This window comes from Pipistrellus hanaki, assembly GCF_964339955.1.
Source record: "Pipistrellus hanaki genome assembly, chromosome: 19".
In the NCBI taxonomy this organism is placed as follows: Eukaryota; Metazoa; Chordata; class Mammalia; order Chiroptera; family Vespertilionidae; genus Pipistrellus; species Pipistrellus hanaki.
The window spans coordinates 11,620,255-11,671,574 of record NC_140521.1 but is presented as its reverse complement, the minus strand read 5'-3'; the positions used below and the strand labels follow the sequence as shown (position 1 = coordinate 11,671,574).

General features: G+C 57.8%; 1 protein-coding gene across 6 annotated transcripts; it reads right to left on the bottom strand.

The window, feature by feature from the left end:
• Positions 1–3,904: 3,904 nt before the first annotated feature.
• ST3GAL4 (ST3 beta-galactoside alpha-2,3-sialyltransferase 4) lies at positions 3,905–47,350 on the bottom strand. 6 transcript variants are annotated; one of them, XM_084867589.1, is made up of 11 exons: positions 47,186–47,350; positions 14,677–14,752; positions 14,086–14,158; positions 12,835–12,915; positions 12,483–12,580; positions 11,730–11,790; positions 10,954–11,049; positions 10,644–10,833; positions 9,460–9,603; positions 4,848–4,991; positions 3,905–4,590 (listed from the first exon to the last, which is right to left on the bottom strand). In XM_084867589.1, exons 2-11 carry the CDS (start codon positions 14,690–14,692, stop codon positions 4,504–4,506), a joined length of 990 nt encoding a protein of 329 aa, XP_084723715.1. In that variant the 5' UTR covers positions 14,693–14,752; positions 47,186–47,350; the 3' UTR covers positions 3,905–4,503. The 6 variants fall into 6 exon arrangements, with proteins under 6 accessions (XP_084723715.1, XP_084723713.1, XP_084723712.1 ...); XM_084867587.1 differs by having other exon boundaries at positions 14,086–14,182; positions 47,186–47,337; XM_084867586.1 differs by lacking the exon at positions 47,186–47,350 and adding an exon at positions 45,191–45,319 and having other exon boundaries at positions 14,086–14,182.
• Between the last annotated feature and the right edge of the window lie 3,970 nt (positions 47,351–51,320).

Here is a 51,320-nt window from a genome sequence, read left to right as displayed (position 1 = left end):
TAGTCTACACAGGGCACCCATTCAAGCCTTGAGACCTCACGCATGCGCTATCACTGGCAGCTGGAAGAGGAGAGGCCCTCTGGGCTGATGACCGGAGGGCTGATGGCAGGAGGGCGGGGGGTCGAACCCACGTGGCATCCCACCGCCTGCAGTGGTTGTGGGCATCCCACACCTTTTCCTGCCTCACAGACCTGCTCCAAGCTCACACTTTTCATAGACTAGTCATCCTGGGAGAGGGTGGGGGAGTGCTTATGTCCTTAGAAAATGAAAATAAAGCCAAAGCCGGTTTGGCTCAGTGGTAGAGCGCCGGCCTACGGACTGAAAGGTCCCAGGTTCGATCCTGGTCAAGGGCATGTACCTTGGTTGTGGGCACATCCCCAGTGGGGGGTGTGCAGGAGGCAGCTGATCGGTGTTTCTCTCTCATCGATGGTTCTAGCTTTCTATCCCTCTCTCTTCCTCTCTGTAAAAACTCAATAATAATAATTAAAAAATAAGAAGAAGAAAGAAAGAAGACCCGAAGTGTCCAAAAGGAAGGCACACCATCCGATGGGAACACAGTCTCTCCTTGCAGAACTCTGGCTGAGCTGGGGGCGGGAAATCCCTTCTCTCCCCAGGCTTCTGCGCAGGGCAAGGCTTATAGGATCTACAAGGAGGGACAGATTTCTGTCCCTTCCCTGCGTCCAGATCTGGTCCCCAGGCCCCCAGGAGGGGAGGGGGGGATCCCCCACAGAACACGCTGCTGCCGCTGCCGGGCAGGCTCCACCTCGGGTGAGGCGTGCCCTGGCCAAAGCCCAGAGGCCTCGGTCAGCAGCGACCATTGCTGCCAGGTTCCCACGGTCCCCGAGCCGGCCCGCGCCCTCCGGCCAGCGCATGCGTACTGAGCTGCCCCTCCGCGCCCGGGAGGGCGGGGCCCGCGGTGCCGGCTTTGCCTCCCGCGCCTGCGCCTGGCTAACGCCGCTCCAGGATGCGGGGGGGATTAGAATGGGCTTTGCTCGCAGACGGGGAAGTGGAGAGACGCGTGAGGTCATCCCGGAGTCTAGACTGCTAGGGCAGGGGTTCTGAGAGCTCATTCACATTCCAGATCCCTGAGCCCCAGCGCGCTGGGCGAGACCCAAAAACCTGCATTCCTTTTTTTTTTTTTTCTTTTAAGATATTTTTTATTCATTTTTTACAGAGAGGAAGGGAGAAGGATAGAGAGCTAGAAACATCGATGAGAGAGAATCATCGATCAGCTGCCTCCTGCACACCCCCAACTGGGGATGTGCCTGCAACCAATGTACATGCCCTTGACCGGAATCGAACTTGGTACCTTTCAGTCTGCAGGCCATCGCTCTATCCACTGAGCCAAACCGGTTTTGGCAAAACCTGCATTCTTAAGTCACCTCCAGATAACACTGCAGGCAAGTAGCGGTCTGTGGCTGGGCCCACGCTCTGATTTCCAGAAACGTAGGAATGGGGAGCCTGGACGCGGAGACATGAGGGTCCCCACTTAAGGACAGGGAGAGCTGGTGTAGGACCCAGACTGGGGGGCTTGGGCCCCACCGCGTGCCCCTCCTGCTGCCTTCCTGCCCCCTTCCAGGCTGGGAGGCAGGCAGATCACTCCCATGGCCAGGCTAACGGCGGGATGAAAGTCCCTCTCTCAGGACCAAGGAGCCCCACCCAGCCACGCCACATCGGAGCTCTGGGCCCAGCCCTGACTCGTGGCCAGGACAAAGCTGAGCCCACACACACACACACACACACACCCCAAGGGAACTGTGGACGGTGTGGGTGTGTGTACCCCATCCTTGGACACACTCTTGTCTGCAGGCAGTCATGAAGGAGTGTGTATGCCATCACAGGCATAACCCAACAAGAATGTAAAATGCTCCCGCCCTGTCTGGTTTGGCTCAGTGGATAGAGCGTCAGCCTGCGGACTGAAGGATCCCGGGTTCGATTCCAGCCAAGGGCATGTACCTTGGTTGCGGGCACATCCCCAGTGGGGGGGGTGCAGGAGGCAGCTGATGGATGTTTCTATCTCCTGTCCCTCTCTCTTCCTCTCTGCAAAAAAATCAATAAAATATATTTAATTTTTTTTTTTAAGTAAAATGCCTCCGTGTCTACAGGTGTGTGTGTGTGCATCTGGGGAGCCTGAGCCATCCATGTGTATTGGATTCTGGCTCAAGTACAGGCATGTTCAGTACTGGGGTAGTGAGCCGAAACCGGTTTGGCTCAGCGGTAGAGCTTCGGTCTGCGGACTGAAAGGTCCCAGGTTCGATTCCGGTCAAGGGCATGTACTTTGGTTGCAGGCACATCCCCGGTAGCAGGTGTGCAAGAGGCAGCTGGTCGATGTCTCTCTCTCATCGATGTTTCTAGCTCTCTAGCTCTCTACCTTCCTCTCTGTAAAAAAAAAAAAAAAAAAAAATCAATAAAATATATTTTTTTAAAAAGTAAGGAGCAGTGACCCGGGTCTAGGACAACTGGATCCTGTGTGCTCACAGACACTCTCCATGGCCCTGGATGGGGAAATCGATATTCCTCGTGAGCAGCGGCATGGGAGAGGAGAGCGGAGATCCCTGTGCCCGCGCCCCCACACTCCGCACCCCCAGCCAAACCCCGTGGGGGGCCCTCTTTGCTTTCAGAACGCCCTGCCCCCTCTCCCGTGGAGGGAGAGCAGCTAGCGAGTATCTCTGCCAGGTCCCACCCCCTGCGGGGTCCTGGGGATCATTCTGTGGGCCAACCCTGTCACGAGGTGTCCCTTTCCTCTGATCCTCCCGATCTCTGAGCTTTCCTCTCGGTCCTGTCCCGGCCCGGCCTCAAAACCTCAGGCTGCAGCTCTTTCCGAGAAAGCCAGGCACACAGCTGTGAGCCCCATTCCCTGGGAGGGGGGAGGGGAGGGGGAGGGGAGGGTCCGAGCTCTCCCTCCTCGCCCCAGATGTACAGAAACAGCTGTGGGGTGGCAGGAAGCCCAGCTGGCAGCTCCGAGGGGCTTGGAAAGATGGAGAACATGGAGGGGAGAGACGGGCAAAAGGCAGGATTATCACGATTCTGGACACCCGTGGAGGGGGAGGGGCATCTCACACACTCCCCCACACACACCCAACCCTCCCCCCCACCCTCCCCCACCCTCCCCCGCTGGCCTGGCAACTCACTGGCAGACCTCGCCAAATCCCCTAGCTGCTCCCCGGGCCCTGCCCATCCCGATCTTGGCAGGGCCTTGCGTTGTGTGATTCCCAGTTCATCTGAGAAGGAAAACTTGGCTTCCTCCATCTGACTCCACCCCTGTCCTCAGACACGGCCCTGCACGGGATTTCTGAAAGCTCAAGCCGGCGGCGAGAGAAAGGAAGGAAGGTGGGAGAGGGTCCGGCCCCTCCTATGGGGCATCCTCTAGGAAGCGAACCAGGATGCAGGATGCCAGGGCGGTGTCTGGCAGGTAGGGCCGCTCCGGGCACCACCTGCTTGCCTCCTACACGCCAACGTGACAGTGTATGACTTGGCACCGAGCACCGGCCTCAAAAAGTGAATTTCCTGCCGAAACCGGTTTGGCTCAGTGGATAGAGCGTCGGTCTGCGGACTGAAAGGTCCGGGGTTCGATTCTGGTCAGGGGCATGTACATTGGTTGCGGGCACATTCCCAGTAGGGGGTATGCAGGAGCAGCTGGTTGATGTTTCTCTCTCATCGACATTTCTAGCTCTCTATCTCTCTCCCTTCCTCTCTGTAAAAAAATCAATAAAAATATATTTAAAAAGAAAAAAAAAAGTGAATTTCCTGAGTGACCGTGGCCTGCTCTGGGTCCCACGGCCTTTCATGAGCCTGTCCACTGCCGGAGAGCGACCCATCACTGCGGCCCACCACCCACCCACCCACGATCCCCTTTCCTCCCCCCCGCCCCCCAATCTGAAAGGACACTGGATACCACAACTGCTTTGTTTTAGGAAAAATAGTTTAATTTGCTTGGTACCTCTTTTCTAGATGAGGCTCCTTCTCCGGGGAACACCCCACCTCTGCCCTTCCCATGCCCGCTGGGAGGAGCAGCCCCTCTCGGGAGGACCCCCGCCCGCTCCAGACAACCCCCCTCCGGGGAGGGAGGCCTGCTCTGGGTCTAGGCCTCCGTGGGCCCGTCACGTCTGTGTTTTTATAAAAAGCGGTCCGGACACTGTCTATGCCCCCTTTTCTGGATGCCACGGGACCAGCCCACAGCGCCTTCTTCCCGTGAATTAAATAGCCCATTAAATAACCTCCCGGCGCCGACAGGCGGGAGGCATCCTGGCCACGAGCCCCGGTCCTCCGCCGGGCTCCCGCCGCCCCAGGCCTCCATCCTGGCGAGCTGGCTGGCCTCCGCAGAGCAGTCGGGCGTGGCCTCCCTCCTCTTGGGCCTGGCCAGTCCCGGGACCCCTCCCCCACACACACACAGGCGAGGGGGCGTCCACGCCGGCCACGCTGGCACAGGCACCCCCACGGCTATGGCTGGGGGTCGCGCAGGCAGCGGAGTGGGCAGACCGATGGGTAGCGCTCCTGCCCACGTCAGAAGTACGTGAGGTTCTTGACTGCTCCGATCTCCAGCATCCGTTTGATGGCCAGGGCCTCCTGGGAGACGTTGTGGCCTGAGCTCTGTGGAGGCAGCAGAGGAAGCAAGCTGGGGGGAGTGTGGGGCTGTCCCTGGCCCTCCCGCAGCCCCTTCCCCAGGTTGCCCCTGAAAAGCAAGACCACCTAGCGGCCGAACGCAGGGAACGCTGGCCAGGGAGTCCAGTGCCGGTTCTGACTCTGAGTGACCTCACCACCGGGAGCCTCCTTGGGGCCCCTGGTTCCTGTCACTCGCCCAGGGTCCCCCCGGCTGGTCTGCCCCTCCCAGCCTGCAGATTACTTACCGCCATGGACTTGAGCGTAATCTGCTCGTAGTAGTGGATGGTCTGCTTCCTGTTGTGGGCGTCCGGGTAGCCGAAGCCGGCGATGTGCACCACGTCGCAGAGGTGGAGGGCCAGGGTGATGGCCAGCAGGCCTGTGGTGGGCTTCTGGGGAGCACGGGGAAGGGGGGGGGGCATTAGAGGGGCATGCTCCTCTGGGCACCTTTAGGGCAGCCTCTGCAACAAAACTGTGCCACAGCTGGCACGTGAGCGAGTGAACAGGGATCATGGAGCCGAGGGACTGAATTGTTCATTTTTGTTCATTTCTTTTTTTAAAATATATATATATAATACTAGAGGCCCGATGCACAAAATTCGTGCACGGGGGCAAGGGGGTGCCCCTCAGCCCAGCCTGCACCCTCTCCAATCTGGGACCACTCGAAGGATGTCTGACTGCCTGTGGGATCGGGCCTAAACGGGCAGTCGGACATCCCTCTCACAATCCAGGACTGCTGGCTCCCAACTGCTTGCCTGCCTGCCTTCCTGATTGCCCCTAACCACTTCTGCCTGCCAGCCTGATCACCCCCTAACCACTCCCCGGCCAGCCTGATTGATGCCTAACTGCTCCCCTGCCAGCCTGTTTGCCCCCAACTTCCCTCCTCTGTTGGCCTGGTCACCCCTAACTGCTCTCCCCTGAAGGCTTGATCACCCCCAACTGCCCTCCCCTGCAGGCCTGGTCCCTCCCAACTGCCCTCCCCTGCTGGCCATCTTGTGGTGGCCATCTTGTGTCCACATGGGGGCAGCTATCTTGATCTTGTGTGTTGGAGTGATGGTCAATCTGCATACGACTCTTTTATTAAATAGGATAAGCTAATCTCTTTCCCCCCCCCCAATATATTTTTATTGATTTCAGAGAGGAAGGGAGAGGGAAAGAGAGATAGAAACATCCATGATGAGAGAGAATCACTGATTGGCTGCCTCCTGCACACCCCACACTGGAGATCGAGCCCACAACTCGGGCATGTGCCCTGACTGGAATCGAACCCGGGACCCTTCAGTCCACAGGCCAACGCTTTACCCAACTGAGCCAAACCGGCCAGGGCTGAATTTTTTCATTTCATTGAACTGAAACTGAAATGGCCATATGTGGCTCACAGCTACCATACTGCATAGCACAGACGGGGAAACTGAGGCTCACACGTCCTAGAGGAGCGGAAAGGAAGGCTCTGCTCTGAGCCTCGGAGGGCCTCCCCTCTTTCGGGAGACCTAGGGCCCCACGCTCACGGACCGTGCGCCCTTCTAAGGAGGGCTCACCCCTCTGTGAGACTGGGATGCCAGACTTTCCCGTCCACCGCAGGGGCCGCTCTCACGCCCTCCCGTTCGCCATCCCCAGCTCCTCCACAGGGAGGGACAGCCTGCGTCCCAGCCTCACCCATCTCCCTCCCTCGCTCTGACTCCAGCGTCCTTCTGAGCTCCGCTGTCACTGCATCTGCCACTTCCTGCCCGGGCCTCCCGCTCCCCCTGGCACCTTAACTACCGTTGTTATCGCCTCCCGGTCAGAGCTTGACCCAAACCACATCCTCATTGCCTTCTGGCCAGCTCTGCCTGGACAGGGCCCCTGAACCGCACCCAGCTCTCCCTCCCCCTGTACCCCTTCTATCAGTTACACAAGTGCCTGCCCACCCAGTTGTCCAAGCTGGGAACCCAGACCTGTCACAGATCCCTCCCCTTTCCCCTGGGAAGTGCATGTGGTTGCAGAAATGGAAGACACCCCCCGCCCCCGGGGACCCTCGCGTGTGTGTGTGTGTGTGTGTGTGTGTGTGTGTGTGTGTGGAAACTATGGTTTTGATAAGATCTATGACATGGTTTGCGGCTTCAGGCAGGCCCGGTGACCGTTAGAGAGAGAACCCTGGTGGGCTTGACCTCATCTCATGAGCTTCTACTTCCGGGTCTAGAGGGCTGAGCAGGGGAGGGAGTCAGAGAGGGGAAGCACAAGAAGAATGATCATGCTGGGGGTGTTCTGAGGATTGGGGGGGGCGGGGAAGGAGCATGGCAAGGAATGCGGGCAGCCTCCAAGAGCTGAGGTTGCTCCCCGCTGCCCTGGGTGAGAGCCAGCAGGAGAATGGGACGTTGGTCCTGCAACTACAGGAAGTGTATTCTTCCTGAGCTTGGGCCTGGCTGGTGTGGCTCAGTGGTTTAGCACCGACCTATGTACCAGGAGATCAGGGTTCGATTCCTGGTCAAGGCAGGTGCCCAGGTTGTGGGCCTCGATCCCCAGGATGGGGGGGTGTACAGGAGGCAGCCGATCAGTGATTCTCTCTCATCATCGATGTTTCTATCCTTCTCTCCCTCTCCCTTCCTCTCTGAAATCAATAAAAATATACTTAAACAACAACAACAACAACAAAATAAACGAGCCTCCAGACAGGAACTCAGTCCAGCTGCCACCCTGATTCTAAGCTCGTACAGATACTCCCCGCTCCCCAGAAGTCCGTGTTATGCCTCTTCGCTTTTACGAAAGACCCACCACCGTCCCTGGGATTGCTAGCCCAGAGACGCCCGAGGCGGGTTCTCGCTTTCATGAACCACGGCCAAAGGCAAGCCCAGCTTTCGGCATTTGTTTTGCAGCGAGCAGCCCCGCCAAACTCCTTTCCCCAGAACCACACCCAGCGTCCAGCTGCCAGCGCCTCTGAACCGCCTCTGAACATCTGGGCTCCGTCTCTACCCTCTGCATCGTGAGCAAGACGTGGCCTCGGGGATCAGCGCGGCCTGAGAGAGCGCGTCAGGGTGTTACTAAGCCTCTCGTAAAGCTGGACCTCGTTAAGTATTTTTTTTAAATATATCTTATTGACTTTTTTTACAGAGAGGAAGAGAGAGGGATAGAGAGTTAGAAACGTCGATGAGAGAGAATCATCGATCAGCTGCCTCTTGCACGCCCCCTACTAGGGATGTGCTCGCAACCAAGGCACATGCCCTTGACCGGAATCGAACCCGGGACCTTTCAGTCCGCAGGCCTACGCTCTCTATCCACTGAGCCAAACCGGTTTTGGCTCGTTAAGTATTTCGATTATCATGAGAGAAATAAAGGCACAGACATCGACGGTAACCTGCTACTCTCAGATGCAGGGGGTGGGAGGGAGAAGCTGCATACCTACCCCAGGGAGAGGACCCAGCCACCCTGAGCTGGCTTTCTGACCCCCGGAACTAGGAGTGGGTAAGTGGTGCTATTTTAAGCTGCTGAACGGTGGTCATTTCTTAGGCAGTGACAGGAAACGAGTGCCCGTCGAGGCCTTCCCTTCTGGGTCTCTTCCTACATCCGACAGGAGCTGGTTTGGGTCCCTCCCTTCTCTTGCCTTCACTGCCGCCTCGTGCCCCCTAAGGGGCATAAAACCTCTCCGTTCTACTTGCAATAGAGCCCAGCGCCAGGGTGTGTTTGTGATGGTCAAATTGCATACCTCTCCCCAGCTCCCTGCCTGACGGGCCAGCAAGGGCCAACCCAGCAGCACCTCCTCTGGGGGTGGGGGTGGGAGGGAGGGGGAGGCCTTCTCCGAGGTCCCACAGCACTTAGAACAACTCCGCTAGGGCAGTGGTCAGCAAACTGCGGCTCTCGAGCCACATGCGGCTCTTTGGCCCCTTGAGTGTGGCTCTTCCACAAAATACCACGGCCTGGGCGAGTCTATGTTGAAGAAGTGGCCTTAGAAGAAGTTTAAGTTTAAAAAATGTGGCTCTCCAAAGAAATGTCAATCGTTGTTGATATCTGGCTCTGTGGACTGATGAGTTTGCCGACCACGGGGCTGGGGCATCGGCTCCTCCCGTTGCTACCTATGTGCACTCTGCTGGCCCGAGTGTCCTCAGAGTGAGACTGGTCTTAGGATCCACAGCAGCGGTTCTCAACCTTTCTAATGTCTCCACCCACAGGTTGAGAACCGCTAGCAGGGTCGCCTAAGACCATCGGAAAACACAGATATTTATACTGCGATTCATTAACAGTGGCAACATTACAGTTATGAAGTGGCCACGGAAACAATTTTGTAGTCGGGGATCACCACCACGTGAGGAACTGTATGAAAGGGCCGCGGCATGAGGAAGGCTGAGAACCGCTCCTCTAAAGAGAAGACTACAACTGGTCCCAGCAACGCACCAGGTTACAGATTTTGGCCAGTGCCTGCCCAAACCATCCTCCAACTCCAACCGCCGGGCCTATGAACACCCTCCCCCACCTCTCCACCTTGGACATACCCCGCTGCTCTCAAGCCTGTGTGCTCCCAGGCTGCAGCGAGCTAATAAACCCGACTACAGCCGAAACCGGTTTGGCTCACTGAAAGGTCCCGGGTTCGATTCCGGTCAAGGGCATGTACGTTGGTTGCAGGCACAAACCCGGTAGAGGGTGTGCAGGAGGCAGCTGATCGATGTTTCTAGCTTTCTATCCCTCTTTCTTCCTCTCTGTAAAAACTCAATAAAATGTGTTAAAAAAAAAAAAAAAAAAAAAAGAATGACTACAGGTGGGTGCCCCACAGCTGGGCCCCGGCCGTCACAGGTGCCATTCCGATGGGAGTCATGACCTATCTGTTAATACGCTCTCCTGTCCCTCCCACCCGTGTCCCCACCCCCCGGGGGTGCCCGGTCGCACCCTCACCTGCTTGATCTTGCGTGGCTGCTGCATCGGCAGGCTCAGCAGCTTTTCGGCTGCGATCTCCATGAAGAAGGGGTTGAGAATCCGAATCTGTTTGGGGTTCACGTCCCAGATGAGGGGAGGCTGTTTCCAGAAGCCCTTCCGCACCTGGCGGGGGAGGGGGGAAGGATGAGGTTGGAAGGAAGAGATGGGGGCGGGCGAAGACCTGTTTGCAAGTCCAGCCCGGTGGTCCTCAGCCAGGGGGTGGGGTCCACGTGATGGAGAGACACCCCCCCCCCAGGGTGAGGAGAGGGAGGTGATGGCCTGCACCCAAGACGGGAAGGGAGACCAGCAGAGCAGGGAGAGAGGGGAGAGACCGCCAGGGGAGACCAGGGGCCACTGTGTGTTGAGTACGAAGTCCAGCCATTCCCACTCCCAAGGATCTCCCATCGGTGAATGGGTTCGAGTTTGGGGTTGTGTAAACACTTGGCAAAAAGTGCCAGGCTGCCGAAAACGGTGTGGCTCAGTGGATAGAGCGTTGGCCTGCGGACTGAAAGGTCCCGGGTTCAATTCCGGTCAAGGGCATGTACCTTGGTTTTGGGCACATCCCCAGTAGGAGGTGTGCAAGAGGTAGCTGATCGTTGATTCTCTCTCATCGATGTTTCTAACTCTCTATCCCTCTCTCTTCCTCTCTGTAAAAAATCAAATATATATATATATATATATATATATATATATGTATATATATATATATATATATATATATATATATATATATATATATTTTTTTTTTTTTTAACAAGTGGCAGGCTGGAGAGCTGGGTGTGTGACTGAGTGGCAAAGGGACACGGTGGACCTTCCGGAAGTTTCTCCTGGAAGGGCCAGATCTCAATCGTCCCAACCTGCCCCTGCCTGGAGATGACTCCTGACCAGCTCCTGCAGCCTCGAGCTTGGGGTATCCTTGGCTGCCACCCGGCTCCAATGGGCACGTGGGCTCTGGCTGCCCAGAGGAAGTGGGCCTGGGCAGCAGGCGAGGGGCCTCTGAAAGCTCGGGGTGTCCTCTGGCTGCTCATCAGAAGCTGCAGTGACCGGGTTCCCGCCGTCCTCCCCAGCTCCAGGACCGCAGAGCAGACGCCGCACGCCGGGAGAGGGCCTGGCTCAGTGCCGCCCCACCCCGAGCCCCCCCCACCCCGAGGCCCCCAGCCTACCCGCTTCTTGTCACTCAGGATGGTCTCGATCCAGTGGAAGTCCATGGCCTTGAAGGCCACCAGGACGAGAAGCGTGTCGGGGTTGTTCTCCACCTTGGGGTTGAAGTGGGCGGACTCGGGGTAGAAGAGGCGCATGGTGGTCTTGGAGCCCACGTCACCCTCGTAGCCGGCCACGGGGGCGTTGTTTAACCTGGGGGAAGGGGGGAGGGCGGGAGGCGGACGCCGTCACCCAGGCCCCCCCCCCCCCCCCGGGCGAGGCCCATCCACAGCCGCCCCACCCCCACGCAGGCAGGCGGAGAGGCGCACAGACCTGATGACCATGTCGTACTTGTTGATGGCCTCGCCCAGCGAGCTGTTGCGCAGCCGGTGCCCGTTGCCCACCACCACGCAGCGGCAGCACTTGAGGCTGCCAGGGGAAGAGGGGGCTCAGACACAGAGGCAGGCACTGTCCCGGGACGCCTCCCCAGGCCCCCTTGGCCCCCGGCCCCCCATGGACCAGCCATCTGCACCAGTCCTGAGACCACCACTGAGGAGCACCAATAAGAAACCCTGTTTCATGCCAGAAACCGGTTTGGCTCAGTGGATGGAGCGTCAGCCTGCGGACTCAAAGGTCCCAGGTTCGATTCCGGTCAAGGGCTTGTACCTTGGTTGCAGGGACATCCCCAGTAGCGGGTGTGCAAGAGGCAGCTGGTCGATGTTTCTCTCTCATCGATGTTTCTAACTCTCTATCCCTCTCCCTTCCTCTCTGTAAAAAAAAAAAAATCAATAAAATATATATATTTTTTTTAAAAAGAGAAAAAAGAAAGAAACCCCATTTCAGAGGCCCCTCGCCTGCTGCCCAGGTGTGCCTGTTGCCATGGCAACAGCCTCTGCCTGCTCCCGGGGCCCAGGCTCAGTTGCTGTGGGGACGGATGTACTGCCTCCCTGGAGACGGGCCGGCTAGGAAGATGGGTCAAATTGGCCACCGGGGACCAGAGGCAGGAAGGCTCAATGGGAGGTGCTGGGCCTGGCTGTTTCGTATTGGGGGTTAGGGGGTTGAGGGGGAAGAGAGGTATTCAGACCCGAGTAAGAGAGCAGTGCCCTTACCTCTGCAGGCTCTCGGGAATGGAGTAGCTGGTGATGGCTAGGACCCTGAGGAGCAGGTCTTCTGCAAAAGGAACCAATGGACAGGGCTGAGGACAGGAGCCCACTTCACGAAGGCTGCATTCTTGCCCCTTCACCCCTCAGAGCTTCACCTGCCTGCTCTGCCCCTGAGCCTGGGACTGTGGGTGGCGAACACTAATATATACTAGAGGCCCAGTGCACGAAATTCGTGCACGGGAGGGTGTGTGTCCCTCAGCCCAGCCTGCACCCTCTCCAATCTGGGACATCCCTCTCACAATCCAGGACTGCTGGCTCCCAACTGTTCGCCTGCCTGCCAGCCTAATCACCCCCTAACCACTCCCCTGCCAGCCTATTGACACCTAACTGCTCCCCTGCTGGCCCAATTGCCCCTAACTGCCCTCCCCTGCCAGCCTGGTTGCCCCTAACTGCCCTCCCCTGCAGGCCTGGGTCCCCCCCAACTGTCCTCTCCTACAGGTCTGGTTGCCCCCAACTGCCTTCCCTTGCTGGCCATCTTGTGGTAGCCATCTTGTGTCCACATGGGGGTAGCCATCTTGTGTGTTGGAGTGATGGACAATTTGCATATTACTCTTTTATTAGATAGGAGATATATATATGTGTGTGTGTGTGTGTGTGTGTGTGTGTATTTTTATTATTATTATTATTATTATTATTTTTTTTTAAGAAGAGTGTGGTTGAGGCAAGCCCACTATTTCCACAAAACCAGGCAGAACTTACCGCTCCCCTTGGTCCCGTAGGGCAGCTCGTAGGCAGAGGGCGTCTTCACCCAGAAATAGTCCTTTAGCCGCAGGAAGATGGGCTGATCCCGGGAGTAGCTGCAGGAAGGTGAGCACAGGGCGGGGACGCGGAAGGGATTAATACTGACGCCAGCATCGGGGCCAGGCCCCCCGGCTGAAAGTCTACATGCATGTCCACCGGCTCTCCGTCCTTCACGGATGTCACATCACCCGTGTCCACCAACGCAGCCCCTCTGTCCGGCTAGCAGTGAGGACTCCCCACTCGGAGACACTCAATCCAGCACACCCCACCCACACTCAATGCCCCACCCACCGTAGCCTCAAGTACTCACTTGCCGAAGAGCTTAGAGACCTTCCTCTCTGCCTCACCCTGCAGGCACGACTCCTCCTTCTCAGGGATTGGAAAATAAAAACTGGGGACGGAAAGGGGAAGAGGCAGGAGCTCCGGTCAGAGCAGGGGCCCAGCCTCCTCCATCTCCCACAGCCCGTGGTCCCAGGCTCTGGACGGCGGCTGATAGGGTGGGATCATCTCAACTCAAGTTCCATTTTGAAAACAAACCATTGAGCCGAAACCAGTTTGGCTCAGTGGATAGAGCGTCAGCCTGTGGACTGAAAGGTCCCAGGTTCGATTCCAGTCAAGGGCATGTACATTGGTTGCGGACACATCCCCGGTGGGGGTGTGCAGGAGGCAGCTGGTTGGTGTTTCTCTCTCATGGATGTTTCTAACTTTCCATCCCTCTCCCTTCCTCTCTGTAAAAAAAAAATCAATAAAATATATTAACAAAAATAAATAAATAAATAAATAAAATAATTTTTTTTTTAAAGAAAACAAACCCTGCCTCCCCAGAGTTCTGTGTCCATTGGTTGTACTTATATGCATGTATACAAGTCCTTCGGTTGATCTATTATCTCCCCCAGATCTCCCTACCCTACCTGCTGTAATTTGACAGTCTGCTTGTTGCTTTACTGTCTCTATATCTATCTTTTGGTTCATCAGTTCATAATGTTCTTTATTATCCATAAATGAGTGAGGTCATGTGGCATTTCTCTTTCATTGATAATAATTTAATAAAAAAATGTAAAAAAAAAAAAATCTAGATATACATTGTTCAAATATTCTGAAAGATCAGTACTTTCTTCCTCATTACCCTAACATTTCTGTCTCTCGGAATCACATTCCAGAAGCAGGCCTTCAAAGTAGAAGGCAGAGGAGGTTCTACATTTATTACAGTGGATATGTTCATCCAAAATAAATACACAATTACAAATCACAAAAAAAAAAAAGAAAGAAAGAAAAAGAAAAAGAAAAGAAAAGAAAGAAAACAAACCATTGAGGATGTAGCTCTTCCTGGTCCTGACACCCTGGCCAAGGGCCTGCCGACCCCCCCCCCCACCCAAACCCACCCTCTAAGGATGTCACCCTCCCGGGAGAATTCCAGGCTGAGCTCAGAGGAGAGGCCACACTCAGGCTCTGAGCCCTCCTGCCCACTCCGTCCCTCCCTAGGACGCTCCGTCCCGAGTCCTGCTCCCGAGAGGAACCGGCGGCGGGCGGCCAGGGAAGCTGGACTCACAGCTCCACGTACCTGTCTTCCCGGGAGATGGAGTACAGCACCATGATGACCAGGACCAGCGCCAGCATGGCCAGGAGCTTCCAGCCTGCGGGGCACAGGCACAGAGGGGCTGGAGGCAGAAACAGGCAGGTACCGTCCCAGTCCACCCTCTCGCCTGCCACCCCCAACGCCAGCCGCCCCGAGCCTGGCCCTCTATTTCTAGCCCAGGCCTTGGACCTGAGCTGTTTCCAATGTCCTTCAAGAAGAAGAGGGGGGCTGAAACCGGTTTGGCTTAGTGGATAGAGCGTCGGCCTGTGGACTGAAAGGTCCCAGGTTCGATTCCGGTCAAGCGCATGTGCCTTGGTTGCGGGCACATCCCCAGTGGGTGGTGTGCAAGAGGCAGCTGATGGATGATTCTCTCTCATCGATGTTTCTAACTCTCTATCCCTCTCTCTTCCTCTCTGTAAAAGCATCAATAAAATATATTTTTAAAAAATAAGAAATAAAAAATAAAGGAGAAGAGGGGGGGCCCCTTGCTCCCTATCTGTCCCTCCCAACCCCCCGGGGGTCCCAGGATGCTACCCAAGACTGCTTCTGGGTGGGGAGGTCCTGGACAACACTCACGGGACTTGCTGATCATGTTTCTCAGCGGGAAGCAGGATTCTTGGGGAGAGCTGACATCCCGGCTGCCTCGAGCCACCTAGGAAGTGGGCGTCACAGGTGTCTGGTCAGCGCGACTCACACACCTGCCAGGTGTTGGAGAGGACACGCCCACGGCTGGCCTCCTTCCGCCTCCTCCACCCACACAGAACTGCTTCGGGGCGGCCATCCATGGGGGGGGGGCGCCCTGCTCGCCCCGACACCCCCAGCTCCTGGAGGGCAGCATCCGGGGTCCCAGAGGTCCTGTGGGACAGGAAGGGGCGCCAAGCCCAACTCTCAAGGAGGAGGGTCCACGCCAAACTGGCCGGCCCCAGCTCCCCTGGTGGGGTTCCTGGCGCGCTCCTCTTCCCCGTTTTGATCTTGGGAGGGCCAGCAGCTCTGGCGGCCAACGGGCACCTCCACCCACTTTTTTTTTTTTTATAGGAAATTAATAGCTAACCGAACAAAGGGTGTGACTCAAAATTTATGTAACTGAACTTGAGCTGTTCGCTGCCTCCCAAGGCCTCCCCTCGGTGCTGGCCACCGGCCGCCTGCCTCCCCATCACCCGTCTCCCACGACTCCCACCACGCAGCCTGCCCACCCAGACAAAGGGGTGAGGGCGCCACTGTGAGCCGGCCCAGGAGGCCTCTCCAGCCCTTCTGGACTCTGATTAAATGCAGACAGTGTCCGTGCCCTCCCCCCTCTCCCCCCGGGCGCCCGGGAAGCAGAGAAGATGGGTGTTTGAACAGGGGGTTGGGGAGCAGAGGGCCTGTTGGGTCAGAGGAGGTGGGAGACCCTCTCAGGGCAGGGCAAAGGCCGGGCTGTGGAAGCAGGAGCTGCCACAGGCACGTTAACAGAGAAGTTCCTAAACCCCCAAACTCAGCCGGGGCCACGCTTTGGGGTTACGGGGCGGGGGTGGGGGTGGGGAGGAAGGGAGGGGAACCTTCTGCAGCTTCCATAGCCACATGAAGAGGCATGGGGTGCCACCAAGCGCCCAGTTCTTTCTTGTTTTAAATACACACACACACACACACACACACACACACACACACACACGCACACTAGAGGCTCAGTGCACGAAATTTGTGGAAGAGTAGGCTTCCTACCCCCGTCTGCCTGCACCGGCTCCCCTCTGGCTCCTGGGCCCCGGGCTTCCCTCGCAGCCCCAGCTTCAATGGGAAGGTCTCATTAGCATATGACGCTTTTATTACTACAGATCTATTTTTAAATGTATTGACTTGAGAGAGACGTCGATTTGTGGCTCCACTTATTTATGCATTCACCGGTTCATTCTCACACGGGCTTGAGGATCAAACGCGCACCCTTGGCGTATCGGGACGACGCTCTGACCCGCCGAGCACCCAACCAGGGCCTGAGCAGTCTCTTCTATCCATGCCGGGCTCCCCAGTAACCCGGATCCCAGGACTCACCGGCCACGTCCTAACACCCACCCTCCAGGGCCCTTCCCCACAATGCTTCAGTAACGGGGAGGACCCTGGAAGGCTGTTCCACTGCAGCTGGTTTGGGTTTTTGCCTTTTTTAAAAAATATATTATTATTGATCTCAGAGAGGGAGACAGAGTTAGAAACATCCATGATGAGAGAGAATCATTGATCAGCACCCCACACACCCGTAACCCGGGCCTGTGCCCTGACCTGGAATCGAACCATGACCTCCTGGTTCATAGATCGATACTCAACCACGGAGCCACGCCGGCCGGGCCCACAGCAACCGGTTTTGGGGGACCAGTAGTGAGGAGCACTGGTGCCTGCACCCTCTAGCATAAGCGAAAACCTCCAACATTTCTCCTCATCTGAGTTTTCTTACAAATCACAAATCAATGATCCAAATTCTGTCCCATCTGCCCCGCCCTGCCCTGCCCTGCCCCTCGGGGACATTCCCGGCTCCAAGAGGAGGCCCTGAGCCCTGAAGAATGAACATTGAGCCGGGACCGGTTTGGCTCAATGGATGGAGCGTCGGCTTGGGGACTGAAGGGTCCTGGGTTCGATTCCAGTCAGGGGCATGTGCCTTGGTTGCGGGCATATCCCCGGTGGGGGGTGTGCAGGAGGCGGCTGATCGATGACTCTCTCATCGATGTTTCTAACTCTCTATCTCTCTCCCTTCCTCTCTGTACAAAATCAATAAAATATATATAAAAAAAAAAAAAAAGAATGAGCGTTGAGAGGGAGGAGAGAGTCATGAGGGGTCCAGAGTCAGGGGTCCCCAGTCAGGTGAGCCGAACCCACCTTCTAACCCCCGTGGGGATGGCCCGTGACCCTGTCCAGTTCTAGGTCTGTAATCTGTACCCAGAAGACCCCAGTGAAAGGTGTGGTTCTAGTAATTTCCACCATTGCTTTCCCGAAAGTGCACGCCTCTCCTACCTACCCACCACAGCCACGCCCCCCACCACAGCCACGGCCGCCAGCCCCCACGTCACCCCTTTATTGCCTGCCGGGCAGTTCTGGCCTGTAAGTGGCTCAGTGACTCACTTGTTTGCCGGCTCATCTGCCCACTGGAATGCAAGCTCGGTGAGGGCAGGACTCAGGTCCGCCTGTCCCCACCCAGCCAGCTGCCAGCTCGCTGCCTGGCACGGAGCCAGCCCTCAGACTGCAGAGAGTGAGCCGCCCGGTGGCCTCCTTTGGGGGCGTCGTTTCTCCCGCTCTGACCCCCGGTTTCTTTGGCCGGGAAGCTGGGAAGTTGGTCTTAGGTGTTTGCAGGTCAAAATAGATACCTGACCAGCAGCAGGGGCCTCCCTAGGACAGCGTTTTTCAACCGCTGTTCCGCGGCACACGATGTTGCCTGGTGTGCCGTAGGTGCAGACAAGACAAGAATTTTATAATTTTTCACTATTTTGTTTACTTAATATTTCATAATAAAGTAATTATAAAATACTTTCTTTGTGTTTATTTGATTCCTATTCAAGAGAATTACCTTATATATAGTCAATATAGGCACAGAGTTAAATTTTTTAACATTTTCTAATGGTGGTGTGCCTCGTGATTTTTTTCATGAAACAAGTGTGCCTTTGCCCAAAAAAGGTTGAAAAACACTGCCCTAGGAGACTGAACATTCATAACCTCAGGCCCCTCCAGACCCACAGAATCAGAATCGGCATGTGGCTGAGATCCCGACGAGGCTCAGAAGCGCCGGCCCGGAAGATGGCGGCAGCAGGTTCCTCAAACTCCGGCCTGCCCGGTCTGACTTAGTGGGTGTGGGTGGGCCCGATCCTAACCGGCTCCCAGGGAGTGGGTGCCCTCTGCTAGGCTCAGACCAGGGTCCTTCCAGCTCTAGCATCTCCCCATCCTCTCCCAATCTTCCTTTCGTGACCAGGAGTCACCCCGTGCTCTCTGTAGCTCAAGCCACTGATTACACAAGGCAGCATGAGAAGTAAAAAAGAAAAAAGCAGGGGTCCAGGCCCACTCCCCAAGATTCCCATTTATTTTTTTATTTTTTAAAATATATCTTATTGATTTTTTACAGAGAGGAAGAGAGAGGGATAGAGAGTTAGAAACATCGATGAGAGAGAATCATCCATCAGCTGCCGCTTGCACCACCCCTATTGGGGATGTGCCCGCAACCAAGGCACATGCCCCTGACCGGAATTGAACCTGGGACCTTTCAGTCCGCAAGCCGACACTCTATCCACTGAGCCAAACCGGTCTCGGCCCCATTTATTTTTTTAGTATATATTTTTATTGATTTCAGGGAAGAAGGGAGAAGGAGAGAGAGAGAGAGAGAGAGAGAGAGAGAGAGAGAGAGAGAGAGAGAGAAAGAGAGAAAGAGAGAGACAGACATCAATGAAGAGAGAGAATCACTGATCGGCTGCCTCCTGCATGCCCACACTGGGGACGGAACCCACAACCCAGGCACGTGCCCTGACTGGGAATTAAACCGTGATCTTCTGGTCATAGGTCAACGCTCGACCATTTGGGTCACGCCAGCTGAGCCCAAGATTCTCATTTAATTAGTTCAGGGCAGAGACCAGGCATTAGTAAGTCAAAAAAACACACAAAACACACACACACACACACACACACACACACACACACACAAACATGTAGCCAAGATGGAAACACGACACACAGTGTGTCCGCAGCAACAGGAAGGCAACTACTCAGCCGCCTGCAGGCCACCCTGGGTGGAGGAGGCCGGGGCCAGCCCAGGGAACCAGCACTGACCGGGCCAGAGCAGCAACAAGGCCAGCAGCCCCGCTTTGAACAAGAAAGTTCTGCCCTCGCGTCTCTGTCCCCAGACGGTGCCGGTTGATGCTCAGCAGACTGGCTGGTCTTGGGGCTTCTTCTCAGACCCTCCAGCTGGAATTTCATGAGCCTGCCCCCCCACCTCAGCAGCCCCCGTCTCTCCTCCCCGACCTTCCAGCAGGGGGGTCCTGGGCTGGCTGCTACCTCGGGACAACCGGTAGCCTTCTCCCAGCAGCCCCCCACATTACTGACGGGGCCCCTCGGTCCAAAAGGACAGAAGGAAACGCCGCGTTGGTACCTGGGCAGGAGAGCAGGCGTCCGGTCCGCTCATGTCCGAGGGGCAGCAGCACCCAGCCGCTAGCAGAGCCGTCTGGCCGGGAAGGCGGTGTGCTCTCCTGGTGTTCTGCCAGGAACCAGTGTCCCGGGCAGAAGTGAGGCTGCCGAGCGCGGCCCCCGAACTCGCCGAAGAGCAGATCAGAGGGCGCACGACTGAGAGACAGGGCCCCGCGATGCAGCGACCAGCGACCGTGACCTTCACTCGGGCACTCGCAGCTCACACACAGCGCGGCCTCCGCAGGCACCCGCTGTACCCGGAGGAACAGGACTGTGTTCCCCTAGAGCAGTGTTTCCCAAAGTGTGGTACGCGTCCCCCCAGGGGTACGGGAAGAGTTTGGTGGGGGCACACGTTGCACCGGAGTTTGGTGGGGATATGCACTGCACCGTGCTTAGCTGCACCTAATTCTACGTTCTCGTGAGTACGAGGGGTACTCAGGGTTATGAAAATTATAGAAGGGGTACACATACGTCAAGGGGTACACTGCCCTAAAGGGGCACAGCAGGATGCCAGGCTCTGCAGACCCCTGGGCCCACCCAGGGATACGGCTTAATGTCCCTCAGGAGGCCGTGGCAGGGGCATAGGGGGGAGAAGTGCAAGCTCCGAGGCCTGGATCAATGGCAGGAGCCTGCCTGCGCTAGAATCACTCCCATATCTGCTCCCTCCTAAGCCCTGGACACCGGGCCCCACTCACTTTCCCATCACTGACCCTCTCTTGCCCTAACCCTTCCAGTTCCCCCTCCTTCTCCATTGCCTGACTCAGAAAGGTCCTCAGGCCTCCCTCTTCCTAAAACAAACACCTCCCTCCAGGAGCCTCGGTCTCCCCCTCAAGCTGCCCCTGCATCTGTGTCCCGGTCTCCCATGGCCAAAGGTCCTGGTGCGTGCTCCATCCTCACTTCCCACTCACCCCTCGCCCCGCCCCAGCCCTGCCTCCCACCCTCACTTTCACGCTGAGGCCTCTGATACTGGCACCAGGGCCCCTGGTGAAGATTCTCACAGGTTCTCCCTCCGCCTGTGCGGGCGCCACTCCAGGCACCTGACCTTGAACCTCCCCTCCCCCGTGTGTTTCCACGGGACCTGTCCATTCGCTTGCAGACCTTCAGCTGCCATGCATGCCCCGATGGTCCGAGCTCTTGATTTTCAGCCCTGGAATCTCTCCCAATTATTAAGATAATGACCTTAACTTCCTCACCCTGAGCACTGTCTCTCCCCACCGCCCCCAGCCCTGCCCCCACATTTGCAACCCGGTCTCCAACAACTCCCTCCCCTTCACGCCATCCCTGCTAAACAGTTACTAAGTGTTATCGATTCTGCCCCGTTTCCCAATTCCAGCCAATGTTTGCTGAACTCCCACTGAGTGCTCGGCATTGTGGGAGGCACGGGGGACAAGACGCTTTGTCAGACTCTGTCCGAGGCCAAGGCCGCCCTGCCTGGAGCCTCGGGAATATTCAGGGTGCAGCCTTCCTTCTCCTCCCCTCAAGCCAGAGGCTGAGTCTGGATCCCACCCCCAATCACATGCTTCCTAACTGGTCTCTTTTTTATTTTTGCTAGAGGGCCGGTGCATGAAATTCATGCACTGGAGGGGTGTCCCTCAGCCCAGCCTACACCCTCTACAACCTGGGACCCCTCAGGGGGATGTGTGACTGCTGGACATCCCTCTCACAATCTGGGACTGCTGGCTCCTAACCACTCACCTGCTTCTGCCTGGCAGCCTGATTGCTCCCTAACTGTTCCCCTGCCAGTCCGATTGATGCCTAACTGTTCCCCTGCCAGCATGATCACCCCCAACTGCCCTCCCCTACTAGCCATCTTGTGATGACATGAGGGGGTCAAGCAAGGGCGTGAGGGCCACCTAGGCTTTTATTAGCATGGATTTTTATTTATTATAGAGGGGAAGGGAGAGAGAGAAAGATCAATGATGAGAGAGAATCATACCCGAAACCCAAGCATCTACCCTTGACCAGAATTGAACCCAGGACCCTTCCATCCACAGGCTGACGCTCTATCCACTGAGCCAAACTGGCCAGGGCCTAACTTTTCCATAAGTCCTGCCTCCCTCAAGCCCCTTTGGAACTGCAGCGATGGAGTCTTCCTAGGAAACAATGAGGGTGGAACCACCTTTCCGCTCCTATTGCTCCCTGTTCCTTCAGTGAAAACCGGAACCTCCTCAGAGGCCGTCGGGGACCTTCTCAGTCAGGCCACAGCCCTACAGATGCACCTCCACCCCGTCCCAGGCCCTGGGGCCAGAGCCGCCCCTTCCTCCCACCACAGCCACTGCCCTCCTTCTGAGCACTGGCTGAATGACACCTCATCCCGACGTCCTGTCTGACATGCCTTAGCAACTAATGTTTCTCTCCCCACAAGACTGTTTACACCCTGATTTCAGCCCTTCCAGGCACTGTAACTTCCTATCGGGCAATCACTGTTGTTCCTGCCTTGCCCGCTCGCTCTCCCGAACTCTGGACTCCAACTCTGGTTGATTTGCAAGTTTATCAGAGTCCCCCAATAAAAATATATTTAAAAAAAAGAAAGCCCACGACCTTGCGGCTGACCTAGAAGGATGCCCTTGACCTACTGGCCAGCACCCCCCACCCCCCACCCCCAAAGTAACCCTGGCCCCACCCTTTCCTGACCGGCCGAGGCCTCTGCACTTGCCATGGGCTCAGCCAGCCACGCTTCTCCCCGGGACACTCGGCTCTGACTCACCTCCACCTGCCAGCATGTCCCCCACAGTGCCTTATCATATCATATATTTATCTTGCCACGGGACTTTGGCCTCTGTGTTCTGGGAATTCTTTATGTCTGCAGAGCCCCTATGATGGTACCAAAATGTAGCAGGTGTGTCATAAATGCTGGCCATACAAGTAACGAAGTGGGAGTACAAGCGGGTCCCATCCCTTACGCATAACGGAAACGGAAGTGTATGGTGCACTTTCGAGGTGCTACCCCAGGGGGTCTCACCCTCCTCTCTCCAAGACTTCGGGGGCCAGATATTCATCGTTGTAGGGGCCGTCCTACACGCCACCGGATGGGGACCTGGACCCCTAGATGGCAGTAGGTCCCTTCTCCCACTCTCCCACACCGCTGTGGCCAAAATAAATAAATAATACAATGTCCCCAGAGATTACGGATGCTGAGGACTGCCCCGCTAGACACTCCCGGTGGCTTTCCAAGTATGACCTCAACCCTGTGAGCTCAACACCGTTATGACCTCCCGTGGGCAGACGGGCAACCGAGGTGCCGAGAGCCGGCAACGTGCTCAGGGTCCCACAGCTGGTGGGGAGGGGGCTTAGCGCCCAGCCCGGCCCGGACCCTTGCCTCTGCTGCCTCCCACACCATCCCGGACGGAATCAATCGCTCCCCAGACGCCCCGGCCCCTGGAGTGGGCGTCTGCTGCCCCCAGCCTGGGCTGCGCGGGGCGCTGGCCAGCACGCTCCCTCCATCTGGACACCAGACGTCCAGGAGTCCTGGCAGCCATGGCGCTCGGCGCTCATGCAGTCGCATCCCTGCATGGGCACAGGGCGGGCCGAGACCCTCAGCCCGGGGGCCAGGTCTCTGGGCCCCGACAGCAGGACGGGGATGACACCTGCGCACACAGGTTTCACCTCACTTTGTCACGGTGGGCGAGCCTCAAGGATGTCAGCCAACCCACAGCAAGTCCTGTCACTTCGTGTCCGGCGCCGATACCCCGCAGGGGACTCGGGCTGGGCTGTGAGCTTAACAGAATGAACACAATAACCGGGTCCGGCCGAGCAAGCTCCCCGGGGGCTCTAACGCACGCTCATCCGTGGCTCGTGGGTGCGACCGTCAGTTCTGGAGAAGAGACCGGCCACCTCTGTCCCTCCGCCTCTGCTCCAAACCCTCCATGGGCTCCACAGCACTTAGAAAGCTCATGACCGCAGAAACCGGTTTGGCTCAGTGGATAGAGCGTCGGCCTGCGGACTGAAAGGTCCCGGGTTTGAGTCCGGTCAAGGGGCATGCACCATAGTTGCGGACATATCCCCAGTAGGGGGTGTGCAGGAGGCAGCCGGTCAATGATTCTCTCTCATCGATGTTTCTAACCCTCTATCCCTCTCTCTTCCTCTCTGTAAAAAAAAAATCAATAAAAATATATTTTAAAAAAAGAAAGAAAGCCCAAGACTTTGCGGCTGACCTAGAAGGCCCTTGACCTTCTGGCCAGCACCCCCCACCCCCGCAGTCACCCTGGCCCCACCCTTTCCTAACCGGCCGAGGCCTCTGCATTTGCCATGGGCTCAGCCAGCCACGCTTCTCCCGGGACACTCGGCTCTGACTCACCTCCACCTGCCAGCACGTCCCCCACAGTGCAGACCCCCTCCCTGCTCGTGAAGATGCTTCCCGTTCATTGTGTTTGCGGCCCTATCACCGGTGGTTCTACCGGAGCAAGAGGGAAAGCGGCTGCCGAGGGTCCAGCCCCGGCTGGCCACCGCCCGCAGCCCGCATCCGCTCCCCTCCGCTGGCAGCACAAGGTGGTCACAGATGCCTGGGCGGGTGTGGCTTCCATGGCCCCAGGCTCATTCCGGGCGGCGGAGGCCCGCAGGGAGCAGAGGGGGCGTCTCTCTGGGACGCCCAAGCTCGGAGGGAAGAGGAGGACAGGCTTCCCACCACGGTGCCACGAGGCTCTCTGTTCCCCACTCTCGGGGGGACCACAGGCTCCTCCCCATGAGGCACCCCAAACGGCCCAGCACTGCAGCCTCCCGCATGGAAACACCGCATCACCCGCTCCGTCCGCTGCCAGTCACAAGACCCCGCAGGGAGGGAGCCACTCGGAACGTCAGACTTCTCAAGTCCGCTCTGCTCGGGAGGGGCGGACGCTTCGAATTCCATTCTCTGGGTGAGGAAGCCAGCAGGGCGGAGGTGCAAAGGGTCCGGCCGTGCCCAGGGTAAATAAAGGACAAACCAGTGTGGCCGGGACCTGCCCCAGGGTTGCTAGGCAGGGGCTCCTGGCTGTTCCTCTCCTCGGACCTCCCATCAGCAGCCGGCACACTTGGTCCCAAGGACTGAGAGCTCGAGGTGCTCCTGGGGTGGGGTCCAGCAGGGCGGTCAGTCCCCTCCCTCCCTCCTCTGCCTGTCCTGACCATGGCGCACAGTCCCTGCCGCGTGGGACTGTGGAGATCTAAGTGAAAAATATCCACTGGACCTCAGAGTGAGCACCAAAAGAGTCCCCTCTCACCGTCACATGACTTACATGGATCACTCATTGGAATGATATTTGGCTAGACTGGCTTAAGGCAGTGGTGGGCAAACTCTTTCGTCAGCAGAGCCAAATATCAACAAGACAACGACTGACATTTCTTTGGAGAGCCACATTTTTAAAACATAAACTTCTTCTAACGCCACATAAACCTCCTCCTCCTCCTCCTTCTTCTTCTTCTTTCAATATTTTATTGATTTTTTACAGAGAGGAAGGGAGAGGGATAGAGAGTTAGAAACGTCGATGAGAGAGAAACATCGATCAGCTGCCTCCTGCACACCCCCCACCGGGGATGTGCCCGCAACCAAGGTACATGCCCCCGACCGGAATCAAACCTTCAGTCCACAGGCCGACGCTCTATCCACTGAGCCAAACCGGTTTTGGCCCCAACCTCTTCCTGACCCTAGCGTCTTGCCCAGTGCTGGCCCTTGACTATGCCTGGCACGCCACACCTGCCCAGGCCCACACAGACGCCAGGTCTGGGCAGTCCAGCTGGTCAGGTAGAGATTCCTCTCCGGAGCCTTCTCTCTTCTGCTGGCCAGAGCCTGGTCTCTGCCACCTGCCAGATGTGTGGCCTTGGGGCAGGTACTTGGCACCCCTAAGCCTCCACCTCCCAGCCTGTGACACGGAGGTAAAGGGTCCCCACTTCGGTCTGCCTATGGGGTTAACGGGGCAGAGAAGGCAAGGCCCACAGGAAGCGCTGGGTGAATGGTAACTGTTAGCAGAACTCCCTTTCAGTGCGAAGTTCAAACATCAAGTTCAAACATCAAGATCCACAAGCTGCAACCGGGAAGCATAAGGGGTTTATTACAACATTTTTACAAACCCTTGCCCCGGCTGATGTGGCTCAGTGGTTGAGCATCGACCTATGAACCAGGAGGTCACAGTTCGATTCCCGGTTAGGGCACATGGCACATGCCTGGGTTGCAGGGGGGCGTGCAGGAGGCAGCCAATCAATGATTCTCTTTCATCATTGATGTTTCTATCTCTCTCTCCCTCTCCTTTTCTTTCTGAAATCAATAAAAAATGTTGTTGTTTTTTTTAAACAACAACACCCACCGAAACCGGTTTGGCTCAGTGGATAAGAGCGTCGGTCTGCGGACTGAAGGATCCCAGGTTCGATTCCGGTCAAGGGCATGTACCTTGGTTGTGGGCACATCCCCATTGTGGGGTGTGCAGGAGGCAGCTGGTCGATGATTCTCTCTCATCGACGTTTCTAACTCTCTATCCCTCTCCCTTCCTCTCTGTAAAAAAAAAAATCAATAAAATATATTTTAAAAAAACAACCCTAATTTCCCATCAGCCTGTTCAGGGACTAAGAACCATACCCTACGCACTGAACCAAGATGATCCGGAGACCCGAGGCCCAGTCAGCACCGCCTACACACCTTCCCTTCCTAAGGTGACAATGTTAGCCTGCATGCCCCCACGCACACACTGACCCCATTTGAGAATGGAAGCAGGACCAAGGTGGGGGTCAGCGCCAAGTTTCACGTCAGGGCAGGAGCTGACAGCAGAGTAAATGTCAGGGGGTCTGGAATCATTGTGTGACCCAAGCCCAGACCTCTCTCCCCAGCCTCCCTTGGTCCTGGCCACTCTCCCTCCCAGGCTGCCTCATGGCACAGGGTCCCAGACCCCCACCCAGGAGCCTCCTTGCCCCCAAGGTCTGTCCCCCATGTCACCCTGTCCAATATCCCTCGTCGCAGTTACACCACACTGTCTCTCATCCAGAGAAAAGCGGGGACCTCCCGTGGCCCCCAGTGTCTCCAGCACCAAATTTCATGCCAAGCACATGGCAGGTCGTCAGCTAGTATTTAAAGGAATAAATGAATGAGCAAATGAGCAGAACAAATGTGAACAGACGTTTTGTCACGTTCCAACATCGAGACCCTTCGTGGCAAAGGCCTGGACAGGCCAGGGCCCGGGGGCTGGAAGAGCCGCCAAGAGCCACGGGCAGCTGTCGCAGTTCATCTTAAAGATTTCAATGACTGGTGGCGCAATCTGTTCTGGTTTAAAAAACACACACACTCCCTAACCGGTTTGGCTCAGTGGATAGAGTGTCGGCCTGCGGACTCAAGGGTCCCAGGTTTGATTCCAGTCAAGGGCATGTATAATACCTTGGTTGTGGGCACATTCTCTGTGGGGAGTGTGCAGGAGGCGGCTGATTGATGTTTCTAACTCTCTCTCCCTCTCCCTTCCTCTCTGTAAAAAAATCAATAAAATATATTTTTAAATAAATAAATAAAATAAAACACACACACACACACACACACACACACATACACACACAAAGAGATTAAGTTCTTGAAACCCCTGTGGACGAAAAAGGAGCCACATACTAAACCTGACAAGCTCAGAAGAGGCCCTACAAACTCAGAGACCGAAAGTGACCACATAGGATGGTCTGAACATAAAAATTCCCAATTTAAAGCGAGTCCTGGCAGGTCGCCATGTCCTAGGGCAGTAGTCGGCAAACGGCAGCGGCTCTTTGGCCCCTTGAGTGTGGCTCTTCCACAAAATACCACGGCCTGGGCCAGTCTATTTTGAGGAAGTGGCGTTAGGAGTTTACGTTTAAAACATGTGGCTCTCCAAAGAAATTCCAATCGTCGTCCTGTTGATATTCGGCTCTGCTGACTCACGAGTTTGCCGACCAGTGCCCTAGGGCAGTCTCTTCCTAGACAAAGGTTCATCTTTAACTTCAAGAAGTGCCTCAGTAGCCTTTTTGCATGTATCTTTGGAATAAGCCAGGACAATTTCCTTTTCCCAGAACCTTCAGGGCACCAACCGCACCGGAGCAGAGACCACAAAACCCCTCCTTGTTATTGCCACGGTGTTCACTGTTAACCGCGTTAACTCTCCTGTAACCACTCCTGTAAAAGTGCCCCATCGATTCGGTTTACTTTTTACCCAATTCCCAGAGGTGTCCCTGCTTTGCTCTGCTCTCTCCCGCCTCCCCCGTTTATCACCAACGGATTCCACAGAACCCCCTTCCACTCTTCCTTTGAGTGTAATGTATAAAAGAAGGTGAAAAACTGCCATCCTCCGCTGCCATTTCCGGATATTTTGCATCCAGGCCGTTAGTGCGGCTCAAACGAACTCATAAAAACTCTTTACAGGCGCAAAGGTTTCTTCCATTAGCATTGACTTGGTGTCGTGACTCCAGAGACGCCCACCCAGGATCACCCGGCAGACCCGGACTAGATCCGGACCGTGCGAGATGCCAGCCGGGGCCCACCGTACCCCACCACCTGCTCCTCCCTTTGCTTCGGGGGAGCTTGGGTGAATTTTTCTTAGAATCTCGATTCTACCTTTTTTAAGGTAAGAGGCCCAACTTTATGGAAGCTGTTTTTAAAAAAAAAAAAATCCTTGAGGTGGAGTTCATGGTGAAGGGTTGAGAGAACCCAGGCTAAAGGTAAGAGTTGAAAACTCAGCCGAAACCGGTTTGGCTCAATGGATAGAGCGTCGGCCTGCCGACTCTAGGGTCCGGGGTTCGATTTCGGTCAAGGGCATGTACCTTGGTTGCGGGCACAGTAAGGGCTGTGCAGGAGGCAGCTGATGGATGATTCTCTCTCATTGATGTTTCTAACTGTATATCCCTCTCCCTTCCTCTCTATAAAAAAAAATCAATAAAATATATTTTAAAAAAATAAAGAGTTGAAAACTCAGGACGGGAGAAAAATGAGAGGCTGGGTTGTAACGCTGGGGTTCAATTGGAACTGCTTGCTGAGAGTCTGGACAAAATCTTTTGTGGAATAAGAAAGAGCCTGAACTCATGGGGCTCCGAAGATAAGGGGCACCTCCTCCCTCCGACTCGAATCTTGGGTATTATTAGGCGACTAAGAATCTCTGTGGGGGCGTCAGAGGGTATTCCTCCAGATGTGCAGGAGCCCCAGCAGGGATTCCAACTCAACTGTAGTTAAATGATTGCCTCCTCTGGGGACATGCATATAAAGGTTGGTTACCTGGCGCTCTGAGTCCTCTCGGCTCTGTTAGACAGCTGGGGAGAGAAACCGCGGCGTGTGAAAGGGTTGGATGAGCCCTAGCCGGTTTTGCTCAGTGGATAGAGCGTCGGTCTGCAGACTGAAAGGTCCCAGGCTCTATTCCGGTTGGGGGCATGTACACTGGTTGCGGACACATCCCCAGTGAGGGGCGTGCAAGAGGCAGCTGGTCGATGTTTTTCTCTCATTGACGTTTCTAACTCTCTATCCCTCTCCCTTCCTCTCTGTGAAAAATCAATAAAATATATATGTTTTAAAAAAGAGTCCCGGGTTTGATTCTGGTCAAAGGCTCATATCTCAGTTGCAGGCTCGATCCCTGCATGAGAGGCAACCAATCCATGTGTCTCTCTCACATCAATATTTCTCTCTCTCTCTCTCTCTCCCTCCCTCTCTCCCTCTCCACTTTCTCTCTCAAAAAAAAAAAACAAAAAACCACACACACACACAAACACACACAAAAAAAAAACCAATGGAAACATATTCTCATGGGGATGAGGATTAACAACAACAAAAGAAAAAAAGGGTTTGATATGACTCTGGAGAGGACAGCCCCTTGGAGCTCAATCCATAAAGCAGTGCACTTTAACCCACCACACGATATCCCTAAAAACTTGTTCAGACTCTGCAGAACCCAAGAGAAAATTAAAAATGGCTATGGGAAATGTGCCTCCAAGGCTGAAAACGCACCCCCCCCCCATTAATACTCCTGCAGAGATACGATCAATAGGAAACCTTTAATGGACCCCTTACTGCACCAGAGCAGAGACCACAAAACCCCTCACTGTTAGTGTTACCTGCTAACTATCCTGTACCCAACAGTGTACAAGAAGTATGTGTCTCTTGCCTTATTCTTCTTCTTTTTTTTATATTTCTTATTGATTTCAGAGAGAAAGGGAGAGGGAGAGATAGAAACATCCATGATGAGAGAGAATCATTGATTGGCTGCCTCCTGCAACCCCCCAATGAAATTGGAGTATGCAACTGGGGCATGTGCCCTTGACCGGAATTGAACCTGGTACCTTTCATTCCGCAGGCCAACGCTCTATCCACTGAGCGAAACCAACTAGGGCCTGCCTTACTCTATATCCCACCCCAGAGACTTCCCTGCATTGGTTTTTCTCCCACTTCCCTAATCTACCACCAATGGATTCCATGTAATTCCTTTACGCCTCCTCCTTTGATAGCAATGCACAAAACAAGGTGCAGGTGCACATGTTTCTTAGGTTGACAACCTTCAACCCCAATAAAAGCAGAACCCCAGGCCCAGTCTCCCCATCCCAACCCCACAGCCTCGCTGCAGGGCCCCAGCTGCGCAGTGTTAGTTCCAGGTCCTGTCCTATACATTAAAGAGGTAACACGCAAGTTGACCGTCACTGCAACGCACAAGATGGCCGCCCCCACATGGACACACAAGATGGCCAGCAGGGGAGGGCAGCCCTTAATGAGGGACTGACATGCCTACATGGCCAGTCTGTCCATCCCTAGGTTATCTGGAAGGATGCAGAAAAAGCCACGGGGTACCACTCCCAAAGGAAGCCCTGGGGACCAGGGTCTGGAACGGAAGAGACTCTCTCTTTCTATCCTACGCCCTTGGGCGTGTGTAACTTTCTAAGCTGGGGGGTGTGGCACACTTTCAACCAAAAAGGCTGCGAAAAAAGAGAAGAAGAATGAGGAAGCAGGAATACACCTGGGACTTCAGTTCTGAGCAAGCCCTCGCCCACGGTGCCAGTGTCGGACCCTCACCTGCCAGGCCTGGGGTGTTCTGTGGGGTAACGGGAGCTCTGAGGATGGTGATCAGGGGGGACGTGGAAGGATCAACCGCCCGTCTCAGATCCAGGGGACACGGGCTGGTCCCGCCTCTCTTTGTGTCCTGCTCCGTAGGCAGAGAATTGGGAGGGGCGGGGGAGAGGAGGGAGAGCCACCGGCTCAGTGGGACACAGTTGAGTGCACTGATTGCAGGCGGGGGGGGGGGGGGGGGGGGGGCCGAGGGGGGGGGAGTGAGCCCAGCTCTCCCTCTGCTTGTCAAGCCGCTCGCCATGGGGCCACACTGTGCCCCACAACAGGGACCCCAATTCTGCTTTATAGGGAAGCTCTGTAGGAGCTCCTGGCAACACACCTCAGAGCAGTCTAATCCGCCCTCCTCTCGCCAAGTTCAAAACAGCACCGTGTGGCCCAGCCCGGCCCGTGTGGCTCAGGGGTTGGGCATCGATCTATGAACCAAGGAGGTCACAGTTCCATTACCAGTCAGGGTACATGGCTGGGTTTCAGGCTCCATCCCCAGTAGGGGGCGTGCAGGAGGCAGCTGATCAATGATTTTCTCTCATGGATGTTTCTCTCTCTCTTTTCCTCTCTCTTCTTCTCTAAAATTGATACATATATATTAAAAAAAAAAAAAAAAATCACCCAGTGCAAAAATCTGGGTGTTCGCAGAAGCCAGGTGGTGGGGAGGGGAAGTGGGTGGGGATAGGGCAGTCTAGAAGCAGCCTGGGGAAACTCACACAGATTTTTTTTCCCCCAGAGTGGGAGGGGGGGACGAGATAGGGAGAGAGGGAGGGAGGGAGAGAGAGAGAAAGAGAAAGGAGAGAGAAATTGAGGTAAAAGAGACACATCACATGGACTGGTTGCCTCCTGCACAAGCCCCAACCCTGGCCGGAGATGGAACCTGCAACCAAGGTACATGCCTTTGATTGGAAATTGAACCCATGACCTTTCGGTCTAACCACTGAGCAACCAGCAAGGGCAGGTGTGGTTTCCGTGGAATTTAACTGGCCCTTTGGCTTATCCATATCTCCGTGCTAAATCTAGGGCAGCGAGTCAACTCAGTGAAGTCACCCCGAACACGAACCTGTGTGCGTCCAGGACGGCCCCGGGGAGCACCTCTCTCCCCCTCCACCTGCCCCTCGTTTGGAAGAACAGCCCTGGCCCGGGATGGTGGGCTGGGGCCCCCAGGCCTCCGGGGGCAGCGAGCAGAGAGCAGCGCGGACAGGGGCTGTGGGGCTGCTGCACGCAGGGCGCTCTCCCGGCCCCGCGCCACCGCGGCAAACACGGAAACGGCCCGCGTTCCCGCAATGTATGCCTAGACGGGAGGGATCAGAGCGAACAAATAAGTGAGTAATTCATGTGACTTATGGGGCATGTTATGAGGCCAATAAACAGGGGAGCGGGGATTGCTGGGCAGCCAGCTCTCCCGGTTCTGTCAGGCCTGGGGGGGAAGGAGGTCATGCAAAGATGCTGGGGGGCTGAGGGGTGGGGGGGGGGGGTAGGAGGCTGGGGGGCAGAGGGGGGAGAAGGTTCCCCACACAGAGGAGAGCGAAGACCCTGAGCCTTTGCCGAGTTTGAGGAACAGAAGGAAGGGCGATGGGCCCTAACTGGCTTGGCTCAGTGGATAGAGCGTCGGCCTGCGGGTTGAAGGGTCCCAGGTTCCATTCCGGTCAAGGGCATGTACCTTGGTTGCGGGCACATCCCTAGTAGGGAGTGTGCAGGAGGCAGCTGATGGATGTCTCTCTCTCTTTGGTGTTTCTAGCTCTCTATCCTTCTCCCTTCCTCGCCGTAAAAAATCAATAAAATATATAGAGGAAGGAGGAAGAAGAGGAGGAGGAGGAGGAGAGGAAGAAGAAGGAGGAGAAGGAGGAGGTGGAGGAGATGGAGAAGGAGGAAGAAGGAGGAGGAGGAAGAAAAAGAAGAAGAGGAGGAGGAGGAGGAGGGGAGGAGGAGAAGGGGTGACTTCACTGAGTTGACCCTCTGCCCTCTGCCACCCAGGAGGAAGGCAGCAGCCGCCAACTGAATCCCAAAGGGTCAGAGTCAATTCCACAGAAACCACACCTGCCCTCGCTGGGTCACTCAGTGGTGCCAGGGAGCCCACTAGGGCAGGTGGTGGAGGGCATCGCAGGTAACCCCGATGGAGCCTGGACGTCACCAAGGTCCCAGGAGAACCCGGGGGGGGGGGGGGGGGAGGAGACACACTACGAAGAGGAGTGCTTCGTGAGCTCACGTTTAAGACCCCGGGCTGATCTGCAGCCGCTGTGCACGATCTCATTCATTCGTACCACACTGAGGGGCAGTCCGTCTGACTCTGATTTACAGAAGAGGACACGGAGGACGGAGAGATTAAACAAAGGGCCCCAAGGCCGGGCGGCTGGAAGGTGGCGGGGCTGGGATGAAGGAGCCCAGGGGCCCGGCCAGGCCCGCACGACTCAGCGCCTCTGCCCTCTGCCACCCAGGGGCCCGGGGCGAGCGGCCTGGGCTCCGTCGGGCTCTGGGGACCGGCTGGGTGACCCTGACCAGCTTCTCCGCCTCCCAGCCACACAGATCCCTCATCAGAGGAGTGCAGGGGGCCAGCGGGACTTCTGGGAGCCATGGGAGTCTCCCAACACACCCCGACGGACGGTCCCCAGCCTCAGTCCGGGCTGGGCCCAGAGCCCGCGCTCGGCCTGGGTCCTGACGGCACGGGGTGCTGGCCAAGGCCCCCCCACCCAGTGCGTGGCAGCCCCTCTCCCCTCACATTCTGCCCATCCCGGCCACGGAGGAGGCCGCCACCACCCACCGCCTCCGCTTGCTCCCACCACCACAACCACACTCACCCCTCGTCCTGGGGCCATGGCACACGCCACCCGCCACAGGCCACACGCTACACGCCACACGGGACACACGCAGCTGCCCGGGGAGAGGAGGGGCGCTGCACTCCGTCCAGGTCCCACAGCCTGGCCGGGCTCGGGGAACACGCCCGAGTGGGGAGGAGCGTGCAGTGGGAGGGACGGGGGGGAAGCCACACTGGAGACAGCCGACAGGGCTTGGCACCGATCCTCCGCCAGGACAGGGCTGTGCCCCTCCGCTGAGCGGCACCTCCCTCCCAGCTCCTGGGGCGCAGGGCACTGCCCCTTGGGCTCCGGAGGCAGCCCCCTCTCTGCCTGAGCAGTACCTCCTTCCCAGAGCGAGGGCCCCTCTGCTGGCGAGGTCCCCTCTCCAGAGCAGGGGCGCTGGCCACCATGGGGCAGCAGCGTGGCTCTGGGGGAGCCGCGGGGTTTGCACAGAAGCCCCTTGCTCCCACAGGGACCCTCGCTCTGCGGACTGAAACCCCCCCCCCTTCCACCCGGGACCGGTGCCCAGCCCCACGGTGCCCAGCCCCGCGGGGCCCCTGCCTGCCCCGGTGATTCTGGAACAGAGGTCTTGGGGCATCGGCCGCAGAAGGTCCCCTCCTGAATGCCTAGGAGGGGCCCCCCATCGGGTCAGGACTGCTGAGGGAGAGAACAGAAAAAGGGGGTGCCATGGAGGGAGGGCGGGGCGGGGGGCGGGGGGGTACCTAGAAGAGGAATGAAACCCTAAAAAAAGGGAAATCAGGACCTCCATTTCCTGCCTCAGCTGGTCCGTGGGAACAGAGCCACGAAAAGAGGCCCTTTGGTGCATGGCACATCGGGAAGGCTTTCCGAGGAGCGGCTGGCTGCCTCTGGACTCTCTTCCAGGTGAAGCCCGGGATGGACACAGGGAGGGAAGAGTGGCTTTGTCCTGCTCAGGACGTGCACACCCTCTGGGCAGAGCCCGGGGCTCAGGGCAGGGCCGGCGGGAGGCTGGCTGGCGGCTGGCGGATGCTCAGGTTATCAGAACTGACACAGGCCCCTTCGGTCCTGGGCGCACCCAGTCCCCTTGTCCCAAGGAGGAGCCCCACCCAGGGCCACTCGGACCCTCCCAGGGTCAAAAAACCCACCAGCTCTGCACAAGCACACCGACCCCGGCTGGAGCACAGGCATGTGTGCACCCCAACACAAACACTGGAAATCCAGGAGCGTGGAAATCTCTGCACACTCAGGCACACCTTCCTCACCCTCCTCCTTCCCTGCCTCCCACACCCCGACTCCCAACATACGGCTTCCGGGGGCTGCTGGGCCCCCTCGGCTGCCGGGGCGCTCTCTTCCCCCATCCCTCGCCCACCAAGCTCTGCCACCATCAGCTCGGGCTCCAGCGGAGTTTGTTTGTGAGGCTGCAGGTCCCTGGAGCCCTCAGAGGCGCTGGGAGTGGCTAAGCCAGCCCCGCAGGGATTGCCTGGCAAAGGTGGGTAAAGGGAAGCCTTCTGCCCCCGCCCCCCAGCCCCCAGGAAGAGCACATGGGGTGGGGGCTGTGGGGGAGAGGAAGCAGAGGCAGGGAGACCCGGCCTCACAGGGGTGTCCCCAGGGCGGGCAGGGGAAATGTCCGGGGACAGCCTGTAGCTGTGGGCAGAACACCCCCGCCCAGCACCCGTGAAGGCTCACTCACCTTCCTCATGCATGGCCTGGCCGGCTCCTGAGTCTGATGCTGAGCCAGGTGACAGGGACCGTCTTCCCGGCCCACCCCACACAAATCCAAGTCACCCCTAGGCCCTCCCTGAGCCATCTGCCTCAGCCCAGACCTCCTGGGCTCATGCCTTAAGGCCTCAGCGAATTCAGGGGGGGAGGGGCGGGTGGCCGGAAGGGCAGGATGGGGCAGGGCCTGGGGACTGAGCAGTCCAGTCCGGCTTGTTCAGCAGATCCAGGTTCGCCTGCCCCAACTCTCCGGAGAGCAGTGTCCAGGTGGACAGCACACCCCCTGGGAAAACACCATAAATCTAACTGAGGCCCTGACGGGTTTGGCTCAGTGGATAGTGTCGGCCTGCGGACTGAAGGGTCCCAGGTTCGATTCCGGTCAAGGGCATGTACCTTGATTGTGGGCACATCCCCAGTGGGGGGGGGGGGGGGGAGGGGGGTGTGCAGGAGGCAGCTGATCGATGTTTCTCTCTCATCGATGTTTCTAACCCTCTATCCCTCTCCCTTCCCCTCTGTAAAAAATCAATAAAACATGTTGTTAAAAATCTAACCGAGGATATGCCAGAGGGCAAGCCACATGCCAGAACCTGGGGTCACCAGCATCACCCCCCTTTCAGGACCATCCTTGTTCCCAGGGACACGCCCTATCCACCCACTGCAGCCTGGACCACCCCGAGAGTCCAATCCAATCCTTTCCAAGGAGGAGGCTCGGAGAAACTGAGGCACAGAGAAGAGCAGACCCCAAGAAAGAGCAGGAGATGCAGTCACCACAGGCGCCTGGCCCCACCTGGAGGCCCCGCCATCCTCCTGGCCTCTTTGGGGGTGGGGGAGTGTTCTCCCACCCAGGAGCTGAGGGGACCCGGGCCCTGGCCCGCCCCCATGAACACACTGCAGCCCGGCCAGCTCCCCTGACCTTCCCGGCTGTCCTGGAGAGGCAGTGACGGTGAGAATGTCCGGTTACTGAGGGAGGAGAGAGCACAGGACCCAGGACCCAGGGGCCTCTGAGGGGGGTGGGCGAGGGTCTGGAGCTGGGGAGGGAGTGAGTGAGTGAGTGAGTGAGCAGGAGGGCCTTTGGGCCGCCCAATAAGGCACAGGGTTGGGGGCAGCGGGTCGCTCAGCAGCACTACGAAGGGGTTGCCAGCGGGGCTTCTGAGCCAGACAACCAAGAAGCAAGGAGGACCCTGCTCAGCTGACCAGAGCATCGCGCCCGTACACAAGGTTGCAGATTCGATCCCCGGGCAAGGTACGTGCCGGAACCAACCAATGAATGCATCAACAAGTGAAACCACAAATCAATGTCTGTCTCTGTCTCTGTCTCTCTCTCTCTCTTTCTCAAGAACAAATCAATAAATTAAAGGAAAAAACAGTAAAGGAGAGGAACGATCCCCATCTTTATAGGATGTGTTTGGTGTCCAGGCTCGTAGGTGTGACCCAGGGAGGGAAAGGGAGGCATCGACAGATAAGGTTGGAAGGTCAGACTTTATCTCCTTCCCACCCTGGCGGCTGCAAGTCGAATTGAAGGGTCAAGATAAACTTTTCCTCCTCTTCCCACTCTTCCTCTCCCTCCTCTCTCTCTCTCTCTCTCTCTCTCTCTCTCCTCTCTCTCTCACTCATTCCCCTTCCCCCTCCTCCCGGCCCCTGTCCCCTCCCAGCCACTCGTCCTGGTGTCTCCCTGTCCCCATCCCCACCGCCTCCCTCGGTCTCTCGCCCGTTACGTAAGGGGCCTGAGAAAGGACACACAGAGGGAGCTTTGTTGTCAAACCACATCCATACAGCGCCGGGCCGAGCCAGCGCAGCTGTTCCCCATTCCCTCCGCCTTGGCAGGGCTGGGACACCAGGCAGGAAGCCCCGTGCGCCTCCCTTTGGAGGGTGGAGGGGCACATGCCGGCCCCAGAGCCCCCAGGCAGCCCAATGGGTGGCCGGGGACCAGCCAGCCATTGGGTGGGATCACAGCAGGAGGCCAGCCGGCCAGAGACAGAGCAAAGCCAGGGTCAGACACCAGAGAGCTCTGGGCTGGAGCAGGGCTGCCGGGGACAGGCCTGAGGGGGCACCGTGCTCTTGTCCACACAGAGATGCACGCCCGTGTGCGCTCACATGCACACTCGCAGTGCACGCACACGCATGCACAGGGATCCATCGGTCCAAGCATGACACGCTGTGTGTGCTCCCCCGGGAAGCGTCTGAGCACACACCTCCTCCATCCCAGCAGGTACCTCTGGGAAAGAACTGAGCTCTGGAGAGAGGAGGGCAGAGGGCAGAGGCCAGCTCTTTTGTGGACCTTCCAACTGCAGGACAAGCTCCCCGCTTCCTGCCCAGGAAGGTGTCTGAGGAGGTGAGGAGGCCCGGGTGGCACAGGCCACTCCGCTTCCTACTCTGGGCAGGCAGTGCCCCTTCCCAAACCCAAATGCGAGAAGAGCCATCTCACTAGAAACGTCGGGGCTGGGACTGGAGGTGCCCTGAGCCCTGAGCCCTCCCAGCCACAGAGTCCAACTGCCACTGTCAGGACGACTTGGATGCGAGGGGCTGGCGGGGAGAGGGGAGGACCAGAGAGTGAAGGAGGCAGACACCAAGGAAGAGAGACGACGGGATCAAAGGAGGAAAAGGGAAGGGAGCCAGGAAAAGATTGGGGGGTAGGGTAAGGGGACCAGACGTCCGGCTTTTGGCGGGACAGTCCCAATTTCGAACAATTTGTCCCGCGTCCAAAAATCGGGACTTTTTTAAAAACGCCGCAGGACAAATTGTTAAAAATTGGGACTGTCGCCGAAACCGGTTTGGCTCAGTGGATAGAGCATCCGCCTGCGGCCTGAAAGGTCCCAGGTTCGATTCCGGTATCTTGATTGCGAACACATCCCTGGGGTGTGCAGGAGGCAGCTGGTCTATGTTTCTCTCTCATCGATGTTTCTAACTCTCTATCCTCTCTCTTCCTCTGTAAAAATCAATAAAATATATATATATATATATTTTTTTTAAATCGGGACTGTCCCGCCAAAAGTGGGACGTCTGGTCACCTTAGGGTAGGGGGGAGAAAGTGAGGAAAAGCACCAAAGGGGGGACAAGAGGAGAGGGAGGTCAACACCCTAGCCCATCTCTGCGGGGTCGGCTGCCCCCTTACACACACACATACACACCCTAACAGCCCTGAGCTCACTCTCAGCCCCACAAAGTCAGCCCAGGAGCAGCGGGAGAGCGGGGCACTGTCTCCAGGCCCCCCGCCAGCCACACCCCCAGGGCGTTAGGCTCCACTGATCCGGATCTTTGGGGCTGGAGAACGGACAGGTACGTGGCACCAGGACCTCAGAGAAAGCAAGGCCGTGGGGACAGGGGGTGGGATGTAGCGGCTGAGACCAGGCCACTCCTTGGGCAGGCCCCTGCTGGGGGTAAGAGCCACTCTGTGACCTTGAACGGCAAGATCCACCGAAAGCAACTGAGCGGGTGCTGGGTGCCAGCAGGGTGCCCGGTGCCGGCCACACGGGGAGCGCTCGGGTCCTGCCCTGGCGTCAGAGGCCTCCGCCAGCTCTGAACGTCTGTTTCACTCATGCACCGAGTTCTCGGAGCGCGAGGCGGCGATAAGAACCCAACGCGCAACATAGACTGATGAACAAAAACAGACCCAGAGACGGAGAAGCAGCGATCGGACTGTCAAACCTCAGAGGGAAGGCAGGGGAGGGTGCGGGTAAGGGACAGAGATCAACCAAAGGACTTGTGTGCATGCATATGGGCCTAGCCAGAGGCCATGGACAACAGGGGGGTGAGGGCATATGTAGGGAGGGGTTTGGGATGGGAATGGGCGGTGAGGACAATTTATGTGATACTTTAATCAATAATAAAAAAATAAAATAAATAAAAAAGAACCCAATGCGCAGACGTGCTCACAGAAACCGGTGCCTGAGCTCACCTCCCCCCCCCCCCGCCCCGCCCTCTCCTCCAGGGCCAGGGGGCGGACACTCCATCCCCTGCCCCACCCCGAGTGCCATCCAACACACAGCCAGCATCTGCGGGGCACGGGGTCGGGGCACCGAGGGGTCATCTGAAGGCTCTTGCCCAGAAGTGGAGGCTGCCACCGGGGACGGGACACGCCCCCAGCAAAGCCCCCCACCTGTCTGTGGTTGGCCAATGGTTCCGCCCCGGCCTCCACGGCTCATCTGGGCTCAGCCGGGCTCGCGTCACAGGAGTGGGGGCTCAGGAGGAAGGGACAGTGTGCTGGGTCGTCAGGGAGTGTGCAGAGAACAGGGGCCGGATGCTGAGGGCACCCCTGGGGGACAGCGGGTGCAGAAGTGAGGAGGCGCTGCTGGGACAGAGGCGGGCTTTCTCACACACAGGCCTTAAAGTCAAGAAAACGCCCAGCCAGCTGAGCATCGACCTATGAACCAGGAGGTCCCAGTCCATTCCCAATCAGGGCACAGGTCCGGTTTGCGGGCTCCATCCCCAGTGTGGGGCATGCAGGAGGCAGCCCGTCAATGATTCTCCCTCATCACTGATGTTTCTCTTTCTCTCCCTTCCTCTCTGAAATCAATACAAATATATTTAAAATACACTGAGTGGCCAGATGATGATGACGACCTCTGAACGCATCATAATCTGGCCACTCGGTGTACTTCTCTTGAGGACCTCATTGATTTGATATCAAAGATACTATAAGTCGTGCACCTGGTCAGTGTTCCCCTTTGCAGGGGCTGACAGAAAGCTCAGGGCAGCCGAAACCGGTTTGGCTCAGTGGATAGAACGTCAGCCTGCGGACTGAAAGGTCTCAGGTTCGATTCTGGTCAAGGACATGTACCTTGGTTGCGGGCATATCCCCAGTAGGGGGTGTGCAAGAGGCAGCTGATCGATGATTCTCTCTCATCGATGTTTCTAACTGACTATCCCTCTCTCTTCCTCTCTGTAAAAAATCAATAAAATAAAATAAAAAGCTCAGGGCAAACAGGTGACTGATCTCCAGCAAAAGTCTAGAATACTTTTGGTAACCATTTGAGATACAAATACACTGAGTGGCCAGATTATCGCGCATTCAGAGATCATCATAACCTGGCCACTCGGTGTAATAATAATAATAATGAAGCCAAGAAATCCTCTGTCCCTTGCCGAAACCGGTTTGGCTCAGTGGATAGAACGTCAGCCTGCGGACTGAAGGGTCCCGGTTCGATTCCGGTCAAGAGCATGTACCTTGGTTGCGGTGCAAGAGGCACTAACTCTCTATGTCTCTCTCTTCCTCTCTGTAAAAAAATCAATAAAATATATTTTTTAAAAAAAAAGAAAAAGAGAAAGAAACCCTCTGTCCCACTTTCGCATGGAATCGAGGTGGAAACCCGGTGCGTAAGGAATACATGGGCAGCTCTTGGGGTTGAAGCAAGAACAGGGTAGACCCCCATCCCCAGCCTTCACTCCCGAGAGGGCTCCTGAGAGAGGGCCCTGCCCCCAGGACTCCTTTCTTGGCCCAAAATAGGGAGGAGAGGACTGAGATCAGAGATAGGAGGTGAAGTTAGGACCCGTTTGTGCACAGGCCTGCAGGGTGGGCTGAGAAGGGGTGACGGGTGCAGGGATGTGACCAGCTGGCCACAGCGTGGGTGGGAGGGGCATGCCCTCCAGGGGGTAGACTCCCCGCCCAACCCCACCTGGGCCTCCCGCTGGCCCCTCCATTGTCTGAAGGGGAGTGGGCGGGGCCTTCCCTGATGCAAGAGCTCACCTGTCCAAAGGGACGCTCTATCCTTTCGCCCCAGGCAAAGGGGAGGTAAGGCAGGGACACAGGGAAAACTAGTCAGGAAACCCGAGCCCCATCTTCCATCCACTCATCAAGCAAATATTTATTGAGCGATTACTGGCCAACAATGGTGATAAAATCCTCCCATGCGTGGAGAGGATGGCCACTGCATGGTTCGCGGATCTCAGGCTGACACGCTAACCTCGCAGGGAGGACAACGCAGGCATCCCAGGAGGTTCCCCGTCAAGGTCCCCGGCTTGCCCTTGACCTTCTTCGGCAGCAATTGATCAGGAGCTTGTCCTTCCTCGGGCAGAAGCAGGCTCCTCTGGCCATCCAGGTACCCAGGCTGAGGGCTCTGCCGTGCCCCTGCCCAGCTCCCCTCCCCCGGACGGACCCAGAGGCCAGGGTAGGACCCTGCACCCATCACCCCTTCTCAGGGGGCAGGGTGCCCGCGATGCGGTTGCATCAGACTCGGTGGGAAGTTTCTGCTCGGGCTGCCAGCTGCCTGGGACCACCGAACCCACGTGGGCTCCATCCTCACCTGTCCCCGCTCTCGGTCGGGGAACCCCCTACCACCAGCAGCAGCACCCCGCTTTCACTTCCCTCCCGTGGCCCCGAACCACAGGGTCCCCGGCACAAGCCACGGGCCCCACTTCTCTCCTGGTTGCCCCTCCCTGACCTGAGCAACCTCCCAGGGCAGAAAGGAAGTGCCCTCGGGACGAAGAAGCGGGTCTCAGAGGAGTCCCTGGGGCCTGGGAATGCTGGGCCCCAGGAGCCGTCGGGCCCGGGCCCCTTGGTGCTCAGACCCCACTGGGCACCCCACCCCCACCCCAACGTGGTGCCCTGGTTGCCGGATGAGGCCCCGCAGCCCTGTGGGCGGCAGCCTCGCTGCCTTCCCAAAGGCAGGGGAGCAGTGGGCAGACCAGATGGAAGCAATTACCATTGGGACAGTGGAGAGTGGGGGCTGGGCGGGGCCGGCTGCTGGGAGGGGGGGATTGCGGGAGGGGAGCCCTCCCTGCCCAGCTGAGAGGGCTGGCCTCAGGGGATGGGGTTCCTGGATGGGCAGGCAGAGGTGTGGGGGACCCAGCGGCACACAGAGCTCAAGGCTGGGGGGATCAGGAGGCCCGGTGACCTCGAGCAAACCCCTTCCTTCTTCACACCTCCGAGCCTTGGCCTCCTTGTGGGTCACAGGACGGGGCGAGGAGAGCTCAGGGAGCAGCAGGGCACCGGGGAACCGGGCTGAGGGTGCGGGGTTCGGAAGCCAGCTTGCACACGAGGCCCTGCTCTGCTGCTTTCGAGCTGCGTGACCTTGGCCGAGCGGCGTAATCTCCCCGAGCCTCATCTGCTCATTTATAAACGGGCTTAGGGCGGGGGCCTCCCGGGAGTGACGCACGGAAGTGTCGGCGCGACTCAGGTGACCGGGCCGGGATTTTCATTCGTGCTGGTCGGATGCACGATTAAGGCCTCTGGCACTGGCTAAGCTCCTTTTTAAGACAAGGACAGGTGCCGAGGGGCGGATGCGAGGGCCGAGCACACAGGAGAGACCTCGGGCACGGGCACCGCTGCAGCCCTGGCACCCGCACCGTGGAGGGAGGTTTGGGTCCGAGGCAGAAATGCAAACTGGTTCCTGTCCTGTTTCTGGCCACCCCCGTCGTCCTCCCCGCCCGCCCCGCCCCGCCCCCGGGCTTTGGTGTGAAGCTGCGGCCACTGAGGGCCTCGCCAGCTGAGCCTGCACGATTAAGCCCCTTTGCAGAGTAGCTTTGGGGGCGCAGCCAGCTTCGGGGGCGCAGCCAGGGCTCCAGAGGTGTAAGCAAGCACATCGCCTGTCTGCGGGGCAGCGTGGAGGGGGGCGTGGGCAGAGACAGGGCCGCAGGTCTCCGGGTCCCGGGCGAGGGGGCCGGGACTAGAAGGAAACCTGCAGCTCTGGACACCTGTGACCCTCCCTCCTGAACCCGAAAGGCAACCAGCCCAGCCCATCCCCTCGGCAGAGTTCAGCCCCTGCCCAGCTCCGGGCAGGGCACCCAGTCGACGGCCCCACACCTGCCCGTGGCCCCCGCGTCCCACGGCCGCTTTCACTTGCTGCTACACTTGACCACTTTCCTCCTCCCTCTGGGGTCTCTCTCCTTTCTCCTCTCTCTCCTCTCCCTCTCTCTCTCTCTCTCACACACACACACACACACACACACACACACTCGGGGAAGGGGGTACGGGGGAGGGCATGATTCGGAGGCCAGGGGCGGCCTCCGTCGGGGGCACTGGGAGCACTCCGGCAGGAGAGGGGGACTCAAAGCTACAGCCACCAACACCCGTCTCCCCCCACCAGCTCCTCGGGCCACGGGAAGCTTCAGGTCAAGGCCCCGAGTCCGGAGGAGGAAGGAGGACCTTGTGGCCAGCAAGCGCGGCAGAGACATCTACACAGAAGGTCCCTGCGGGGTCAGGAGAGAGGGAACAGACCCTGTAAGGTTTCTGGGGGGGCGGGGGGAGGATTCCACCCACCCCTCACCCGACAGCCCCGCTCTCCAGGGTCCTCCCTCCGTCTCAGGGTCTGGGAGTTGGGCCAGGCGCTGGCAGCAGCCTCGGTCGCAGTCTGTAACGTGGCCCTGGGACATTCCAGGGTCCCTCTCAGGACGCCCGGGGGCTGGAGCCGGGCTTCGGGATCATCCTGAGGTCGAGGGACCCCGTCCTGGGACGGGGGGGGGGGGGGGGGGGGTTGTGGGTGCGCAAACCGGGGAGCCACTAGGAGAGGCGGAGGTCACAGCTCCATGGGGCGGCCTCTCAGAGGAGGCCCCGAGCCCGAGCCCAGGTAGGGCCTGGTGGCACCGACGGCAGGGCCACCGCAGGCCGTGTGGCTAGCTGTGCCACGGCCAGGTCTAGCAGGAGCACACAGCGGCCTGGCCTCTCCGTCCCAGTCCCTGCCGGTGCCACGGGAGTCACTTTGGGGATGTGTTACAACTCCAGAAAGGAGCAGACGTTCGGTTCCATCCAGAACACTGGGTCCTACGAGTCTGAAAGGGCTGGAGGGGCCAGGGCTGTTTCTGAGGAGTCGGGGGGGTTGTGGGGAGCAGCCCTGAGGGGGCATCACCCACTCCTGGGCCTGGGCCTCCACTCTCGGGGAGACCCAGGAGCAGTCCACTCCCCAGCCACAGCCACCTCTCGTCAGCCCACAGCCCGAGCAGGCAACTCTCCCTTCCTCTCCTCACTTCTCCTTCCACCTACACTCCCCTCCCAGCTCCTGCCCATTTGGACTCTGGGGGACGGAGGGAAGGAAAGGGGGGGGCCCAGCTGTGGCTGTCCTCGGCGGACCCAGGGCCCACGGCACAGCCTCAGCTCTCCCACGCCGAGCACCGGTGCTGAGGGATGAAGCGTGGGGAGCACTGGGCGTAGGAACAGGAGCAGAGAGGGAGCGGATCAGAGCGGCCTGGGCCACCTCGGGTCAGGGGTGGCTAGAGGGGGAGGGTTCCAGACCAGCTCCCAGCAAAGAGAAAAAGCCCCAGAAGTTCATTTCTGGGCACCAATCGGCTGGTACCCACCCACCCACCCACCCCCCCCCCCCCCACCCCCCCACCCCAGGCAGCTCTCTCTAGAATTCGGGACAACCTTGAGAGAAAGTGTGGGAGGAACAGGTCTAATGGCACACACAGACCTCTTCCTGGTGCGGGCACCTTCCATAACCACTCACTGAAGACCCCCCCCCTAACCCCTCCCCCGGGGCCCATGCCAGGGCCGGGTCTGGAGGAGGCAGGTGGCCGAGCTCAGCTCCAGGGAGGGCAGCGCTGCTCTGTGCCTCTTGTGACAGCCCAGCCCCTGTCAGGCCGTTCCCAGGGCTCTGAAAGAGTAAGCCCGCCTTGAACTTGGCTCCCACCCTGTGCCTCCCTCTGGCGGGCGGTGCAGGGCTCAGGCTTCCCCGAGAGGCTGTGGGGGAGCCAGCCTGTGGGTGGCCGGGAGGTCAGACGTGGGGGCACAGGGAGCACCCCAAGGCTGCCTGCCCCTCAAAGCCAGGCCTTCGGGGACCCCAGTCTGTGGAACAGAGGAAGCAGCCGCAGAGGCCTCCCATGGCCCAGGGGAGCCTCCCCCAGGACTGGGGATAGAGGAGCAGCACGAGTCCTGGCAGACATGTTGGCAGCTTAAGGCCGGAGGTCCCTAAGGGCAGGGGCCCCAGGGCGGCGCTCAGAGCAGACAGCTGAGCCCTGGGGAGAAGGGGGTGTGCCAACAGTACCCCCACCTTTCCCAGCTCCATCCCTCCTCACCGCCCACCACCCAGCCCACTACCCAGGGAGCTCTGAGCACAGCGGCCTGGACCCACAGACGCCCCACAACGTGGACCCAGAGTCCCGGGCACCGCCAGCCTGCAGCGGGCCACCTCCCCCTATGGACCCATTCTGCTGGGCGACCTTGCTACTCGGCGCAGGGACCGACCCAGCAAAGCCTGCCACCTCCCCTCCAGCGAAGCCGGCCCCCGGGGCTCCTCCTGGCTCGATGGGGCAGTGGGGAGAGACATCGGGGCTCCAGGATGCTGAGGGCGGGGCGCCTCTGCCCGGGCGAGGGGAGCGGGCTGAAACTTTCCGGGGCCAGAGCCCCGTCCCATGTGCGCCCTCCCCGGAGCCAGAGGAACGGCTTCCCGCGGAAAGCAGGGCAGGGGATCCCAGGCTTCGGCCGCCCACCCGGTCGGTGGTCCGGACCCACGTGCCGGCCCGACCCCCTCCCTCCCGGAGGACGCGCGGGGCCGGGGACCGGCGGCGGGCCGCCCGCGCTCCCCCTGCCCGCGGCCCCGGGGCGCGTACTCACCCGGGCGGGTGGGGCGGGGCGGGCGGGCGGCTCGGCGGCTCCGATCCGCTAGGCGCGCGGCGGGCGGGCGGCGCACGGGCTGGCGCGGCGCTGGCGGCGGGTCCCGGTCCCGGGCGCGGGGCCGGGCTGCGGGCGGGCCCGCCTGCGGGAGGCGGGAGGCGGGGGCCGGGCCCCGCGGGGCGGGGACGCGTCGGACACGCGTGCGCACAGCGCCGGGCGCGGACCCGGAGCGGGCGGGCCCGGGAGGAAGGGCGGGAGTAGGGGGGACGGGGGAGGAGGAAGAGGAGGAGGGAGGGCTGAGCGATGGCGCGGGTGGGTGGGGGTGTGGTCGGGGCGGCGGGAGAGCCACGCAGCCGCCTGGAAAAGGCTCCTGGATGGATGTGCCCCGCGCACCCTCCCTGGGAACAAGGAGCCCCAACAAAGGGTCTTCCGCTGGCTCTCCACGCGGCGAGCCTGCCCCCTCACCCCTCACTCGGGGAAAGTGAGGCAGGAAGACAGGCCCATGCCCAGTGCACAGGGGCCAAGGGCCCTGGCCCTAGTCTGGACCTGCCGCCCACCTCCCCCCCAAAAAAACTCTGCCCTCCGAACCCCTCTTTTGCACACCCTGTCTTGGCCTGGGGAAGGCCTCTCGGTTTCTGTTCCTCGGGGAAGGGGAAGGCGCCAGGCTTCCTGTCTCCTGGGGAAACCACATCAGGCCCCTGACCCTGGTTCACGGGGCCCAGACACCCCGCCATCGAGCCTGGGACCTGCCCAGGCTGACAGTCTGGAATCCCCTCCAGGACAACCCCCCGGCCCCCAAGATGCTTTCTCAGGTGTCCGGTGTCCGCTGAGCCCCAGGTGTGAACAGCCGGGTGGGTGCTGAAGCCTCAGAGGCAGGTGTAAGACCTCACCCCCCCCCAAACTTGTCATCAGCAGCAGAGAAGGCCCCCCATGTAGGCAGGGCAGGATGTGACTAAGTGTTAAGCATGGTGACAGTGACGTTGTTCAGAGAAGTACCAGCTCCACACTCACTGCAGCTGACACGGGAGGGCTAGTCTGTGGAGGACATAACTCAGAAGCTCTTAGAGCGCCTCAGGAGCAGAGAGCAGAAGGTGTGTGAAGAAGTGAGCCGTCCCAGGTCATAGCCGACAGGGTGTTTTCCTTTCACCATGTCTTGGTCCTGTTTGAATGGTGCCTTTGGCATTGTCGGTCTGACATTCATTCAACAAACTCTTATTGCCTGTGGGCTCTAAGGGGCCTGGACCGAAGCGAAGTAGAAGGAACCCAGCCATGAAAGCCCTTGCCCTTGGCAGGTCCAGAGGAAGAGGAAGGTCCTCCCTGCTTCACAGGTGGGAGAGCTGGCCCGTGGTCGGCAAACCGCGCCTCGAGAGCCACAATGCGGCTCTTGGGCCCCTTGAGTGTGGCTCTTCCACAAAACACCACGGCCTGGGCCAGTCTATGTTGAAGAAGTGGCGTGAGAAGAAGTTTACGTTTAAAAAAGCGCGGCTTTCCCAAGAAATGCCAATTGTTGTCCTGTTGATGTTTGGCTCCGTGGACTCGTGAGTTTGCCGACCACTGCCTTAGGCGGTGGCTATGAATTTATAGTATAACGCGTTACCGGGGCGTGAGCTGTTATTAGGAAGGTGGGTCCCTCCTCTCACCCATCAGCTATATTTAGGTCTCTCCCTGCCCTCCACCCCCCACCCAGAGGCTATCCCGAGCCTCGTTCGTGGGTGCCCAGAAGCTAACGGTAATGCCGACTCCGCCCCTCAGCCGCCAAGAATCTAGAGGGGAAGAGCTCCTTACTCATGCTCTTCCCCTCTAGATTCTTCATGGCATAAGTGTCCGGCTGTGCCATGAATCCGTATCCCCTAGAATCCGTGTCCCCTGCGGTGCAGTAGGAAGGAATCCTAGCCCCTTTCCATCCCAGGCACTGGGTTCTGGAGGCCACCCCCCCTCACACCCCTCCTTCCCCAGCCCCTTTGCATCCCTTCGGCCCATTTGCATGACACCCACCGTGAGCTCCTCAGCAAGAAGCGCTGTGGCGGGCAAGCAGGGCTTTGGCTCCTGGGGGCTGTTGCTCTCTGCTAGCTGTGCCAGGGCCGGGTCAAGACAACCCGAGCGGCAGCTGCCCTGGTCCTCTGGGCCTCACTGCCATTTCCTCTGCCCCCTGTTTACCTCACAGGCTGTCTCTGCTGGGGAGGAAGTGGCGGGCACCTCCCTGCTGGGGGGTGGGGAGCAGAGGAGGTGACCAAGTTGCAAGGTGCACGGGGAGGCCAGGTGCATCTAGCGCCAGCAAGCCCTGGCCCCGGCTGCCCCCGGCCAGGCAGTGGGTTTGGGCAGGAGGCCTGGGGCCAGTTTGACAAGGGTGCCTGCCCGGCAAGGCTTTTGGCTCCCGTCCCTCACATGTGCCACGTTAGCATCCTGCCCACCGGGGGAGGAGGGAACGGCAAGATGCCGTTTGAGGAAGAAATAAATCCAATCCGGCATCTCAGACGCTTTTAAAAATAGCAACTCCGGGATGGGATTTCAGCTCCTGTTTTGATCAGATTTGTATGGCCGGACCACGGAGCCGCGCGGTTCCCAGGGTTCTCAGTAGCAGGGGCATCACTGTGGTAGTCTTAGAAACCTGCCCGCTGGCCGGGGCCACAATGCATTCCAGGAACCTTTAGGCTGGGAGCGATCCCAGAAGTCACTGCTCCCAGCCCGCGTCTCTGTTCAGGGCCACGGTCCATTCACCACCGCAAGTGCGTGGCTTGCCTCTCACCTTCACGTCTCCTGGTTGCCATGACTCCACAGCATACTCTAGGATTACACAGCCCTCTAGCCAGGAAGTGCTTTTTTATATCTAGCCCAAATACTGCTGGTGGCAGTCCTTTTGGCCTTTTTTTTTTCACAGCAGGAAAACAGCAGCCAAGATCTATCTACTGTGTGAAGACTATGTCCACAAAGTGCTCATCTAAACCCCACAAAGGTTGAAACCGGTTTGGCTCAGTGGATAGAGCGTCGGTCTGTGGACTGAAGAAGGGTCCCGGGTTCGATTCCAGTCAAAGGCATGTACATTGGTTGTGGGCACATCCCCGGTAGGGGGTGTGGCAAGAGGCAGCTGGTCGATGTTTCTCTCTCATTGACATTTCTAGCTCTCTATCTCTCTCCCTTCCTCTCTGTAAAAAATCAATAAAATTATATATATATATATATATATATATATATATATATATATTTTTTTTTTTTTTTTAAATAAACCCCACAAAGCCTTCGGGATCAGCACGGCCACCACGCCTAGTTAGGGAGCCGTTGTGTAACTCGTCCAAGTTCATAGTCGGGTGCGGTGCAGATCCAATCCTGGGACCATCAACCCACAGGGCCTCTCACGCAGAGGGTTAAGGAATTTGTCAGTGAAGGTGACCTAAAGTTTTGCCTTTAAGCTGGTAATTAAGGAACAAAAGACTCAGTGATCCTCCTGGCTTTCCAGCCCAAGAGATTTCAGATAAGAAAATCCTGCTGTCCAGAAGGAAGTCTTAGAATGTTCCTCTGAGCCTCATTTGCAGTAAGTGTGATGAATGGGAGGGCTTGGGGGGGGGGGGGGCTGGGTCCCATTGTTTCTGAGTTGCCTAGGAGAGTTTGCCTGCCCAGTGCGTGCACTTCCTCAAGAACCTGTCAAACTGCCCATTCTCACTTCTGAAATCTAAGACCTCAATACCCACCTTTTCTCCTTTGCCCAAAGTAGTCATAATCCAGGTGTATGTATTGAAATGTGATTTTCTACTATTAACCTCTCTAATTGATTATTTACCCAGCTAGAAGAATTTAGCAGGTGGGAGGAAACGTAAATACACCGAGTGGCCAGATTATTATGATCTCTGAACCCATAATAATCTGGTCACTCAGTGTGTGTGTGTATGTGTGTATCCTATCTAATAAAAGAGTAATATGCAAATTAACCACCACTCCACTCCACAAGCCATGCCCATAAGCCAATCAGAGTGCATATGCAAATTAACCCCAACCAAGATGGCTGTGGCCACAGGGGCTTGGGTTTCTCTGGCAACGGAAGAAGCCAAGCTTTCCGCTTGCCCTAATAGGCCTAAGCCTCCACTCCAGGCTACAAAGTTTCAATTATAGAAGGTAAACAAGAAACAGTTGATGCCATGGAGCAAGCAAGAGGCTTGACTATGCTCCAGGCTACAAAGTTTCAATTGTAGAAGGTAAATAAATTCCAGATACTAGGGCGGCTGCTTGGGTTGCCAGGGGGGCGTGGCCGGCCTGCAAACCACCATAGGCCCCTTACTCAGGCCATCCCACACCCCAAGGGAACCCCCACCCTGACCCGGGACACCCTTCAGGGCAAACCAGCTGGCCCCCACCCATGCACCAGGCCTCTAGCCTATCTAATAAAAGAGTAATATGCAGATTGACCATCACCTCAACACACAATATGACTGCCCCCATGTGGTCAAAGATTCTGCCCCTATGTGGACACAAGATGGCCTCCACAAGATGCCCAGCAGGGGAGGGCAGTTGGGAAGGACCAGGACTACAAGGGAGGGCAGTTGTGAATGATTAGGCAAGTAGAGGAGGGCGGTTGGGAGGCATCAGGCCTGCAAGGGAGGGCAGTTGAAGGCGATTAACCTTGCAGGGGGGTGGGGGGAGTTAGGGGTGACCAGGCCAGCAGAGGAGGGAAGTTGGGGGCTAACAGGCTGGCAGGGGAGCAGTTAGACATCAATCAGACTGACATGGGAGTGGTTAGGGGGTGATCAGGCTGGCAGTCAGAAGCAGTTAGGGGCAATCAGGAAGGCAGGCAGGCGAGCAGTTGGGAGCCAGCAGTCTTGGATTGTGAGAGGGATGTCCCAGATTGGAGAGGGTGCAGGCTGGGCTGAGGGACCCCCCCAACTTCCCCCCCAAGGCCGTGCAAGAATTTCATGCATCAGGCCTTTAATATATAATATATATATATGGCAATACATGTGACTGATGTTTCTCTCCCTTCCTGTCTCTGAAATCAATAATTTTTAAAAAAGTACACTTGAAGAAAAGACTTAGTCCTTCCTGAGAAGGAAGGGTTAGCAGACCTACATCAACCTATTCAGACACAACACTGATATATGACAATGTTTGGACATAGACGTATTACAAGAGCAACATTTTCAAACATTTTTCTGAGTGTCACCGTTTCTTGATTTCTCCGTGTGGGGATCTGTATTCCACAGAGACAGGCGAAGTGGAGCTGAAATGTCCAACTCCTTCCGAAATGTAATTTTCCTCTTTCATGGAGGAATGTGGACGAATACAGAACACTCAGCGATTCTGCTCTGTGAGGAAACTTTTGGGCAAGCAGAGAGCCAAGGAACAATAGCAATGGCTCCTTTCCTTCTCCGACCAAGCCAGGAGAAAGTGGGCCAAGGCCCGGGGCTGACGGCCAGCGGGGGGAGGCCCCAGGACTCATCTGGGGAGCGTGGCAGGGACGCAGGCATGCACGCCAGAATCACACAGTTCAACACGCAGGGCCCTCTCTCCGGCACAGGGGAAAGACACAGCCCGCTGCCGGAGGGGCTGGGAGGCTGGGGAGCCAGGGTGGGGCTCAGGAATCCGGGGTCTTGCTCGGGGAGCTCTCAGGGGGGCAGGATGTTGGGCTTTGCTAAGTGGCATTGCAGCGAAGGAACGGTTTCCGGCGGTGACCAGGGCAAGTAGCTGTATCTCAGAGAGTCCGCGGGATCCATTTCACGGCCCCCCACACACCTGAGCGCTGTTCAATGGAGTGAAAGCCAAGTCTTCTCGCCGAAACCGGTTTGGCTCAGTGGATAGAGCGTCAGCCTGTGGACTGAAAGGTCCCGGGTTCGATTCCGGTCAAGGGCATGTGCCTTGGTTGCGGGCACATCCCCAGTAGGGAGTGTGCAGGAGACAGCTGATCGATGATTCTCTCTCATCGATGTTTCCAACTCTGTATCCCTCTCTCTTCTTCTCTGTAAAAAGTCAATAAAGTATATTTTTTTTAAAAAAATCAAGTTTTCTTGTGGGCAGTGGCCCTGACCAAAGGTGGGGGCCTGAGGCAGGAGGCTGGACTCCCGTCTTGCCTGGAGCAGTGTCCAGCTTGCAGGCTGTCCTGCCCTTGGCTCCCGGTCACTCCCATTGCGGGAGCTGGGGAGAGAGC

Excerpts from the sequence above, each read along its gene's own strand:
- ST3GAL4 (XM_084867584.1), bottom strand. The coding sequence starts at position 19,222 with ATGAGCGGACCGGACGCCTGCTCTCCTGCCCAG. Across the intron at positions 12,581-12,834 it reads GTCTCTAAGCTCTTCGGCAA|CTACTCCCGGGATCAGCCCA; the intron begins GTGAGTACTTGA and ends ACCTTCCTGCAG. Across the intron at positions 4,591-4,847 it reads TTACGCTCAAGTCCATGGCG|AGCTCAGGCCACAACGTCTC; the intron begins GTAAGTAATCTG and ends CTGCCTCCACAG.